Below are 69,747 nucleotides of genomic sequence, written 5' to 3'. Positions count from 1 at the left end.
AATCACAGAAAAAGAGAGCTGCTCGGGTCGAGCAGGCTGCTTCATGCGCGTTCACGCTCAGGCATAGCCCTCCGAACCGCTCTTTGAATGTTGTTTCAGCTGTCATCAAGGATATAAATGCTACAGATACAGAAGATGCCACTGGCGCTATAGCTTGCCTAGTATGCGCAGAAGACCCGGATTTGATCCTGGATGTGGACATAGTTGTTTTAGAGTTTCTTTTTTACATTAATGATATATTTTTTGACAGTAAGATGCCCAAAGTTTTATTTGAGACTCGCCGAACGGCATTCAGTTCACAGATAAAAAGACGTGGGTTCAACTTTCATTTTGGAACAATTTTTCAAGCAAGGGAAGGGAATAATCTAAGCATGCAGGGAGACTGACCCATGATAAACCTTTGTCGGCTGTGCTGAAGAGAAAGGTACAGAACCAAATTATTTAATTAATTAGGTGCATGTTCTCCTGTCCTCTGTCCCCCCCCCCCCCCCCCCACACACACACACACACACACACAAGGGACTGTCTCAGCTGTTATTTTCGTTAAGGAGTGTGCACGTACAGCTTGCGCGCCTCGTGCACGAGCCTCCTATTGAAGCTGCCGTTACTCTTTTGGCTTGAGGGGGCAATCGCGAGCATAAAAATTCAAAACTCCGTAAAGTCCCTTTAAACAGCAGTCTCACTATTAATCCTGTGCACACGAGCTTCTGTGTAACAAATAATCATGTGACAAAAGTCCCTGTAAACCGGTTACCTCGGTTTTATATGTAATCGTTGCACACGAACCAGTTTCTAAGTTAAGTTACATTTAGGTGCAATGGGTGTTTAAATATGACGGGATAAAACGGTTTCATTATCTTTAAAGAGAAGGTTTATTTAGAAACCATTTTTTACTTAATATTTGTGAAAATGATTGGTCACTCTGAGTTTTACATACAGGCTGAATGTGAAAATAGTCTTCCTCCTCTATCTTCTTCATTAGCTTTGGATAGAAAATGGACAGAAAAAGGCTCTGTTAAGAAAAGCCTGACAGATCTATGTCACACTGTCACTTGACGCTCATGGACTCCCCCATCTTGACTGGTGACGAGGACGGCTGTTTGATTTATCGTCCAGGAAACAGCAGAGAACGTCGAGACTAGTTGAAGCTAAATGTTAGCATTAGCAACTCCACCACACATCAGAACTCTTCCTTGATTGCATTATTTGTGGAGATAAAACATCAACATTGCAAAGCAAATTGAGCCAGTGGTAGAGTCACATTGCTGTTAGACAATCAGAGGAGACATGTCCAAATATCAGGAAATAGGACTCCAAATCTTGCTGTCTTCTGCCCCTTTCTCCACTGCCCTATTTCTATGTCCTCAAACAGGTGCAGCAGAGCTTTTTTTCCTCAGCCCGTGTTACAAGGCATTCATTCCTCTTGGACCACTACAAATGTATTAGAAATATGAGTAATGCTGACCTTTTACCCTGGACTTTCTCATATTGTGCTGTTTTAAGATGGTGCTGTTGTTTCTGATGCTGATTTTCCTAAAGGTGTTCTGAGTTTGTTGCCAACTTGGCGACTTTGACGCTATTTCTAGCAGCTTTTCAGACCCCCTTCTTGACTTTTTAAATCTTAAAAGTACCTAGTGAACACCTCAGAAACACCTCTGGTAACCCTTAGCTACTTTCTCGATAACTGTCGTTGACATTTCCTGCAGGTTAGCTAAACACTCCGCCTGCGCTCCGGACCGTTCTTCAGGACATTAGGAAAGGGAATGATGTAGTGATGTGTCAGTCGCTAAAGAAACAGCTCTCAGAGCCGGCTCCTTGTTGGATTAAGCAGAGTGAGTGACACATACACCGCACCTGCGGACTCCTGAGCCACTAAAAACGGCTAAATGTGCGCGTGCGGCGTGCTAAACACACGTGCAGCTTGCCCCGATTGCTGTGAGACTGGGTTGGGGGTGGGGGGGTGGAGCTGTGGTTGGGACAATTATTACATTAACTGATGGACCTGTAAATAAATAGTTAATAAATAAGGTAGAAATAAGTTCCTCACGCTGATAAATAATAACTAATCTCTCTGAGGACACGGTGTTGGTGCACGCTCCTACAGCACCTTGACACGACTCAATAAATGTTATGCAACATTTTGTGAACATCAATTTATTAGCATTTATTTGTTATAAATGTCACTGTATAATTCTTGCTGTCAGTATTTGCAAGATATTGGTATTTGGGTCTGTACTGGTTAGACTTAAATGAGTTAAACCAAGGTCTATAGGCCTTGGGTCATAAACTATGAGCTATAAGTATATTGGTCTTTTTATACTGGGAATCAGGAGTTATTTTAGTGATCATCTTGTTTCTTATTTATTTTTGTCCTGATTGTGCCCTGAGCAATTTTATGACTGAATAAAAACAAATAAAATCAACATAAATTGAAAAATTGTCCTAAATAATCGTGATCTCAATTTCAGTCACCATAATCGTGATTATTATTTTTGCCATAATCAAGCAGCCCTATCTTGGTGGCCTGCCTTTTTTCAGGATGCAACAAGACTGTTTTTCAGCCCTCTTTCTGAGGTGGTCTGCTTCAGGCTGACCAGGGCCAACACACCCACTGCTATAAGCCGGCTTATCAATCAGCAAATTCATACCTTCCATTGGAGCAAGCCTCTGATTGGTGGGTAGAATCAGCCCATATGGGCTTAAGGCATGCTCAATTCATCGTCATTCATTATCATGCTGATTACCTAGAAGCTGAAAATGTCTCTGACTGCATTCCTTGCGTACCTAAGCAAGGATGTGTGGAATCAACCGGGCCAGGCTGGGGCCGACTGGAGCTATCCGGGCAGGGCCGGGTAGCCCCAGTCGGCCCCAGTCAGCCCCAGCCTGGCCTGGTTGATTCCACACATCCTTGCCTTAAGCCCATGTGGGCTGATTCTACCCACCAATCAGAGGCTTGCTCTAATGGAAGGTGTGAATCTGCTGTCAGCAGTGGGTGTATTGGCCCTGGTCGGCCTGAAGCAGACCCCCTCGAAAAGAGGGCTGAGAATGAGCCTTGGTTGGCCCGGAAAAATACCAGGCCACCCAGATATGTAAACAACCTACACTACCCGGCCCGGGCCGACCCGGTACAGTTGGGAATGGCCCATTTAGAGTCCCTGTGATGGACTGGAGACCATAAGACCATAAGAGACAAACTACATGGCACACACCCACTCACACAGAGGGACACTTTAGAGTCCCCAATTTACCTAACATGCATGTTTTTGGTCTGTGGGAGGGAAACTGAGTTCTTGGAGGAAGCTCACGTATGCATGGGGAGAACATGCTAATTCCATGTAGAAAGGCTGCACCTGCAGGAGACTTTATTGCAAGGCAACCAACTGCATAATTTAAAATCAAATTTTTACAAAATATAACCAATTTCAATTCGTTCTTTGTGCATTTTAAAGCCATAAAACATTTTCTGTTAAAGGTTGTCACGCGTTTGTCGCACATTCACTCACTCATTTACTGTTTTAACAGGTCATTTGATAAGAAATTGTCTTTCCTGAGTGACTCCTTTGACGACACTTCTGAAGAGGAAGAGGACAGCAGTTCCCTGTCAAGTAAAGGTGACCCAGAAGAGCTCGGAGAGCAAACGGTGAGGAACAGAATCTAGTTACATTACTGAAATATTTACTTTGATCATTTGCTTAGTCCTCTAAATCCAAGTCAAGTAGGAGAGTTGAAGTATCTCGAGGTCTTGTTCACAAGTGGGGAAAGATGGTTTGAGAGATTAACTCATTAACTGCCATAGACGACAAGTCGTCATTTTAAATCCAACCTTTCACTACCATTGACGTCTAAAGTCGTCAATTGCATTTTTTTACTGTGTAGGCGTCATAACGAGGCCCCGCACTGCTAGAACAAACATCCCAGCTCTAAAGCGGATCTTCATCTGTGTGTGTCACACGTCACATGACCAGGAAGAAGAAAATCCACGTGTTAGATCGATTTGGGCCGCAGCTGTATAAAAATAAAAAAGTGAGGCGCGAACCTGAAAAGCTTCTGCCGATCACAATTCGACAACGAATTATAAAAGAACGGACAACGCTCGAAACGCAGATTATTCCTGATTTAAGAGGCGAGTCTCCTCTTTGTTTTGGTAGTTTTGGTGTTGACATCATCACAGAGCGCAACATTCTGTGACTCTTAAAAAAAAATCTGTCAATGCTGAAAAACGCTAGCGTCGAAGGGCTTTTCTGATCAGGAAACGGCTGGCAGTTAATGAGTTAATAGATGAAGCTCGGTCATCTGGGAGAGGCTCGGAGTAGATCTGTTGCTCCTCCACATCAAGAGGAGCCAGTTGAGGTGGCTCAGGCATTTAGTTAGGATGCCTCTCTGGTGAGGTTTTCCGAGCACGTCAAACTGGGAGACCAAAGGGAACACCCAGGACACGCCGGAGGAACTGTTCTATTTAACTGTTCGTGTCGGCTCCATGCTGTCAGTAATACATGTTGTGTGTGAATGTTTGCTGCTGTTCTGTTATCAAAGTCTGTTTTTGCATCTAATTTTAGTTGCAAAGAGAAAAGAAGAAAAGTAAAATCCAATACATCGCCACAGAAATTATGAGCTCCGAGAGTGTGTAAGAAAAACCTTTTTTTTTTTTTGTCCTCAAAGCAAATGTTTACCAAGATTTGGAATCATTCTGTCCCAAGTTGGCCTTCAGCGCTAGCTGAACATGAGCATGAGAACTGCCATAACTCAGTGTGAGGGTTCTTTAAAACCCGCAATCAGAGGTTGTGATATTGTACATTATTTTCGAGATTTGACAGAAATTGACAGATTTCCACTTTCCTCAAAATAAGACTGTTTTAAATCTGTAGGGTAAAATTCTGTTTTAAATGTAGGATAGATGTTCCAGCAAAAAATGAAAAAATAAGCCCCAACCCCTCTAGAGTCATAGAATCTGAGGGTCACAGAAAATGGTGTAACACCGGATGCAACGGATACCATCAAACAATTGTAAAATCAACAGTATCTTATCATTTTGACCCTTTGTTGGCGTCTTTTCTACATGATTTCCTAAAGTAAAACACACTTACGTAACCATATAGCAATTTTGTGTTGTCAGTTAGTTTTAGTATTTTTTTCTCTCGTTGTTTATTCTTAATTTTAAAAAAAAATTATCACAGTAACTGGTGCCACCAACAATCTGGCCAATCTTCCAGGACCCACCCTGAACATTCCCAGACTCGCTCTCCCATCTCGGGCATTGCTCTGCCAGCCGACAGGAGATAGGCTGCGTTGGTAGACAACAGTCCCATCACCTAAATGTTTCCCCAACAAAAACAGATCCAGACTCTAAAGGAAGAACATGTGTGTTACGTCCCCGACAGGAGATGTTAAAATGCGAAGAAGGGGGTAACATAAGAAATACGACAGTGGAGTTAAAATGGTTTTAATTGAGATAAAAGGTTCTAAAAACAAGTGCAAACAGATGGCGAGCATTATTAAAATAATGCAAAACGAAAATGTCACTATAAGGTTAACAGTTAAAAGACAAATTAACTATATAAAACACCTGGTTAAAACTTTCTTAAAAGTTTAACCAAAACTGAAGGTGTTTAAAACCACAACGAAGTTGATAAAAGTCTAAAAACTAAAGCAGAGTTGACCTTAAAACAGTGTCAACTAAGTTGACATCAACCAAAGATCCCTATGGATCACTGAGAGTTTATTCCTTTAAACTCTTCAACTCAGAGTTAAAACTTTTAGAGTTAAACTCATCACAAACGAAGGGGTTGAAAACAAAATGAGGCCTGGAGGACAGCAGAACCCCTGCACTGCTGCCTCCCAGACTGCTTAAGGCACAGCCTTTTTATCCCAGGTGTTGGTCATCAGCAGGATTCAGCTCAGCTGTGCTCCTCAGCAGCCTGGAAGAGAGGAGGAGGGGCGGTGTCAGGCTCGATCACCAGGGCTGGGTGATCTTGGCTCATGCATCCCACTGGCCAGGCTGGCAGCCGTAACAATGTGAAACAACTCCTTAATAAAATTTTCAAAAGACAAACATAACAGAACATTCTGTCTATTACACTAGGTAGCCTGGCTTTGCTTTTTCAGCTGCTCTGAGGGGAGAATGTGCGATCCATGCTCCTAAAGGGACAGGGGCGGACTGGAGAATCCCAGAATAGCTGCCACCCCCACCCCCTGCTCGTAGATTTCTACATCCGACTGGATTCCAGTGTGGAATTTTTGTCCCCGTCCATCCCTGTATGCTCAGGAGGAGAGATGGTCATAGGGCAGTTTAATTGATTTGATTGATTGTGATCCAATAATTAAAGGGACACTAGGCCGTTTTGACTTGCTTTTAGCAGCCCTTAGTGTCCGTTAGTAAAACCAAAAGGGAAACTTTTCTCCTTGTTGTGCATTTGTCTTTTTGACACCTTAATCTAACTGTTGAAATATCTCCTCGGCCTTCATCAGTTTCTACAGGAGCGGTTCATCACTATATCAAACAAATAAGCCTCGTTAATGACCTAAAACATGAAGGAAACATGCTAGAAGCAGACTGCAGGGCTAGCATGTCCGCTCCACTTTACTAAGTCCAACAAGGACTGGATCTGCAACTCTGAAGTTGCAAGTGCGATATTTTGGCCACATAGGGCGGTCTGAGTGATATTTCATTAACCCTGTAAAGGATCATTTTAGCTCATGCTGGCTTAAGACAATGATTTAAAAACGTGAAAAGTTGCAAAGTATGGAATGTTCACAATGATGGAGGGTTTTTCAGGATTCTACGTTATAGAGGCAATAGCAATTATTAATGTTTTGACCAAACGTCTAATTTGGTTGCCATTAGTATGTGAAGATTGTTTCAAGCAATATGCCAAAACATGTTTCAGAAAGATTCTCCGTTTTTAAATCTATTTTAGCAAACTTCTCAAAGCTTAAAGAAAAGTTTGTTTACAATATTTTATGGATTTTTGTTCCATAATTAGGATAAGACATCTTGACTTGCTCATCAATAACTTCATTCTCTTCTTCTCCCTGTAGGTTTGTTGACATCCTGAAGCTGCTTCATGTTGTGAGTACTGGTTGCTTCATAAATAAAACAACCTTGCTGTGATAATAGCAAAGCTGGGTGATAATCCATTTATGTATCATCAGACCCTGAGCTCATGTTCTCCAAATGTGTTTGATTATGCTGGAGATCGGGACACACCCAGGACTGGATCAGTCCCCTCGGATCACATTCCTCATGGTTTTCCCCAAACCCTCCAGAAAAACAACACCTTACTTTAGTTACAATAACTTTGTCTTCTATCCCTTTTGGAGGAATTTTATCTTTAAGACACCAAAGTTCCTTTGCAACATTTCCCAAAAGTGATCATGTGACATAGATCTTTGAATTGATCATAGATGTCTGCATGTAGACAGACCAGTAAGCCAAGTTTTAGGGGTTTTGTTTGTTGTTTTTATCTGTGCACGCTCTGTTAAACTCATCTGGGGTACCCCAAGCACAAACACTTTGTGGTGCCAGTAATGCAGATGTGTTTCTAAGATATGATCATATGGGATTGTTTTGTTGCGCAGGAACAGCCACCCCTGCAGCAGCTCACTGTTTTTAAACAAAAGGAATGCTTTAAGATGAGCAGATGCTTGGAGAGAAAAGGGTTAGATTATTGTGGAACTGAGTCATGTGGAGTGATTCCCCCTCTATGGAAAACCAGCAGGAAGTTGGTCTCTGTGGGCTGCGTAGGAAGGGATTGTACCAGATTCATGCAAATAAATACAATACTTCTATGTATTTTTATAAGGATAGTCATCCATTTCAGATTATTTTGTGTAATTTTGGCATCACTTTTCCAAATGTCAATTTAACTAACTGCTTTAATTTTGATGGAAAAATGGTAAAAAAAAAATTATTTTTTAAATCCTCCAAAATGACCTCTGTAATCTTTAGTCAGCCTTGTTAGAAACACATTTGTTTTATCTAGATGTTTTGACACTCATGTCTAATTTTCCTGCCACCGCCTTACTCAGTGTCAGCTGCTGAAACAGGAAATGTTCACACATAATAACCACAGGAGGCTGTCTTTTCATCTGTTTTCTGGGAATCCAGTCTGCAAGCTGGTTTATTTGCCATGTGTCCCTGTAAACCAGTGAAAGACTCCACATCATCAGAAATAACACACATAGGGGCCCTTAGGCCTTACATCTTTCCTGTTCAAGTACTGGTTCACAATGTTTGGGAAGTTTAAGGTTATTTAATGTTAGTCAGATGTGTGTAAGTCATAGGACAGAAGAGTTCCTCTTTCATCTTATATAGTTTGTCTGAATAGGAGTCTTAGTCCACATTGCATAATTTGCAGAGAAACCGTGTCATAAAGATGTGGTTCACTGAAAATAATTCAGGCTGAACATGAAAATAATCTCCTACACCTATCTCTTGTATTAGCTTCTGATGGAAAAAAGACATTGAAACTCTAGGATGTGAAAATCCTCACAGATCTACGTCAAGCGTCAAGGCATGTTATTTGTGGAGATAAAACATCCATGTTGCAGAGCAAACTAAGTTCGCAGTAGAGTCACGTTGCTGTTATCCAATCAGAGGCGAGATGTCCAAATATCAGGAACTAAAACTTCCAATCTCACCTTAAGTTGTCCTCTGATGTTGCAGACTTGTCCATGCTGATGTAGGCGTTTCGGGGCTTTTCTGGCCCCGAGTACGGCTTGCAAGGCATTCATTCCTACCAGAGACCACTGCAAATGTTGTGATTAAACAAGTTTCCCACACCTTTAAACATGAAGGAAACCAGATCAGTAATGGCCTTTCTGATTTACAGGACTTCAGAAATTCGGTGGATGTAGCGTCTCAGCAGCATGGAAAGCCTGTGATTGAGGAACGTCTTCTCAACCAGATCCTGTACTACCTGCCACAGCTTCATGAACTCAATGAAGACCTGCTGAGAGAGCTGACTCAGAGAGTGGATCATTGGTACAACGTCATTATCAAATATCTTACGTGTGTTTATTTTAGGATGTAGGACATGAAATCAGCTTTTGTGTCTACTTTTGAGTTTTGATTGTAATCTAAATGGCACAGCCAACCTTTACAATAATCTCTTGCTTTTTTTTCTTAAATTAAATAAATTCCACACATATTTCCAAAAGCATCACTTCTGTGCATCATGGATCTGACTGTATGTATCTCAACATGTTCTTATTTCACTGAATAGGGATGAGAATTCCCAAATAGCAGACATTTTCTTGAAGAAAGGGCCCTTTTTGAAGATGTACTCTACCTACATCCGCGAGTTCGACAAGAATGTGGCTCTACTAGAGGAGCAAACTAAGAAGAACCCAGCATTTGGAGCAGTCGTCAAGGAATTTCAGGTAACGCTGCTGGTAAAACCCGTTTCCTTGGTCTGCAGAGGCGTGGTTCTGATGTTGATGTGTCATCAGTAATGTATGATTACAGAGATGAATGTTTGTTCAGTTAAACTCTGCATTTACTGAAAATGTAATATCATTTGCAGGCGAGCCCACGCTGTGCCAACTTGGCTCTGAAGCATTACCTGCTGAAGCCGGTTCAGAGAATTCCTCAGTATCAACTGCTGCTCACTGGTACATCTAAAAACATATCCCTTTAGCAACAATTTCTGAATAAATCAAGCTTTACCCAACCTCGGTCTATTTTATTTGCAAGTCATTATGGGCTGCTATACCACACTTCTGTGAGAATTTAAGCTCCGTGCTGCCATCTGGTGTCCAAAAAACATCTTCACCTCCTCAGTTTTTACATGAGATTTTAAATCGGATTTAGTGGCAACAGAAGCTTTGGCGTGATTGCATTTAATGTTTTTTTGCGTCAGGAAGATCAGGACTTGGACCACAGTGGCACCAAAATGTGAAGAATGTTCCTTCATATAAATACTGTGTAATCACATTATGTAAGGACCTGCAGACCTTTCTTATCTTGGGTTTTATGACTAAATCATTCCAGGAATTTACTACGCACAAAGTGGAGTCAAAGCCAAGGAGCAATGTCCAGTTCCCGTCATTCGACACTGGTGTTTCCAAACTGTAAATGTTTGTTCTTTTGTTTACAGATTACCTTAAAAATCTATCTGAAGACTCTAAGGACTACGTAGACACACAAGGTAAAATTGTATTGTTTTTAATCTGTGCTTGAGCATAAACACGATGACCTTAACACATTTTTATCCCATCAGCTGCTCTTGCTTTAGTGAAGGAGGTGGCCAGTCATGCCAATGACACCATAAAACATGGGGTGAGAGAAAAAGTCAACTCTAAAGACAATATTTTTTTAATGTATTGATACAGCGTTTGTCAGTGTTGCTAATTTCTGCTTTTTCTTCTCAGGATAACTTTGAGAAGCTGATGCAGGTGCAGAGCTGTCTGAGTGGCAACCACCATGAGATCATCCAGCCCGGACGGGTAATTCATCTCTGATTCAGCCCTCGTGTGTGTGTGTGTGTGTGTGTGTGTGTGTGTGTGTGTGTGTGTGTGTGTGTGTGTGTGTGTGTGTGTGTGTGTGTGTGTGTGTGTGTGTGTGTGTGTGTGTGTGTGTGTGTGTGTGTGTGTGTGTGTGTGTGTGTGTGTGTGTGTGTGTGTGTGTGTGTGTGTGTGTGTGTGTGTGTGAAATCTGTTACTCTCTTAAATAACAGCAACAATAAAAATGGCATCCAAAGGAATGATCATTGATTCAGTTTTGGGTTTTTGTGATGCAGGTTTTCCTTAAAGAGGGTGTCCTGATGAAACTCTCCAGGAAGGTCATGCAGCCCAGTATGTTTTTCCTGGTATGGTGCACAACCAGCTCTTTATTTATTGGCGACTGTTTTGTACAGATTTAAATGTTTTCTACACCAGAGCCTGAACTATTATGAGAACAGAGGTTAAGGTTGAAACAGTTCATAGCTTTTAGCCTTGAAATGAATCTTCTCATCCAACATTTAGACAAAATTCTGTTTGTTCTGCTGATGTTTTGACTGTTTTTCCATTCTTGCTCATCCTTTGTTAATCTTAGTTCAACGATGCCTTGCTGTACACCGTTCCTATTCAGTCAGCCCAGTATAAGCTGAAAAATATGATGTCGCTAGCAGGGATAAAGGTGAGAACCTCCTTGATCTTTTTCTCCATCATCACATAAAAAGAACATCTTCCAGTAAGCTGTCTGAGTTAATGATGAATTTAATTACAGGTTAGTAAACCGAGTCAGGAGGCCTACCAGAATGAGCTGAACATAGAGAGCGTGGAGCGCTCTTTCACACTCTCTGCCAGGTAATTTTACAAAGAGTCTTGTTTTTGGAACAGAAAATTGCTCCTAAAGGTGCATTATGTAGAAATGAAGTAAAATGACATCCTGTGGTAAAATGTGGTTACTGCAACTACTTTAAACTACTCTGGAGCTTTTTGCTGGCTGTCATCATATTACATCTGTTGACGCTGCAGTATTGGCTCGCAGGAGACCTTTCACAGTTGAATTGATTCGGTACCATTTCTCGGTACCTATGAATCGATTCCGGTACTTAACGGTACAGATTTTCCAAACTTTTGAGTGTTTAATAGTTAATTCTCTTTTGTGATTAAATATATTTTCTCTTTATACTTTATATATATATAAACTGACAAAGTGGCAGCTATAAGCAAACAGTTTACTCAACTGGCCACTCCTGAACATTCGCTACCACAAACTCCTTCTAGCCCAACCATCTCAAGCCCCACTGCTTCTGTTTCCTATTTTTCCCCTCTCACTGAGAACTGTGTGTCCAAGCTTCTCACGTGCAGCCGCCCTACTACATGCCCACTCGACTCCATTCCGACTAAGCTGCTCCAAGCTATTGCTCCTACAGTAGCCGCAGCAGTCACACATGTGATCAACGCTTCACTGACATCCGGTATATTTCCCACCTCTCTCAAGCATGCTCAGGTTAAACCGCTGCTAAAAAAAACATCTCTTCCTCCAAATCAGAACTACTGACCTATCTCTCTCCTCCCTTTTCTGTCCAAAATCATTGAAAGGGTGGCTTTCAAGCAGATCACAGAATACCTCTCACAAAACTGTCTGCTTGACCCTTACCAATCTGGGTTCAAAAAGGGCCACTCCACTGAAACTGCTCTGTTAGCAGTGACGGAATTCTTAAAAGAAGCTAGTGCAACACCACCTCACTGGGTGAGATCATTCGATCACATGGCTTCTCCCACCACTGCTATGCAGATGACACCCAGCTCTATCTGTCATTTCCACCGGACGACCACACTGTCTCTGCACGATTATCAAACTGTCTCTCTGACATATCAAAATGGATGAAATCCCACCATCTCCAACTCAACCTCTCTAAAACTGATCTACTTGTCATCCCAGCAAAACCATCCATACAGCACAATATCTCAATCCAAACTGACTTCCTATCTCTAGCTCCTTCAAAGGCAGTTCGAAATCTGGGTGTTGTGATTGATGAACACCTGACCTTTAAAGATCATGTTTCCTCTGTTACTTGTTCCTGCCGCTTTGCGCTGTATAACATACGAAAGATCAGACCATACCTAACACAACATGCCACCCAGCTCCTGTTGCAATCTACTGTTATCTCCCGCCTCGATTACTGCAATGCCCTTCTAACTGGTCTTCCAGGCTGTACTGTGAGACCTCTTCAAATGGTCCAGAACGCAGCGGCGCATCTGGTCTTTAATCAGCCAAAAAGAGCACGTCACCCCTCTGTTCATTGAGTTCCACTGGCTACCGCTAGCAGCACACAGTGCCTACACCGCACTCAGGACAATCCAGACACTTCTCATGCATCGTTCCACAAATGTGGAATGACCTACCAAGCACTACCAGAACAGGGGCTTCCTTTTCAATTTTCAAGAAACTCCTGAAGACCCTGCTCTTCAGAGAGCATCTTCTTAACTAGCACCCTCCCTGCACCCCCCCCCCCCCCCCACTGTCCACTCCTTGTTCCCTACTCTCTGTGATTGATGTCAAGTTGTTGTTGTTATTGTTGTTGTTCGCCTCAAGGGAAACATGCAGATTATCACTTGTAAGTCACTTTGGGCTAAAGTGTCTGCAAAATACATAAACAGAAACCATGTTTGATAAATAACATGCAAACTGTTTGTATTTTATCATCGTAGTGTGTCATTGTGTGAACCTTTAACCAAAACTGTTTCTAAATTATGCAAAAACTTACAACTCAGCTCCACGTACTCCTATACCTCTTCTATGCTCTCTGGAATAAGTATGATGAGGAGACCATGGATTATAAACCACAAATGAAACTAAAACTAACTTTGACACCATATAACTGTATTTTAATAATGTGGTGTTACATAAACTAAAACCCAGCTCCACCTACTCCTATTCCTCTCGTTTCACCTCTGGACAAATTATGTGATGGGTGTATTGTATAATTAAAATCTGAAAATTAAACTCAAGCAAAAATCTTTGCAGTGAACTAAATTCACTGTGCATCTTCATTCCTTTTGCCATTCATTTTCAAACAGTTGATTTTTCCTACTCGGAAGTCGTAATTTTCGAGTTCTGAGGAAGAAGCAAACACACCATTAGCTGATAGCAACGGAAGCTAAAGTATCACTCTAACATTATCTTAAACAGTTTATTTACCTACTAGAGCAGATTAAAATAATAATGCCTCATTTTGATCGTTGTCGATGTTGTCATCATTACCCAGTCACCATTCAGTGAAGTGGACCCATTTACAGCGTGTTCTTTCTACCATGCTGCTTGCTTTGTTTACAGCTGGCCGGCAGCGACTGACTACATAACGCTCTTGCATGCACTGCTGCCTGTCTTAGGAAATCATCTACTAAACTCTAAAGGCCCTTTCCGACTGTAAGAACCTTTTGTAGTTCCTAGAACCTTTTCAGGAACCAACCCCCTTTTGCGTGCGTTCGGAAAGATAGGAACTGGTACACAAAGCACTGTTTCGTATAATGTGAATTGGTCCTTGGTCAGTGCTACGGAATTTGGTCAGTGCCTCAAAAAGTACCAAATACGGCACCCATCCCTCCTGAGTAAACAGTTGTTACGTCCCTCCTTAATTTGTTTTGAAAGGAGAAAAACTGATAATTCCCACAGCCAGCTAGAAATGACATATGTTTCAGTATGACCTTCTTTCCAAAATGACTGAATCATTACTCTTTTGGGATTTTCTCACTTTAAAATGCTCACTACAATCTTGCATACTGCACCTTTAAGTGTGTGTCACTTCATTTGTTGCCTGTTTTTGTAGTTCAGCTTCAGAGCGAGATGAATGGCTTGAGTCAATTTCCATGGCGATTGATGAATACACTAAGAAGAAAATTAGTTTTATATCCGGCAAACCTCCAGATGAGGTAGAATCACTTCAGAGACACTTTATTTACATTATTCTTGTGATACAAACGTATACAAGAGTGGGTGCATGAGCAGTATTTTGTTGTTAAATCCAGGAACAAGTGAGGAATGTTGATGATGATGATGGTGCTAATTTAGGATCCAAAGCCCCCATATGGATCCCCGACCTGCGGACCACCATGTGTATGATCTGCACCTGTGAGTTCACCCTGACGTGGAGGAGGCATCATTGCCGCGCATGTGGAAAGGTACGCCAACAAAAAGCATGCTCGGGTTTGGAAATAATCCCATCTTTCAGCTCTAAGGGATTCTGAGGGGAAAATTAGATTCCTGTTACATTTTGTTTGAAACATGGGACTTTCCAGTTGTTTGGTCTTATAGAGTTTAGACATTTGATCAAAGATAAAAATGCATATGCAATCCTGCCTCCTTAGGTTGTGTGCCAAGCTTGTTCCTTCAACAAACACTGTCTTGCATACAAGAAGAACCAGCCAGCTCGAGTGTGTGACCAGTGTTTTGCCGTTCTTCAGCAGAGAAGTATGTCTGACCTTGTTTGCAATCAGACTGTTTGACAGAATGGTGCCTTACTTGCATTTTGTCTGGCTGACACATCCATGCTAGTTAGACACAGGCTTCTTTTTTTTCATCAGGTGAAATGACCTCATCAGCACCTCCAGCCACTGGAAGCAAAACTGCCTTTGTCTTCATCAGGAAGCAGAAGAAGATACCTGCGACCCTTACAGAGGTACATTTGTTTTCTTATTTCCTTGGGGAAGTGTCAAGGTTAGGTTAATTAACATTAGTTGCACCTTGAGTCCAATATTTACTTATCAAAACCAATCTTTTTACAGATAAACTCATACATCATGATCAATTTGACTGTTCTGTTTTATTAAATGCCCACAAAATTCCTCAGATGGCTTTCATTAATTTCAGGTAACGGCAAACACCGACAATTCCTCCATGAGTGGATATCTGATGAGGTCCAAGCAAGCTAAGAAGCAGGGGAAGAGGCTGTGGTTCGTCATCAAAGACAAAGTCCTGTACACATACGCTGCCAGTGAGGTACCTGCTTGACGAGGAGAGATTTAACCACTTTTTTTTTTTTTTTTTTTTTTTTTTTTTTTTTTTTTTTTTAGAAATTTCTAATCTTTTGTTTTTCTTTCTCATGCAGGATGTTGCAGCTCTAGAGAGTCAGCCCCTGTTGGGCTTCATGTTAAAAGTCGATCCATTGCAGAAGCTGCAGTTTAAGCTCTACCACAAAAACACTCTCTGCTACATTTACAAAGCAGACGACATCCAAACAGCCCAAAGGTACTGTAGAAACACGGGTGGCTGGTACTGTTTTCAAATGAAGATGGTAATAACACCAACATAAATATGTGTCTTTAAACAGATGGATCAGCTCGTTCAAAGAGGCCACTGTGTTGTAACCAGCTGACAACACTAAACCGAAGAGCCTGGAAGTGTTCTACCTCAGAGACACCATGGCCAAATGAAACTGGAAGGAATTTATATATATATATATCAGACCATAAACACATTTATGGGGTTTTAGCTTGTAAAATTACTAACCGTTGTAAATATTTTATCCGAGTACACCTTTGATTTTATTCATAATTCAATTCCACAAAGACCAGTGTTTAGCCATCTGTAAGAAGGACCAGTACTTTAAACAAAACACTTCGGAGGTAGAAGCGAAGTAACATTTTTTATTTTATTTATTTATTTTTTCCTTTTCTCACGCTGAGGGGTTTAGACACTACACAGTTGTATTATTGGGTTTCTAGCATTGGTGGTGTATTGGGAGTTTAAAATTGAATTACATTCATATCATGTTTTTGCACTTAAATCTAAACACACACACACACACACCTTTACTGGCATTCTGTACAGAAATTACTGTTATGCACAATTTCCACACCCTTACACAAATGTTGTATACTTTGTCTTTTCAAATTCTGCTGCTTATTAAAATGTACCGTAAACACATTTTGGTGTGTGATTTGCTGCAACAGTAGTGTGTTGGCAGTAACTGTTGTGAAATGGTGCTTAAATAGTAGGAAATGATTCCTTCCTGGTTCAATGGTATTGGATAAACACAGATGAAACTCAAAAAATTAGATTGTGGTGCAAAAGTTCATTTATTTCAGTAATTCAACTTAAAAGGTGAAACTAGACATGGACAAAATTGTTGGTACCCTTTGGTCAATGAAAGAAAATAACTCGAGTCTGACAAAAGTAATAATTATATGAAATTTAACCAATGAAAGTCATACATTTCTTCACCGCTCTCCTTATTCTGCTTTCCCTACCTACTTCACCTTCCTCAGGATCCACTGATTTCCCTCTTTCCTATGAACTCTCTCTTTCTTTACATTTTTAATCACAATTGTCTATTTTTACTTTTTTTAAACATATTTTTAACCATTTTCTAAATTCTTTTTTATATTTTAATTTTTTTGTTTTTGTGAAGCGCCTCGTGATTTTGATCTTGAAAGGCGCTATAGAAAAGATTGTTTCTTCTTCTGTTACAATATTGTAATCTGTCAATGGGCCTATATATAGGGCTCCAGGTAGTCACTGTTGTTTGGTGACATGGTGTTTACCACACTCAACATGGACCAGAGGAAGCAAAAGAAAGAGTTGTCTCAGGAGATTGGAAAGAAAATTATAGACAGGTCTGTTGAAGGTAAAGGCTTTAAGACCATCTCCAAGCAGAAGATATTCCTGTGACTATAGTTACACATATTATTCAAAAATTGAAGCCAACCTCCCTGGACATGTTCACAGGAGTAAAATTGATGACATTGTAGCATTAAGAATTGGCTACATATGCGTTAAATGATCAATAAGATGTGATATATAAATATGAAAGGTCAATCAGATTGATCTTTGAATGTTATCAGAAGATTTTAGCTTTTTAATTATGGGAACATGCACACTTCATATTAGTCAAGTATATAGTTTATTAAAATGAATTAATTTCTATTTCCCTAAACTAATGATTATACCTGACAAGCTATGAATGAAATGATGGAATGTAATGGATGAAGTGATGGAATGAAAGCTAGATATTTTGGCAAAACCTTTCTTAAGTATCTGAGAGAGTTTGTGGTGTCTGGGTTGTAAAATTAACTTGAATGTATGGTTTGATCAACTAAACTTTATTTATATAACCATCCGACGCAAGTTGTGCCGGTCTATGCACCCTTGTGTGGAGATCCCCGTGCAATCCAGAGGGTCATAAGATCCAGCTGGACACTGCCAATGGCGTGGACCTCTGGTAACGAAGCCCGTAGATTAGCTCCGATACGACCTGCCCAGTCTGCGATGGTCTCATTAATCAAACATTGCGTAGAATCCTTACTAAAACCGTACTTAAGCTCAGCTAAAAAAATTTACTCACGCCAAGCAGGTTTGTGATCTATCAAACATGGAGTACGCGCAGCTGCACGCAATCTCCACTTCATAAATCGGAGACTAACGAGAATGTTCTATTTCGTCTAGTCTTAGCCCTTAAGCTAGCTGCTATTGGAAGGATGATCTCCGCATCAGCCAATCATGAAGAGCTAAAATGTACGCCCACCAATAGTGGGCCCCCTCGTGGTATATAACCGCAGTGACCCCACTGCTCACCTCCTTTTTCTCTTCATGCCAAGCTTGAGAGCTTTATTAAAGAGCAAATATTATCCTAAAGAGCAAAATTATCCGAAGACGACTTACCAGCCATGTCCAGCGACGCCAGACCCTGCCCGACCTACCAGACGGGCTCCATTTCCAGCGGCGACCTGCACGCTAAGTGTGAGGTCTGTCTCGGGGCTCACCACGCTGGCCTGGCCTTGACCCCGCAGGCCTCGTGCCCGTTCTGTGCCGCTCTGCCCGTGGCAGAGAAGATTCGCCGGGTCGAGTACTTCACTCCCGCCACCGACGAAGAATTTCCGGTGGCTGACTCTTACCCGCTGGACAAGGCTTTGGATTTCTTCGACGCCGGTCAGGAGCCGGCTGGCTTCAACCGGCTGGATGACGTCACCGACAGCGAGAACTACGATGAGGCGGAATCCCTCCTAGACATAACGGAGGTCGACGAGCTTCGCTCAGCGGGTCCTTCTGCCCCAGTGGCTTCTCGCTCCTCCCTGCCAGCAGTAAGAGCACTGCTCCAGGAGCTGCCCGCCATCATTTCTGCGGCAGCAGCCCGCAAGGGGCTAGCTGTGCCAGAACCGGCCCCACCTGAAGCGGATGATTTGGCGGGAATTTTCTTGGCGACTCAGACACGCTGTCCAGACCCTATCTGGCCGCGCTTCCCTGCTGCTATGAGCTGCTGGTCTGCCGCCTTCTCCGAGCCTGCCAAGCTCAAGGCGCCAGTCTCCACGTATGCGCCCATCACCAAGGTCGAGGGGTTTTCCGACCAAGGCTGGCCGTCCGTTCCTCCGCTAGAGCCGGACTTGGCCTCGCTGTTCGGCGCCAAGAACCACCTCGCTGGCCCGCGAGCTGTTCCCACTTCAAAACATGACCAGCTGCTGACGCGGCTCACCGACCGCGCACATCAGTGTGCCTTTCAGACCGGCGCTGCAGGGAATAACATCGCCCTTCTTGCCTTCGGCGTCTCAAAGATGATGGAGGAGCTGGAAGCTCCCGAGGAGTCGAAAGCCGTCATTACTAAGACTGCTGATGCTATCCTCAATCTGTGTGCTGCTGTGCTCACCGGTTCTGCTCGCATCGCTGCCTGGCAGACCCTCATCCAGCGAGCGATCTGGCTGAAGGCTCTGCCCTCCATTCCGGAACATCTGCAAAGGGAGATGCTAGACGGCCCCATCACCACCGATGTTCTGTTTGGTCCCCATCTTAGGGGCGTCATTGAGCGGGATCAGAAGACGGCCGAACTATCGGCTACAGTGCGAGACCTGGTCCACCCTCGGTCAGCCTCGCACTCCGGCCGTTCCGCCAGAGGATGGGACGAACGGCGCGGAAGCTTCAGACGTCCAGCTGCACCGCCCGCTCCACGGAGCCGGCCTCCCGCTTCGGCTCCACATCAGCGGGACCAGCGAGATGGCGGACAACGGTTCCGGTGGGGCCAGCAGACGCAGTCTTGGCAGTCCCAAGTGCAGGAGCCTCGCCGAAAGCAGCCACGGAAGTGACTCTTTGGGGGGAATGTGTGTGTTACTGATAGTTCTGATGTTGTTGTTGGTTTTGAAATAAAACCCAAAAAACGTCACTCAAAGAGCACAATCCTACAGTCCTCCGCAGAATCCTCTGCCGAGTTCTCACACATGTTCCCCACACCAAGCACTGCTGCACGCACACATGTTCCTGCAGGTACAGGTAGTCATAATACACGGCCAGCCGTAAGGGTGCGCTCATTTGCGCTCCAGCCCCAGCATCCGGCCAGGCCCAACTCTTCCCGCTCTCCCCACACCGTTGGGTGGGGCGGGATGTCAGGTCGCTGTCTCGACCACGCGCGGGGGCACAGTGCGCGGCTCCATCCGCTGGCACTCTGTCGCCCCCGTGCACGGGTCCGGCTCCCACTCGTCCTTCACTCTCGGAATCCACGCTCTGCGGTGTGGACCAGCCTGTTCCAGCTGTTTCGCACTCGCCCTTTCGAGCGCAGCCCTCCATGGGTCGCCCCCAGTTCATACGGGCGACGGCGGTAAGGGCGCATGCACAGCCCTCGGACGTTGTTCACGTGACCGCGCACACGCGTCCACTGTCGGAACGTGCGCACGAATGGCGCAGCCTTTGTATCATGAGCAAATGGATTTCGGACACCATTCATTGCGGTCACACACTTCATTTTCAGGCCACTCCACCTCCCTTCAACGGGATCGTGGAGACGACGTTCACATCGCAAGTACAGTCTCAGGCCCTAGAGCTGGAGCTGCGGGAACTTCTGTCCAAGGACGCTATTTCCCGAGTCCCTCGCGGACAAGAACTCTGGGGCTTCTACTCCCGCTACTTCGTAGTACCGAAGAAGTCGGGAGGAATGAGGCCGATTCTCGACCTGTCCCTGTTCAACTGCTCCATAGCAGTAAGGCATTTCCGCATGTTAACGATGAGACAAGTCCTGGAATACGTGCGCCCCGGGGATTGGTTCACTTCAGTCGACCTGAAAGACGCATACTTCCACATACCAGTAGTTCCAAACCACAGGAAGTTTCTGCGTTTTTCGTTCAAGGGAGTTCAATATCAGTTCAATCGCCTCCCTTTCGGCTACTCGCTAGCCCCGCGCACCTTCTCCAAATGCCTGGAGACCGCGCTGCAGCCACTGCGCACGGAGGGAATGAGGGTCTTATTTTACCTGGACGATCTTCTCCTGTGCGCTCGGTCCAAGGACGAGGCGTCACAGCAAACCAGGAGGTTGACAGAGCATCTGTCAACCCTAGGGTTTTCTATAAACTGGGAGAAGAGCTCCATCCTTCCGTCCCAGTCGATTGTGTATCTCGGGGTGGAGCTGAACGCCTCCCTAATGAGAGCATGTTTGTCGCCTGCAAGAGCGGCAGATCTCTCCACGGTGATCTCCCGTGTACAACCCCGCAAGATCGTGAGAGCCCTGTTAGTCATGAAACTCCTGGGCATGATGTCCGCAGCCCATTCGGTGGTACCGCTAGGTTTGCTGCGCACGAGGCGCTTGCAACGCTGGTTCATCCGCCTCCGGGTACACCCGATACGTCAGAAGAGACGTATGTTGAGGATTCCCCCTTCAGTGGGCGGGGACCTCGCTCACTGGGGGAACCCCTGCATCCTCTCACGCGGGGTTCCCATCGGACGTCCTGCCTCACACATATCTGTGTTTACGGTTGCTTCACTGTCGGGGTGGGGGGGCACGTGCTTGTCCCATACTGTGGCAGATCGCTGGCCCTCCCACACGCATGAGCACATAAATGTGTTGGAGCTTATGACAGTGAGGAATGTGATCAGACACTTCGCCGCCCTTCTCGAGGGCCGTCATGTCGAAGTTCACACAGACAACCAGGTGGCGGCAGCCTACATAAATCGCCGAGGGGGAGTTCGATCCCTCCCACTGTTGCGTGTCGCCACAGATTTACTGTGTTGGACACATGTCCACCTGCTGTCCATCAGAGCCATCTACATTCCGGGGGTACTGAATGTAGCGGCAGACATCCTGTCGAGAGGGGGACCCCGCGACTCCAACTGGCGTCTGCATCCTGCACTGATATCACAGATCTGGATCAGGTTTGGGGAACAGTCTGTGGATCTGTTCGCGGCTCGTGAAAACGCTCAGTGTCGCCTGTGGTTTTCCCTGAGTCCCCGGGACGGACCCCCGCTCGGGGCGGACGCCTTCTCACACCAGCCCTGGCCTCGAACGCTCCTTTATGCGTTTCCACCAGTCCCTCTGATTCCCCGTCTCCTGGACCGACTGCGGTCGGAACAGCTCTCGGTGATTCTGATGGCTCCCAGACGCTTGTCCGCGTCATGGTTTCCGGACCTGCAAGCGCTAGTGTCCGGCTCCCCGTGGAGGCTCCCGTGGAGGGCGGACGCCCTTCTCCAGGCGGATGGGATAATCAAACATCCTCCAGAAATAGGCCAGCGGCTGTGGGTTTGGCCGCTGAGCAGTCACGCTTAGAGGCTTCTGGGCTGCCGCATGATGTGGTCGCCACGATTCAGAGTGTGCGGGCGCCCTCTACCATTGCGTCTTACGCTGCTAAATGGGCAGCTTTCCAGAAATGGTGCACAGAGCGAAATGTTAAAGCGCTCTCCTGCCAGCTGGCGGATGTCCTGTCGTTTCTGCAGATACTGATGGACAGGGGCCTCGCATTCAGCACTGTTAAGACATATGCTGCAGCTATCTCATCCTGTCATCAGGGTTTTGGAGATAGATCTGTTTTCAATCATCCCCTCACAAAACGTTTTCTAAAAGGTGTCAGGAGGAACAGACCTGTGTCCCGCCCGCTTTTTCCCCAATGGGATCTAACGGTGGTTCTGCGCGGCTTATCTGGAGCTCCATTTGAACCCTTGGACCAGGTCTCACTCATGTCACTTACAACTGCCTTGCTGCTGGCGCTGGCATCAGTTAAGAGAGTGAGTGACCTGACCGCCCTCTCAGTGGCTCCCGCATGCCTCAGGATCCGGGAAGATGGCAGGTCTGCTGTTTTATGCCCCAACCCAGCCTTTGTGCCCAAAAGCATTAATGCTTCCTTCAAATCCAGGTCAATTTCATTGGCTGGACTTTTTCCTCCTCCCCATAATTCTGAGGAGGAGGCGGCTTCGCACCTTCTCTGCCCGGTGCGCGCGCTTGCACGATATGTGTCACGCACTTCAGGGATTTGTCGCTCACAAAACCTGTGTGTGCACTACAGGGAGTCTTCCCTTGGTCAGGCGCTGTCGGCCCAGCGTCTTTCACACTGGCTGTGTGACGCCATTTCCCTCGCTTACACATCATCAGGGCAGGATCCCCCTGAGGCACTCAGGGCTCACTCAGCCAGAGGGATTTCCTCTTCTATGGCGCTCCTCAGTGGTGTGTCAATGGAAGACATTTGTCAGGCTGCTTCATGGGCTTCACCCTGTTCCTTTACTCGTTATTATTTACGAGATGTGTCTTCAGGTTCCATCACTCGTTCAGTGCTTGGACCCCAGCAGGCTAAATGAATGCTTATGGCACCTCATTGGCCTTGCTGAGATGGATTTCATCCTCTTGTGGATTATGTTTTTTAGTGGGGGCCCCTCTTTTATTGTGGCTGCCTCAGTCTTTAAGCCTGGTCTGAGGCTGAACGTCCCCCACTAGAGGAGATTTGATTGGGTGTGTCCATTGGTTGTGTTAACCAGTGGGGCGTAAACCCATCCAGCTGCGCTTTATTCCAATAGCAGCTAGCTTAAGGGCTAAGACTAGACGAAATAGAACGTTGGTTACATATTGTAACCCCATATTCTATGAGTCTAGTCGCAGCCCTTAAGCCACTGGCCCCACTGGTTATGATGGGAATAAGAGCCATTGGAGGTGAGCAGTGGGGTCACTGCGGTTATATACCACGAGGGGGCCCACTATTGGTGGGCGTACATTTTAGCTCTTCATGATTGGCTAATGCGGAGATCATCCTTCCAATAGCTGCTAGCTTAAGGGCTGCGACTAGACTCATAGAATCTGGGGTTACAATACATAACCAACGTTTCTCAGCTGCATTTTAGTCACATGCCGCCCTCACCACGCCCACTTACTGCCATAAATAGTTAATGCAAAGTGCCTTGTGGATCTCATGCATATACATAAGCCGGCTGTTGCAGCGCTCCGCCAATGACATGGCGACCATAGATCAAGGCAGATCAAGGAATTGCAATTTCACAGAAGCAGAAATTGAGGTACTTGTGGGTGAGGTGGAGAAATGAAAGGAAGTACTTTTGCAAAACAAATAAGAGAAAATCCACGGAGTGGCACAGTGTTGCTGAAGCCGTCAACGTTGTGAATTCTTCAGAGAGATATGTGGCGTATATAAAAAAAATGGTCCAGCCGGGATTCAATCCCCAGACTCCCGGGTGAAAGTCACACGCGTTAACCAGTCAGCCAAACAAAGATCTCCCCGTACAAGTAGCCAGGGCGCATGATCAATCGGGTCACAGTGACAGCACGACATTCTGTCTCAATCTGTCCCCCTGCTGATATTCTGCATTCCATATTCTGCTCTTCAGGCTGTGTGTGCGTGCATGTGTGTGTACGCGTGCGTGCGTGTGGGGGGGTCTTGTTCTGTGTGAAAACGAAGCAGTACAAGTGATAATGCAGCAGGATTTCGTAATTTTATCCTCAGCAGCAGCACTGCAGGTGCTTTCCATGTCCAAAATGTGCGTAAGCCAGGTCCTTAGTCTACTTAAAGTTGAGCACATTTTTCCACTAAGTTTTCTTTCATAAATCCCAAAGTTTGCGTGGAAAGTTGTTTACGCAGTTTTGTGTGTAAGCAATCTTGATAAATGAGACCCCAGGTGACTGCAGGAAGCTGGAATGCTTGTTTTGCATCTAAGACTGTTCGGTGGTTCTTAAAAGAGCCACTGTATCTGATATCACTCGCAAGCGTTGCAGAGAGGCTTTGACCATGAGGTCAGAAGATGGGATGGTCTCAAAATGCTTGCTCACCCGGTAGGCCTGGTCGGGAGGCAGCTGAAGACTCCTGTATATATCAACTTTGTTTATAAATTTGGCAAATCAGGATTTGACACGTTTGAAGGCATTACCAAAATACCTCAGAAGTCACTCCTTCTCGCAGATACGTACAAAGAGGGATTAACCCTTCGTGTGAAGTGAAAATGTTTTTAAACATTTATGTGAAGTGAATGTTATGTTAAAACCTTAATTTTAATCTTATGATGATACTGATAGATTAACTTATTAAATCAACAAATGCTGATCTGGTGTAGTTTAAGATCTGAAATGAATCATTGCAGGAAATATCCTTGATTAAATGCACAGATTACTCAAACGTTTTAGGATTTAAACATCTTGACCATTCAACACATTTGATTGTTTCAACCTATAGCTTAAAGTCATATATGATTCAAGGAAGATGAACTTTATTCAGAGTGCAAGTGCAGGAGTCTCTGCTTGAGCCCTTGAGCAAAGGTATTATGGCGTCCTTGGTCAGTTGCACATTGCATATGCCTGTTTCTTTCTTGGAGGCCAGACAGATGTAATGCGTCCCTGGATGTGTGACACAGTTTGTGGCTGCAAATTAAAAGTTAATTTCTGTTCATTTTAATGAAAAACTTGACTATTGGTACACTACAACATCAAAGAGACGGATAAATCAAATTATAACTAAGGAGCCAAACTTCTAAAGAGATCCAAGGTGACCTTCAATCTCAAGGAACATCAGTGTTGGATCGCAGCACCCGTCACTGTTTGACCCAAAGTTGACTATGGGAGATGACCAAGGAGGACATCATTGTTGAAAACTAATCATAAAAAAGTCAGACTGGAATATGCTGAACTACATGTTGACAAGCCACAAAGCTTCTGGGAGAATTTAGACAGATGAGACAACAATAGAACTTTTTACCAAGGCACATCGGCTTTATGTTTACAGACAGAGAAATTAAGCATATCAAGAAATTGCCTCTATTGTGAAACATGGTGGAGGCTATTATGTTCTGGGGCTGCTTTGCTGCATCTGGCACAGTATGTCTTAAATCTGGGCAGGGTACAATGAAATATCAAGACTATCGAGGGTTTCTAGAGAGAAATCTGCTGGCCAGTGTCAGAAAGCTTGGTCTCAGTCGCAGGTCATGGGTCTTGCAACAGGACAATGATCCGAAACACACAGCTGAACACACCCAAGAGTGGGTAGAAGACATTGGACTATTCTAAGGTGACTTTCTATGAGCCCTGACCTCAATCCTATTGGGCATCTTTGGAAGGAGCTGAAACATGTTGTCTGGAAAAGGCGTCCTTCAAACCTGAGACAACTGGAGCAGTTTGCTCATGAGAAATGGAACAAAATGCCTGCTGAGAGGTGCATAAGTATCATTGACAGCAACAGGAATCATTTGACTGCCTTAAAAGTTTGTGAAACACAATATTAACTTAGGAGTACCCTCATTTTTGTCCAGATCTGTTCTATTAGTTGATTTTTTTTAAATAATTCAGTTGAAGCATGGTTGAAAAGCAATGTCTGACTTTCATTGGTTAAATTTCATAGAAATTTTTTCATCTATTTTTGTAAGTTTCAAGTTATTTTTGTGACCATTGTGGGTATTTCTATAATTGACCGAAGGGTTCCAAGAACTTTTTTTCCATGTCTGTATATTAGACAGACTAATTACTTGCAAAGCCAGATATTTAAAGCCTTTCATTGTTAAAATTGTGATGACTACGGCTTACAGTTTATGAAATCCCAAGTAAATTCAAAACCTCAAACTAGGGCTGGACAATAAATAAAAAATGTATCGTTATCAAAATTGCTGACTCTTTATCAAGAATTTTTCACATTTCAATAAATTTGATAGTAAAAAATGAAAAGATGTGTTCAGATTGGCAACATTCATGTCCCTTTAAGAAGCGGTACCACAATGAGTCACGTAAAAATGTGACTCAAGGTGGACAGCTCTACCTAGTGGACAACTTGATTCTGGCATATCTGTAGTTATCATCCATTTTAGGGGCTGCATGACTTAATTTTTTTTTAAGTCGACCATCAAGTAATGAAAATCGAGTTGACTTCGACTAGTTGTTGATGACGTCATACACCTGAAGCGGCTAACACTGATGATGGGTGACCAAGCGTCTGGAGCGCATCAACGATCAGAGCTTTGCATGCGCAAGCTGGTTATGGTTAGGATGGGGGCAAGGGGAAGGTTAAATTGCAAGAGGGGAAAGGTCACAATTCGGTCAAATGTCCGTTTTACGGTGGGCGTCAGATACCGATACTGCATCTTGTCGGTCATTATCAAGTGACAGCGACTAGTCGTTAAAAGGTATAAAAAGTCACTACAGAGCAGTGAAGTCGAATAGTTGATACAACCCCTAGTCCATTTATCATTATGGAGGCGAAATCCTCTATATATCGTGATATTTATTTTAAGCCACATTGCCCAGCTCTACTCAAGCTATTAGATTATTGTAAAAATGTTCAATATTCTAGTCTCACTCTAATCAGCTAATGAATCTTGTCATGGAAAAAATTATGATTATTAATTCTTGATCATGGACTAAATCAACTGAAAGTAAATGTATTGTTCTATGCTTCCCTGCATGCTCACTTACTCAGACACACACACATTCTGGTCTTACTCATTCACACACCGACTCTCTCACACGTTGACCTCACTCCCATTCTTATCTTACTGTTTAAATAAAGTCTGTGAACAGATGTTCGGGGCATTTGCCTCAGGCATCTTGCCAGAGTTATAACTGACGTGTTGTTCATTGTCTCCTCTCTTCACTACAGGAAATGGGTTATTGATAAACATATTGATAAAATCCATGACAAATCTAAACACCTCCAAAGCGTTCATTAGCCTTTAGATGGTTTCTCAGTCTAAACTTTATTTCTGACAAAAATTGAAATTGGCACCATAGTCTTTTTTTTCTCCCCCAAGTTTCATTTGTTGATCAACACAAGCATGTGTACAGTGGCACAAGGCCAGAATATTTTTTAGAAAAAGCTACACTGGATGTGTAAAATGAGTGAAAACAGACTGGAAAACAAATATAAAGTTCTCGATTAGTTTAAAATATATTCTTCTTAGACCGGAGACTTTTGGCGGTTGTTTTTGTTATAATCATCCTGTTTTACTATTTGTTCTCCACTTGATGGCGCAGGAGAGCAAACAATCAAAGCTTCATGAAGCTTTGGCTTGTGTGGAATCTCAGCAGCACTTCTACATTTATGTATTTCACAAAACCCATACATTGTAATACACATTAAATATTAAAATGTTCAGCACAGAAGCAACAGAGGCCAGTGTTATAAAATAAACAGAAGGCACTGACAATTAGCTACTCAAGTGCGCATGTGCAAAACCCGTTTATTGATAAAATGAGGTCACGAACTCTGACCCTCCCTCAAACCGTAGCAAATACCTAAAATATTAATTTATTAAACTAAAGCAACACGCTTATGGCATTCCAGATTTCTAAAAATATTAGAAATTTTATCTGCCATGTGCAAATGAAAGGTTGTTGAAAGAGAAACGAATTAGCAGTAAAACAGGAAGGAAGACAGTGGGTCTGCGGATAGGAGCTGCTACCGAGTAGCAAACACAGCTAACTTAGCACCGTAGCAGTACGGTCTTGGATCTTTGTATTATTGCGCATGGTAAGTACACATTTTAAAACGTGCATGCATTGACATGATTTTCTTTCTTACCATATTCACTCTTTGGTTTGTGTACGGTTGTTCAGAAAACATTAGGATAATAATATTGTTAGCAGAAAGGCTAGTTAGCCAAACATAGTAGCCGCTTATGTGGCTGCTGTGCTAGCGTTGCTAATTCGATTTTTTTAAATAAATCACTACGTTTTTAATGAATGTGATAACAGCGAGATGTATTGTTAAATCTTTATTGGCACTGGTGATATGCCAGTCGCAGTGACGAGTCCAGTTAAAGATATAAAACGTTTTCGGGTAATTCCCATAAACGACGTCTCTCCGTTGATTCTTCGGTATTACGGGCCTTCAACCTTAACGTGCTTTAACCCTTCAATGTTGACCTTTCACCGACAGGAAAAGAAATATCTTTATCTTCCGTATAGATTTTAACCAGCCGGCTGTTAGCATCGTGTTTATGTTAATTTTGTGTTTTTGTTGCTTATTATTTGTTGTCACCGTACAGCACAATTAAGCTGCATTTTGTTACCAGCTAACGTTCGCTTGATCGCTTTTAGGCCACAAACATTTATTTGACACAGCGGTAATAAACTTGCTTGACAGCTGATTAATGCGACCAGGTCGTTTCATGAATTATGAATCAGATTGCCTTTTTAAATGGAGTACGCAAGAACTGTTCAGTAAAAGACAAACACTAGTACATAAACAAAAAACAAACTAATATCCTCACAAAATGTTAGATCCACTTATTTGTAAAGTGGTCAATTAAAAAGGATGTTTTGAGTGAGTTGGCTCTAAAATAAAAGTATTTACTTTGAAAGTAATCCTTTTAAACGTACCCATGCTAATGTGAATTTGCTGACACCTGCAGTTACAAAAAGCTGTTAAAACTAATCGGATTTAGTTGGGGTGATATAAACATAATGAGACTAGAGTACTCTATATGCCTTAATTTGATTATTGCTTACTGAGTGTCAACTTGTTCAGGTCAAAGTAATCAGAAAAGGCCTTTCAGTTTTGAAAAGCTTAACCAGATTACGGTCAAGCAATTAAAAACACAACTTTGTGAAAAGTTTTAATTTTAGTCATTTTAAAGCACATTGCTCATTAGAGGTGCTGAAAAAAATCGATTCAAGTCTGAATCTGGATTCTAATTTATAAAGATTCAGAATCGATTCCAGGAACTCAAATGTTTGTCATGTTACAGGTTTGAGATGCACTTTTGTATGTTTTTTTTTTTTTTTTTTTTTTGGTCTTTGTTAGGAGAGTTAGTACTCCGTTTACTTTTGTGGTCCCATAAATTGGGATGATTTATTTTTTAATCTGCTGATAAGTGGGGAATAAACAGGTTTAGGACTCAAATGTTAAACTTGTTTCCACAGACACTTAAAAATTATTTGACTGTATTACTTTCAAAGCTACTGTTAGGTAACTAAAGGTTTGTTATATTTTACAAGGTAAGCAAAAATAAATGTTGCCTTTTGGTCAAAAGATTGTTTCTGTTTACAGTTTTAGAATCACTTTAGTTTACCTTGTAAATTAGCTTTTTTTAGCATGACCAGTTTAAAGTAAAATAAATAATTTCCCATAGCTTTAACTAACTTGCACGACAAAGTAGTTAATCCTGGAACTGACACTCTTTGTTAATATTGATTGTGAATCGATTTAAATCGAGAATCGATTCTGAATCTAATCGGCACCCCGAGAATCGGAATCGAATCAAATCGTGAGTTGCTCTGAGATCACATCCCTGTTGCTCATGTTTTCTTTATTGTATGAGTAGCTGCATTAAAATAATCCCCAGATTGTAAAATAATGAGTATCTGGTCTCAAGCGTAACCAAAAACGTTTGAATCTTGTGCAAAAGTTCATTTATTTCAGTAATTCTACTTAAAAGGTGAAACTAATACATGAGAGAGACTCATTCAATGTAAAGCCAGATATTTCAAACCTTTATTTGTTATAGTTGTAATGATTATGACTTAAAATTTATGAAAGCCCCACATTCAAAATCTCAGACAATTAGAATATTGTGAAAAGGTTCAATATTCTAGACTCAATGTGTCACACTAATCAGCTAATGAATCCAGAACCTGCAAAGGTTTCCTGAGCCTTTAGATGGTCTCTTGGTCTAAGTTCAATTACTGACATAAATGGATTTTAGCACCATATTCTAATTTTTGAAGTTTTCCCAGCATACACCTGTTCTGCTCCACTGGTGTGGACACCTCATGGGACACTGATGTGAAGGCGTGTGCAGTATTAGAATGGATGGACAGTCTCAAAGGATTCAGCTCATTTCTACAGACAACAGCATGGCTTTAGGACATCGAATCCAGGTAAGGATTTCATTGTAGGAACCTCACATTTATTAACCCCTACCCCAGAGTTTGCATAAAACTAAACTATTGTAACGTCTGCTTTAAACGTTTTACGTAACAGATTGTAACAGATCAGCAAAGTGGACAGAAGATCCAGATCGTCACTGCACTCGAGCCGTCCTCTCCTGGAAAGCAGCAGTTTATTTTAGCAAATGCCGACTATTCGCCAGGTGGAAAGGTGATTCTGGCCAAGCAGGAAGGCTCGCCAAACAAAGTGATCCTTACTGCTTCAGACGGGTCTGGGGTCAACCAGCTGCTGTTCACCACTCCTGAACTGGCTGGACAACAGATTCAGGTCTGCCTGAAGATGTTGGTGACCTTCGTCTGTGTTTGGATTAAAAACGAGAGAGGGGGGGGGATTTTTTAAAGCTCCTGAGAGATTTTACGTAAACATTTTTACTGATTAAATAATATTCTAATTTTCTATTTTGTGTTACTTTTCAGTTTGTGACTGAAGGCTCAGATCAGTCTATTGTCAAGCCCATTGTGGAGTATTGTGTTGTCTGTGGGGATAAAGCCTCAGGTGGGAATTACACTTAAAAATGAAGTCTTTCTTTTTGTAAATAAAACACTAAACACAATTCTCTTCTCTTTTTTTTCCTCCTAGGGCGTCATTATGGAGCCGTCAGCTGTGAGGGATGTAAGGGCTTTTTCAAACGCAGCATAAGGAAGAACCTAGTGTACACGTGCCGAGGCTCAGGGGACTGCGCCATTAACAAGCTACACCGAAACCGCTGCCAGTACTGTCGGCTGCAGCGCTGCATCGCCCTGGGCATGAAACAGGACTGTAAGGGACTATAAAGCTGGGTCTATACTTCTGTTAGCACAAAGGTTAACATGAATAAAGTCAGTTGTTTATTTTTTTTGTGTTCCAGCGGTGCAGTGTGAACGAAAGCCTGTTGAAGTTTCCACTAGAGAAAGGTCAGCGAATTGCGCCGCCTCCACAGAAAAAATCTACATCCGCAAGAACCTCTGTAGCCCCCTGGCTGCTATGCCAACTTTTGTATCCGAAAAGGAAACTGCCCGGTAGATAAAACTCAACAAAACACAACAGCTCACTTTTATAACAGTCTGAACAAATCTTTACATTTTTTATATTTAATGATAAATAAAGTTCCACAGACAAAGAAATCATAACATTTGTTGTAATTGTATTTAAACCTAAAAGCCACCCCATTCAGTCAGCGGTGATTCTTCTGTGAGGTTAAATAAAATCACGCCTATGTCTTTAGGTCTACGAGTTTGCTGGAGTCGAGCATGCTGCTCAACATTCAGCAGCCCTTCTCCAAGCTGGAAAACACCATCCTGATTCCTGCCTCCCCTGAAAAAGTAACACAACTACGGAGTTATATTTCGGTCATGTAGAGTGCTGAGTCGTGTTTGGACCAGTTTGGTAGTAACTGTCCCCTCTTCTGCAGGATGACCCGTCTCAAGGGGACCTTGGTACTTTGGCAAATGTAGTTTCGTCCCTCGCCCACCTGAACAAAACCAGGGAGCCGAGTGACAGCGAGAATGACCTGATGGGAGTTGAAACGCTTAGCAACGGGGACAGCTCCATGACAGACATCCAAGCCGATGAGCAAACCGCGAGTGAAATCACCAGGTTAGAGTTGATTTAAGGAATCGGGGATTAGATCTCAACCATTTTTTTCTTCCATAACTAGGTACATGCGCTTGATGTTTCCAGAATACCCAGGGCTGTTTTTTCATTTTTGTCATGAAGCTTTAATAGAATTACTTCCATGGCCATGTGGTTTCTGACTCCAGCCTGGTGGACATAATTGGATTCATACATGTTCAATAAAAACACACAGTTGTCCATGTCAGGGTTGTATTGTAGTGCTTCGACTTCAATCTGTTTGATTCCTTATCTTGAGCATTGTCGTTTGTTCAGAGCTTTTGACACGCTCGCCAAAGTCTTACACAACAACGACGGCTCAGAGGGAGAGTGCCTGGAGACGACCATGCAGCTGATGTCGGGGGAGCAGTCGGGTCCCGTGGTAGAGCTGGAGGGGCCTTTGCTCTCTGACATCCATATCCCTTTTAAGGTCAAATCAGAACCACTGATCCGTATTGCTCCCTCTAAACCCAAACATCTTATGTTTTTCTGTATTTATGATTATTAAATTAATTTCTCCACAGCTTATGATGCCTTTGCCTGTGCCAGAGTACCTCAATGTCAACTACATCTGTGAGTCAGCGTCCCGGCTACTTTTCCTCTCGATGCACTGGGCGCGCTCCATACCTGCCTTTCAAACCCTAAGGTGACGCTTCTCTTCTTTGTTTTGTTTACCTTGTAACCGATTGCTATTCAATTAGAGTCGTTTTTGTCAAATGTATCCATGTTCATGACTTTATTTTTTTTTCCTTTTCAGTGGTCAGGACAATGACATTAACTTGATGAAAGCCTGTTGGAATGAACTTTTCGCTCTGGGTCTGGCACAGTGTTCCAGTGTTATGAATGTTAATACCATCCTAAGTGCTATTATCAACCATCTGCAGACCAGCTTACAGGAAGGTATGAGGGCTCTGCCTGTTTCTTGTCAAAGCTGCTCTCGTCTGTCCTCAAAACTTGTCCTTTTTTGTTTTTGTAGAAAAATTGTCCCCAGACAGAGGGAAACTAGTGATGGAGCACATCTGGAGGATGCAGGAGTTCTGTAACAGCATGTCCAAGCTATCTCCAGACCCTTATGAATACGCCTACCTCAAAGCCATCGTACTCTTTACTCCTGGTATGTGGTGTTTATTTTATTGTGTTGATTGTGTGTACACGTTTCTTACCTTGCATTATTTTGTGCTAGATCACCCAGGCATAGAAAGCATACCGCAGATAGAAAGGTTTCAGGAAAAAGCCTACATGGAGCTGCAGGACTACGTTACAAGGACGTACCCAGAAGACTCTTATCGGTTTGTAGGCTTTTACCTTTTACACTTTTCCGTAGAGCCGGGGGAGCAGTGGTACATCAGCAGATGTACTTTACAGAGTCGGCCAGATTGGTGATGGTATCACAGATGTTCTTGCTACATGTTTGAATCCCGTATCTCCTTTTTGCCTCATTACTTCCAGGTTATCCAAGCTGTTGCTGCGTCTTCCGGCCCTCAGGCTAATAAACGCAGCTGTCACAGAGGAGCTGTTCTTTGCTGGGCTCATTGGCAACGTGCAGATTGACAGCATCATCCCTTACATCCTCAAAATGGAATCCACCGACTACAACAGCCAAGCCGTGTCTGGCGTCTGACGAAGTGTGCCATTTGTCATAGCGATATTGGATTGGGAAAACTTGGCAAATAACAATTCCGAGAAGTCATCAGACCAGTTACTGAGTGGTTATAGCATAGTATTCTTATGACTTGGCACTTCTGAAAATCATTCTAAACTTCTAACTTCTCAGTAACCATTAAGAGGAGCTCAGCTCACACGAAGGACAGATAAGAAATGCTCTTGAGGAAGTGAGCCTTCCAACCTTTGTTCAATCAGGAATCAACCCTTAAATCCAAAGCAGATTTAGCTTCTTATTGAATTGTATTTTACGCTGCATAGCCTACTTTTTTCTGACGATCTCATTTGTACTTTGAATGAAACAGCATGACTTTTTTTACAGCTTCTCCCACGTAGCCTGGCTTTTAGTTTGAGTATCATAAGGCATGAAAAAATTGTAAATTCATATGTGAGATATTATCATTTAAAGGTCATCACCTTTTATACTAATTTGTCAAACGGATTGGCTACATTACTCGTTAACTATTGGGCTTCATGTCAATCTGATTTAATTGTATATACATTTGTATATAGAAAGCAATGAGAAAACTAACGGGCAACATTTTGTCATTTGTGTATTGTATCATCCTTTTGGACACTTATCTGTATAAGAAATATGTTCATGCCATTGGAAAATAAAAACATCTTTTCATAGTTCTTCTAGTAATTTGACTGTATTAACCCTCTTGATGCATGAATTATGAAATTTTAGACCGTGATTTTTTAAACAATTTTTTTCATTCATCTTTAGGTGTGAATGAAACAAATTTCAACAAATATTTTTTGTACCATTTTGTTAATTTACAAATACTTTATAACATGTCCATCTCAGTGGACAGCGTGCATTCTGAACATGAAATATGGTGGCTTGACTTACTGAAGTCCAAATGGAGGGGCTCACATGCAATAAAGTCTTTAACAGCTGTGCTTAATAGCAAAAATAAAGAAATAACAATTTTGAGTACCTGTCCACTGTAGTGACCATTATGCATCAAAGGGTTAAAATGTTGGATCATGGCTTTCCCCACAAACCTTTCACTGTTTGTGTGTTGCTGCTGGTGGAAGTCTGTTGTATGTCTGTTTTTAAGTGGTGAGAAGCAATCTTTCCCACCTCCTCCCTCACAACTCGTCTTTCTAAGAACCAATTACCTGACTTATAAGGACCGTTCCATAGAAAACAGGCTGAAGCTTTTTTGTGTGTGCTTGTAGCAATATACTTTACACAGTTTGAGGCTCATAACACACTTCTCAGAATCTGACCTGACAGCAGATTGTTTACATGCTCTGCCAGTATTAATAATTCAAAATCTGTATTACCCCAGAGAGTTATTGTTGGGGTGTCGTGTCAAGTGACATGAAGGTGGAAGTTGTTCCCGGGTGCTGTACACCAGACTAAACCTGTTATTAGCTAGTGAATTTTTAATTGGGGCTCAGAATGGGACGGCGTGTCTTAAGTTTCTGTTGCTTTAGTTTCCCAGTAAACTTCCAACTAATTAAAGACTGATAGTGTTAAAATGAGATGAAGGGATGAATGATGTAGCCTGCTGCTGTTTTTAAGTCTTTTGTGAAGCGTTTCCTATCGCTAACACTTTATTGACGTTTGAACAGAAATATGTCCACACTGGCTGAGAAGAGTATACATTTAGATAGAAATTCGTGTGGGAAAATGAAAACTGCTGGGTATATGTACATATTTATGCACATTAGCAGTAGCATAGCTTTTAGCTGCCAATGTAAGCTGATTTTATGATTCTGAATTCTATTCAAGCAATTTGTAAGGGGTATTCACTGTAAAGGTCAGTTTAGTTACCTGAAGATGCTCCGTAAACATGTGAGGAACGATGGTGCAGCTGTCTCGCACAGATACGCATGCGCATTGACAGCCTCTCCTTTTTCAGCTGAGAAAAGTGGGCGGAGTTTGCTCTCACACTCGGTTGTTTTGCGCGTGAAGAAGAGCCAGCGTGAGTGAGGGAGAGAGGTGGACAGACGAATCCGGGCTGACTGGGAAGAGGTTCTGACACCGTAGTGGGGTTCCGGTAGCCTCCTACAGGCTCCAGATGGGAGGTTATTATGCCCGGCATAAGCGTGTCCCTGCGAACTTTGTCTGAAGCGGAGAAGCATCTCAGCAGGCCGGATGGTGAGTGGAGCTTTTAGAGTACATTCTATTGTTAAGCTGTCCAAAACTCAAGACTGGATCAGGGGGTCTCAGTGGGCACTGTACCGTTGTCCTAAGAGTTTCACGAACGCTTCGTGGCGTTAAACATCTAAATTTCTTCCAACAAACATCGCAAGTGTCCGGGTATAACTTCATTTGGACGCATATAACATCTCCTGTAATAAGGTGTAATAAATAAGTTTAAACTACATTAGACGATGTGCTGAAGACGCAGCCATCGTAATAAGTGTTCATACACGATTAATTAAGCTATTATGGATTAATACTTAGCATGTTTATATTTTTATTATAGCGTTAGACACAGCTAGCCATGCAGTTAGCTTAAAGTTGTTAAGCAAACATAATCTCAAAACACGTGCTACATAGTAACGATGTCATTTAGTTTGTGTTTAGGTTTTGGTGTGAAAGGTTTAGGAATCACTTCAGATTAAGACTTCTTAGCCATCAATAATCTGATCAAATCCATTTTAACAAATAACCCTAACCCATGTAAACAATCTCCACCATAATGTAAAGAAAAACATCTGAGTAACATTTCATAAAGGTGTTTGATTGTTCAGTGGCTGGCCCAGTTAAGGGGTAGGAGGGAAAACAGTAATAATGTGCTTTTGTGCAGTCATTACTCTCCAGACTGTGTCTAATTCACTGAAACGAGGAAGATGAATGTAAAATATCCCATTTCTAAAGTTTGTTATCTTATTAGAGTGTGTTTTGGTCACATGTAATAAATCTTATACATTTTTTAAACTATTGCAGCCTAAGGGTTACGAAACATCAACTGATAAATTTATCATGAGTAAAATGTGCCTATAACGCAGGTTGGTTTTCAGCAGCAGTGACACCATGGGGTAAGAATGCTTGATGGTTGAGCAACCAGAAAGTCTTCTAACTAAACCTCCAACATGAGCTCAGTCACCTTTTGTCCCTACAAGTGATGCCTGACCAGATGTTAGATCACATCAGCATTAATTCATACAAGCTGGTAAAGCTGAGATAGAGCCTCAGACATTCAGACCAGCCTGCAGTGTTAAATAACCCCTAAATCTTTTTACCCGTGGCTGTGTAGTTTTGTGCTTTTCCTCATTCTGTTGGCCGAGAATGACATTCCAGATTTGTTCCTCAACGGGCCTTTGTGCGGCAGATATAGTAGGCTAGAGGTCAGAGCTGATGTAACATTTGTGTTTTCATGACTTGGTTCCTGAAATTCTTGTTAACTCTTACCATCTGCGGACATAAAACCTGTTTTACCACAATGAACTTTTTTTTAAAGCAGGGGCTTTGTAACGTTGATAAAATCAAACAAAAGGACAGACATCACGCATCACTCCAGCACTCTCTAATGATGCTGAGCTGTTTAATGGATGCTTTTTTTCGCTGTTAGTCCTTTACCTTTCATGTCTAATGAGCTGCTTTATCTCTCACCAGCTCGGACGCATAATTGATTCTATTATTCTTCTCATTTTGAATCATTACATTGACTACACCTGCATATTTACCGTAATTGAATCCCACTCAATTCTCTGAGCACTGGTAGTTTTAATGGGTTATTGATTTAGTTCTGGGCCAGTTTGTGCATGAGGTAACCGTGAATAAGCCTTCAGCCATTCACTCCCCTGATCTCATAGGGATTATTCATTCAGGAAACTGAAGACCTCAAACCCTCCTTCTGCTCTTTTTCCTGCTTTTATTCGAGTGAGGCGGATTGTTTGGCCTCCAAGGGAAGAAAGAATTCAGTTTGACTACATGAGCAGCTGGAATGTAGAGTGGAGGAAGAAGAGGTGGTGTTGGGTCAGCTCTGAAAATGAAAGATGTGCTCCTTGTTTTTCCCCCTCATCTCCCCATGTGAGCCCTGACTGGGAGAGGATCCATGAGGATCAGTTTGGGAATACCAATCAGCTCTGCAGGCTTCTCCCCCCTCTGTGGCTCTGCTCTCTGCTGAAGGGAGTTTTGTCCCATCTCTTTGAGCAATGCCAGTTCTGTTGAGGATCTGTGTTCATGTGCAGCACACCAAGGCCTCGTTGTCTGTGTCAGTTTTCTTTAGACCACTGCAAACACCTGTGCTTGTATTTGCATGTCTGCAACCCCCCCCCCCCCACACACACACACACACACACACACCTCGTGGTGTCAACAGCCTACATCAGCAATGGAGACTGCCTAGAAGCACAACTTCCTCATTGTGCTTTGACAGCATGATTCCAATTGCTTTCTCCCCAACAAAAACCGAAAACAGTCTTAGTAAGAAAAAGGTTATTTTAATACGGCTCGGTTTTTAATCATTCGTGAGCTGTTTGTGTTCACTTTAGCATAAAAATCAAATAACCAACTACGTCATTGATCCAAGAGAAAGAGCACACTGCAGTGAGAGATAAGCACCATCTGCAGGTTTTATCCACTCCTGTGATTTCAGCCCCAAACTGCTGCTTGGATTTAGGTTGATGGTTTCAAAAGCAACAATGCAAAGCTCTGCCTTGTTGGGGGTCCAGATTGGGGCTAATTCAAATGGATCTTTATGTTCTGCTGTGGAGAGAGCGATCACATTAAATGGGTCATGGCATTAGACAGACGCTGTGTGGTGTGTGTATGTAGGGCAGCAGGAGGTGAAAGGGGGTTCATACAGGACCGAGGCATCGGAGGCACCCCAGAGGATGGGGTTTGTACAGATGATGCAGATGCAGCCGAGTTTGATTTCACAAACTCAGTCTCTTTCTCTTTTCCTACTGTCTGATTCCCAGTGAGCCTAACTCTCGTGTAAAAGTGAATCAGACTGCACATAAGGGGTTTAAATGTCAGAAAAACAGCAACAATTCCTGTAGTTACATAAGATCTAAGTGTTGCTGTGTGATGGCTATAATTACTGCCTCTGTTTGAAGAAATAGAATAAAGTTTCATTGAGCTAATGGCTAATTTCTGCCGACTTAAGACAGCTCATGGATTTCAAGGCTTTTAAACAAGCTTTGTGTGTGTGTGTGTGTGTGTGTGTGTGTGTGTGTGTGTGTGTGTGTGTGTGTGATTTAAATCAGTGGGTTATTAAAAGGTTTCTGCAGAACTCGATGAACAGGTGTGTTACCTATCGAATCAGGTGTGTTGGAGCAGGAAACAGCTGATGAGTGCTAAAGTTTACAAAGTGAATATTAGACATGGGAGTTTGTTTTGTTCCTGATTTTACTCGATGCTGTCTTTTTGTGTATTTTGCTTATTTGAAAACCGGAAATATCTTTGTGAGCAACACACACCAGTCTGACTTTAACTTCCTCCTGAAGGAGGATATTAAGCTTCTCTTGCATTTGTACAGAAAACAGGTTTGACCAAAGGGCCGTGACGGAGTGGTTTAGATCAGGCTCGATCTCTGGGTGGAGCTGAGATACTGTTCAGAATATACGTCAGCTCAGTGAATTCATGCACTGCAGCCCGGTCCTGGACCGAGACGAGGTGGGACACAACAAAACGGGCTTTTCTCTCGGCTAAGAAAGAGTTCTGTGTTCAAGGAGGACAGATGCCAGAGAGCGTGGGGCCGAGGCGGAGGCTGAAACACCCCTGGCACGCTTGAAACAGTCAGCGCCACATTCTCTGTTTTACCAATATACATATTATCAGCTGTTTATAAAGTACAACCGTAGAAACTTAGAAATGACACGCAAAATCTCACGCAGCATTGCCAGATCTCAACTGAAGTGTTTTAGCTCCGAGTTAAAACCAAGTTTAGCTCAACATCTCTAATATTTACTAAGTTAAAGCCAAGCTTTAACTGTAGTTGGCTGTGGTGACCAATTGAGTTGGTGTCAAATTCAAAAGTTAACCACTTGTAGATGTACGTCCATTAGTTCCTGTCTGAGGGTTCAATTACACCCTGTCCTGGAGAATTGAACAAACACACACACACACACACACACACACACACACACACACACACACACACACACACACACACACACACACACACACACACACACACACACACACACACACACACACACACACACACACACACACACACAATCATTAAACTACTCTATATTCCTAAATATGCCAAAATCTGAGCTTCACCAAAATTGAAATAACTACCATCCTCTAGAGAAAAGAAGTCTTTCTCACTTTAAAAAAATAAATGGTTTTGATATGGCACATTCTGAAGGACAATCATAATGTTTCATACTGTAAAAGGAACAAACACTTAGAAGTGGTCATCCTCACACACACACAAGCCTAGAACAGACATTTATCGGACAAATTGACCGTGACTGCATCAGCCCATCAACACGTTCATGCAATCTGTATCAATGTTTGATTAACCGTCTCAGGCTCAAAATAAGTGTCGATAAAAGGACGAACAACTAAGTCCTTCAGGGGTACTTCTGAGTTCAAAAATGCTCATGAAATACGTATGTGGAGTAACCAGGTAGGTAGGTTTTAACGTTGCAAATCTGCAACGCCTGCCTCCAGAGGGTTAAAGCTGTGATAAGATAGGATCTTCTCTGCTGAACGTGTCCATTTTAATCTTATTTTATGAATTAACTGTGTACCAGTGAAAATCACCCAGCCTGTGGTCGACTCAGCCTCATCTTCTCATGATTGTCATGTGTTAGATAGCGTCCGTTTGTGGTTAACCTCAGCTGTATTACTCAGACGTGAATGTACTTAGCTTGCAAAACATCTTTTTCGCAGTGATGGTGAAATACTGCCAGAGGATTACATCCTAAGTCTGCTGTGAGCTGTTTATTTGCTTGAATAGACGTGTTTTATTTGTTAAGGATTAGCACAGCTTTGTACCACCCTCAGCGCTTGTTCTTTTTGCTGAAGGTTTTATCAGCTTACTTCCTGTCAGAGCTCTGCTGTTGCAGCAGTGACTCGGTTGGGAACTTAGTGCAGTTTCATGGAACACCCCGTTTTAAAAACCAAATTCTCTTTGTCTTTTTAGTTTTCTGGTAATCGAGCGTTTTCTCGCCTCCCATCAGAAGTAATCGTGCTCACTTGACTCTTGTCTGCAGTCTGCTGCAGAGGAATCCTATTTAATTACTGCATCTTTAGTCTTGTGCACAACTTACAATGGAATCAAACATGCATGTATTCTATTAATTTAGGGTTTTATGTCTAAATTTGTCACTACTTCACTGCCAGGCTGATCCATGAAAAATTTTTAGTGAGTTTCAGATTAATTTACCATCTTTGGAACGTGTTTTCACTAATAAAGAAACACAAAAATAGAGTTTTTATAGAAATCTCCATGGGAGGTTAACAAAAACCTACACGTTTACCATTTCCATTTACTTTGTCGCAGGACCGGAGCACAGAGAGCGGGTTTTTCAGCCTGCCTCTCTCAATACGTCGGGGTTCCTCAGTGAACAATCTGGATGTGGACCTCCCTGATGGAAGTTCCCGCTCTGGGCTCGGCCTGGAGGTTCAGCGCAGTCATTCCTGTTTGGACAACCTCCAGCAGAAGATCCTGAAGGTGACGGAGCAGCTGAAGATTGAGCAAACGGCCCGAGATGAGAACGTGGCAGAGTATCTGAAGCTTATGAACAGTGCGGACAAGCAGCAGGTGGGACGCATCAAGCAGGTGTTTGAGAAGAAGAACCATAAGTCGGCTCAGAACATTGCACAAATGCAGAAGAAACTGGAGCAGTACCATCGAAAGCTGAAAGACAGCGAAGCCCATCTCAGCCATCCCCCTCGCTCCTCCTCAGTCAAACGCAGCACCATACCCAGGGAGTCCCCCAGAGAGCTGCTGAGGGACATGACCGGCAGCGGCCGACACCCCACCATGGACAAGATTAAAACCATTGGACCAGGAGTATCCCTCTCGCCTCCTTTCTTCTTTAACAAACCCAGAGAGTTTGCCAACCTGATTAGGAATAGGTTTGGCAGTGCTGATAACATAGCCCACCTAAAAACCAACCTAGACAACTCCTGCCCCTCGCTGCCTCCAGAGAATGTGGGTAAAGGCCTGAGTAGCAGCACATCTTTGGTGGGAAAGCCCAAATATCCCAGTGATGATGAGTGCTCCTCAGGCAGCACCTCCTTTTCAGCAGACAGCAATGGGAACCAAGCTGTAGGAGGAGCAAGTGGAGGACAGGGACAGCAGGCCGAGGGAGACGTCCACGGCAAACTGGACCTGTACTATGATGATGTGAGGGAGATTAAAGACACCCAGAGCCAGATGGAGGAAGACATTGAGGAAATTAGGACACAGTTCAAGAAACATTATGATCTGATGAGTCAAACACTACAGGAGGAGAAATACAGGTGTGTGTCTTACCGTTCTTTCCTTGTTTTCAGGATACAAATTTAAAAGTAGTTGTAGTGTTTTCTAAATGGTGCATTTAATCCCACCAACACCTTGTATCTTGACTGAAAGGTACGGGCGTTTGGAGGACCAGCTGAACGACCTTTCAGAACTTCACCAACATGAAATGACCAATCTGAAGCAGGAGCTGGCCAGCATTGAGGAGCGGGTGGCCTACCAAGCTCAGGAGAGGGCCAGAGACATACAGGTAAGTCATTATGAACCAGTATGTTTATGAGAATAAGTCCATCTGTTCGTTTTTGGGCACTTATCAGGGTTTGGGTTGCGGGGGCAGCGACTCCAGCGTCTTCCCAGCAACCTCCACCAGCTCCACTGGTGGGATCCCAAAGCGTTCTCTGTCCAGCATGGAGACATAACGTGTTCTCAAATATTCCCCAAAGCAATATAGAACAATAAAGTTAGGCCATTTAAAAACGTGGCCAAGTCTTTGTAAAACTGATTATCCTCTCCTGTCCATTTAGGAAGTAAACCCTGGGTCCATACCACCTCGTTTTCAGCAAGAAAATCCAGTGCTTTGTGAAGCATATTCAGAGGCATGCCAGGCCTGCTGGCGGAAGTAGTTCCTCATATCTTCGGTGTCTTAACCATGAAACATTCCTTGGGTATGGAGGTGGTGGTCGTGTGATGTCATTTTTGTTGCAGTGATGTTGTGCAACCTAAAACCCTGGTTATTTACATCCACAAATGGTAAATGACCTGTAATTGTATAGCGCCTTCTTAGGGTTCCCTCCAAGGCGCCTCACACACAATCACCCATTCACACGCTGGTGATGATGAGCTACATTGTAGCCACAGCCGCCCTGGGTCACACTGAAAGGGGCGAGACTGCCAAACACAGGCGCCACTGGTCCCTCCGACTACCACCAGCAGGCAAGGTGGGTTAAGTGTCTTGCCCAAGGACACAACAGCAGCATTCTCTGCAGGGAGCTGGGATTGAACCTACAACCTTAACATTACTGGACAACCCGCTCTACCTCCTGCGCCACTGCTGCCCCAAGCAAAGGCAGCATTCACAAATCTTCACCTTGGTCTACATTTTTGAAAAAAATCCCTTTTTTGTGTTGCTTATCTTCACTTTCATGTGAGTGACAGGCCGAACGGTAGGAGACCTAGCTACGTGTGTACAGGGTCTTAAACTCCTCCACTTGATGTAGGACCACTCCCCTGACCTGGAGTCAGCAATCCACCATTCTCCAGTTGAGAACTATGGCCTCAGATTAGAACCCCGCGACATATCTGCAGCAACACTGATATCGGCCGATGTTGAACGTATCGTATTGGCTGGATAAATGAATCTGGGCTGATATTTATAACAGATTTATTTCCAACTCGTTGCTTACATCTTTGTTTCAGGAGGGGGAGGAGGATGTTCATGTGGTATTTGTGTGATGCAGGGAGGGTATTTGCAGCAGACACACAATGTGGTTGGTTTGGTCACTTTTTAAAGCCTACTAAATATCGGTTATCGGCCATGACAGCAAGGTGGACCAGATCAACTCTCTCTCTGTTTGGAATCAGTTCAATAAAGAAACACCGACCTAATCTGTTGTGTTCCAGGAAGCCCTAGAGTTGTGTCAGACCCGCGTGTCGAAGCTGGAGCTCCACCAGCAGCACCAGCAGCAGACGGTCCAGCTGGAGAGTCCCAACGCGCGTGTCCTCCTGGGAAAAAGCATCAACATCATGCTGGCCGTCATCACCGTCATCCTGGTGTGCATCTCCACCGCGGCCAAGTTTGTCGCCCCGCTGATGAGGAGCCGGTACCATGTGGTGGCGACTCTCATGGGGGTGTGCTTCCTGACTGTCTTCTGGAAGAACTGGGACCGTTTACAGTTCGCCATCGACCAGATGTTGGTACCTGCCTAGAAGAGAAAAGATCACTCTTAGTTATTAATGATGTAGCTGTTATAATGTGGGGATTGGTTTTACAATCCCCAGAAAATATGATTTATTTTTAAGAGGTTCGTGTTTTTTAAAGACAGCGTGGGTTTTTTATTTCCTTACATACATTACATTCTCTAACCTGAATGTTTTACTAACAACCAACCAACTATATTTATCTAACAGAACATGCTTGTTATTATGAAATCAGTCATAAGAAAGGTAGATGAGTGTGTTTTTACAGCAGATGGATACAGTTGTCTGATTTTATTCCAGCTGATCATGTGGCTCCCGTCAGCCTTGACCAAAATAGATAATTGGTTATTAATTACATTTTTATGTTTTTTTTTTATTATTTCCTCCAGTGAGGACAGAACACATGACTTTTCTAGACATAATCATTTGTAAAAAATAAAATGTAAAAAATTAGTTTTACTCAGGTTGTTTTGTCTGATGCTGACATTTTTTTTAAGTTTGTTGAAATTTACAAAAGAGCAGAAAGAAGAAATCACCTCATCTTCAACTCTGAAGAAATTTTCTGTTTAATTGTGGTTAAGTTGTTGTTTTAGACTCAGGTTCCGAGTTTATAAACCAATGCTCTCCATCCCTTGTCCTCAGGGGTATGTTTAGGTGTTTCCCTGCTCTAAAACGCATGATTCAGTAGTTGGTTTACCTGTTTAGCAGGTCTTCAAGATCTGCAGACAGGTAGAAACTGATAAGACAGCAAAACTGATTAAATCAGGTTTGACGCAGTAGAGAAACCATTTAGAATATGCAGGATGGTGGCCCTCAAGGACCAGAATTAGACACCCTTGTATTCTAACCGACCCACTGCTGTTGAAAACCACATTTCTGGATGGCTGCTGAATCTGGGATCTTTTTCATCCATACTCCAAAGGTGAGAGCTGAACTGCTTCTTCACTTCTGAAGCAACACATTTAAAAAAACAATCTTGGGGCTTTTAAGGTCTTTAGGGCATCAAGCTAGTTTTTTGGGTTTGAACAATGGTGTCTTATCACCTGTAAATTCAGAACTGTAGTTGGTCAAATGCTGGGCTATGCTAAGGAGAGTTTATTACTAAAATCCAATTAAGATGGTGAATAAATGCTGTAAAAAATGTGACAAGCATTTGACTCAAACGGGAACCAGAATAAGAGACATCCTTAAATCTGACAACAAAGACAAAAAAACGTCCATATTAAAAACACAGCAGATGGATAGTTTTCTGATAAAAAAAATATATATATATATATATATGCACAGTGGGTATTCAGCCCCCCATACATTTTTCACTCTTTGTTATATTGCAGCAGCCATTTGCTAAAATCAGTTACATTTATTTTTTCCTAATGTACACACAGCACCCCATATTGGCATAAAATCACAGATTTATTAAAAAGACAAATTGAAATATCACATGGTCCTAAGTAGTCAGACCTTTTGCTCAGTAGCAGAAGCACCCTGTTGAGCTAATACAGCCATGAGCCTTCTCGGTTAAGATGCATTACGTTTCTTACACATGGATTTGATGGATTTGGGGAAAAATTGACAGGGATCTGAGTGTGTACCCACCACACATACATATACACACATATATACACATATATATATATGTGTGTGTGTGTGTGTGTGTACATGTGTATAAAACAGATTGAGAAAGTGGCCATTGGTTTTCATAGCTGTCCTGTTTTCTAACCATTTCCAGTCTGTGCAGCAAACTGGTGTCTTTTAAGGAAGTAAAACATGTGGAAACAGCTGTGTCAGCGGCTTTCTTTTGCCTAATAAAGTAAAACTAAAACAAGTAACTTCACATAAATATTAGAACAAGACACATACACACACATGTACACACAGACCACAGAACAATAAGTGGCTCGCACAAGGAGGACCTCTAATTGTTTGATTCCTTCAGAGATGGAGAAGAAAGGGGATGTACAAGTAGGCCACGATTATTTCACTTGGCTGCAAAGCTATAAGACACCTGGGATTAAAATTCTACAAAACTGTTTTGTAAAATCTGGTCATATCTGAAAGGACATTTTTTATAAAAAACAAATACTTTATAGCATCTTTAACAACCCTATTAACGCATGGATTATTCATTAGTTACATCTTAAGTAATGACCCATAAAATGTTAGATTCCATAGAAAATATGAAATCAATTTGATGTATCTTTGAATATTACTTTACACAGAAGATCGGGACTTTTTATTGCAGGGATTAGGTAACACTTCGTATTAACCCAGAATCGAGAGAGAGAGAGAGAGAGAGACAAGTTTTAAAGTTTAAGAAGATTTATTTCTAAACAATTTAAAACAAGGTTAACTAACTCTAAACACTCTGTGTGATGAGGTGTGAATGAGGCAAGATGGATGGTGTAATGTGAATGTTATTATCAGAACTCTCATTTCCAGAGAAGCATTAGTTCTGTGTGGGAGCAAATGTTTTGCTCTAAACTACAGTCGGAGTTTCAAAACCACATTCAGATGCCATATTGCCGCTCTACATACCCTTTGCGGAGACCTCCATGTTAGATCCAGAATGCCAGGTCCTCGGACCCCCCTTTGGTACCGGAGCCGATGAAACAGCGTACGGTACGACTAACTAGTCTTGGTATTGCCTCCAGGTAAGCGACAGTTGGTTGACAGTGTCAGCGGGACCCTGACGCATCAGTGAGTTCAGCTTTACTCTGCAGGAGTGTTGCATTCAGGTGTAGCTTGCAACAGGTTTTATTATCCAGCTTGTCAAGGTTCTTTGTGGTTAAAAAGTTACGAGTGGCCGGCTCGAAACTCTAGAACTTTTAAACACAGTTAAGGGTGACGTGGGAATTAGTTTTATAATTCAGATGTTTTGATTTATGGTTGAATCAGAATTTGACAACAAAATAAACACCGCACAGACCAGCATCTTGATGTGGCACACCTGTGAGGTGGGATGGATTATCTCAGCAAAGCATAAGTGCTCACTATCACACATTTAGACTGATTTGCGAACAATGTTAGAGAGAAATGGTAATATTGTGTATCTGGAATGAATTTTAGATCTTTAAGTCCATCTCATGAAAAATTGGAGCAGAAACAAAGGTGTTGCGATTATATTTTTGTTGAGTGTACATGTACCTTTGTTATTGTTTTTCTTTTTCAAATTATTTTCTTAAGTGTTTGTGCTGCTGTAATAAGTGAATTTCTCCACTGTGGGATCAATAAAGCCTATTCTATTCTATTCTATTCGATTTGATTCAATTCCAAAGGTGCAATGAAGTAAGACTGACATCGCGTGGTCAAACTTGGTTACTGCAGGAAATGTTTTTTTTTTTTTTGCCTTATATCTCAGTGCCATTCCATGTGTTCATGGCTGTTGAAAGTTCAATTTTCAAAAGTTTAAGGTTCTCAATACTCAAGTATCTTCATGTGTATTTGTCAAGTATGTTCTTGTCAAGTACAGCAGAAAGTCTATTTTACCGAGTACAGGAGGATGAAGACGGCATTTCTAAGAGAACCAAACTCCATTAAGTCATGGCAACAAGCGCTGCTTTAATTCTATAAGTAAAAACAACTTGAAATAAAGATAAAACTCTAATTTGCCCCCTGAAATACAAAACAACAGTTAATATGTTACATTTGTATAGCATTTGATCTTTTTTTTCTAAATTAATAAAATACCAGCATTTCCCACAGTTAAATGAAGACAAAACAGAGCTATTTGAGGCAACGCTGCTTTTATCTTGATTTAGTTAGCCAGGTAGCTTTCTGAGGGATCTTGAAGAGTCAGAAAAGAACACAGCAATATTTGCAGGTAACACACAATATAATACAATAACAGACAACTTTATACTTATTTAGACTTAATTATTTGTACTTTTGATATGAAAACACCACAGTTAGCTTTTGTCACAGTCCTTCGTGAGTGGCTGACAACAAGTCCAGTGTCTCTCTGCCGAAGAGAGTTTCCTTTGAGTAGTGGGCACACCTGTGGCTGATCTGTTCAAGAGAAGCAGGACCCCATCACTCCACTGGATAGTTACTCACGTTGGGAACCTTCTAGCCAAGTCCTCTTGTGCTTAAAGTACTCTTGTGGCTTTGCCCGTAGAAACCAAGATTGGCAACTTCTCCACTGTGTCTCCCTCAGGTACTCTCATTCCTCATCATCAACATAATGGGAACTCAGACTTCTAAGTCCTGCTCCTCACTCTGGCTGCCCGCTTTCAGTCGCCTACCTGTCCACCTGCAGCTCCACTCTGGACTCCCTCCTCTTGTGCCTCTCACCCTCATCAGACCTCTTATCCCCCATGTATCAACCCAGGCTCTTGAACTCATAAGATTCTCCACCCCTCTCAACTCATTCTCCGTTAAATCCCCCACTAACTCATGCTTTTCAGACTCTCCTCCTCTGGATCAGGAACTGTTCTATCAGCAACGCTGATTAATTCTTTGTTAAAAAAAACTTTATCTTATCTCTTTTGGTTTTGTGACTGATTTTGCATGTGGGTCAGGAAAAACCTCCCATTGTAACAGCTTTCTCCACTGCAATTTTCCATTTGGGATATAATGGTTTGCAACACAGTGCATTGATCATCAAAGCAAGAACACATTTGGGAAGTTTGTGAGTACTTGCCATGATGCAGGATTGGAAGTACTCGGGCCAATGCTGATGACGCAAATTCAGACGAGTACACATTGATAAACGGCCCTGGATCAGCACCAGTAGATTCTAGATAACAAGCAAAGATGAGTTGTACACAGTAAGTTGATGAGGAGATAAATATATCGTCATATTTAGTGATAGCACTCTTGGGTGTTTTACAGCAGGGAGCACTTAATACACTTAATACGGTAATATTTCTCTGGCATTGGAGGAAGTGCGGTTTTTTGCTGTTAGCTTGCTGTTATAGTTCTGAACTACTCGTTAAAGGAAGTAAAATGCCACTACTGACTTATTTATTCACTTCCCACACACATTTCACTGTGATGTTGGAAATCAAAAAAGTAGCTTGAGATATTTTAGAGCAGATGATTTGCTTCCCCATTAGCATTGATAGCTCAATGTCAGCCTCTATCCTGCTCTACCCAATTTTAGAGTAAAAAAAATGCCAATGCTTCTTAGAGGTAAAAGAAACAACTTCATGGTTACTCCTGTTTACTGGCTTTGGTTCTTTGTTCTGTTCTGGTCCTGCTGGACCTGACTGCAGCCTCTGACACTGTTGACCATTACCTGCTACTGGAGAGGCTGAGAGACTGGGTAGGCCTATCAGGAACTGCTCTGGAGTGGTTCTCCTCTTATTTTTCTGAGTGCCCCTCTGTGACCATCTCCAAGTTTAGGTCCTCCACCACCTCTCTTACCCATGGTGTCCCACAAGCTTCTGTGCTGGGGCCTCTGCTCTTCCTCCACTATCTGCTCCCTCTTCAGCACATCCTGAGCTCCTTCAAAGGAATCTCCTACCATCTTTACGCAGATGACATCCAACTGTACATCTCCTTTAAGCCCCATGAGATGTCTAAGCTGCAGCTATTACACACCTGCTTAGACTCCATCAAAGCCTGGATGGCTGGGAACTTTCTACAGCTGAATGAAGATAAGACTGAGATCCTCATTTGTGCCCCAGACAAGCTGGTTCCCAAAGTCAGAGACTCTCTTGGTCAGCTTGCTTCTCACACCAAACCTTCTGTCAGGAATCTTGGCATGACCTTTGACCCAGCTCTCACCCTGGATTCTCATGTCAGTTCTCTTGTTCGCTCTTCCTTCTTCCGTCTCAGGAACATTGCAAAGCTGAGTCCCATTCTGTCCTGCTCTGAACTTGAGACAGTTATCCACACCTTCATCTCCTCACGCTTAGACTACTGTAACTCTCTTTTCACGTGTCTGAGCAGAACCTCCCTGAACCGTGTACAGGGGGTTCAGAATGCCTGTGCTCGGCTTCTGACCAAGTCCTCCAAATACACCCACATCACCCCGCTTCTCCTCCAGCTTCACTTGCTGCCAGTCAACTTCAGGGTTCATTTCAAGATCCTGGTTCTTGTCTAAGGGGCCTTACATGGACAAGCACCATCTTACATTGGTGATCTTCTTAGTCCCTACACCCCCAGCAGGTCCCTGAGGTCCAGTGATCAAAGCCTACTGGTTGTGCAGCACACCAGGCTAAAGACCAAAGGTGAAAGATCATTTGCTGCTGTGGCCCCTAGACTCTGGAACTGTCTCCCCGTGAGCCTGAGATCAGTGGACTCAGTGGCCTCCTTCAAAAAGCAGCTGAAAACTCACCTGTTCAAGCTTTGGTGTGACCTTCATCACCCTCTTCTTGTTCTGCTCTCCCAACCGATTCCACCTTCCTCAGGATCCACTGATTTCCCTCTTCCTATTCACTCTCTCTCTCTCTTTCTTTACATTTTTTAATCACAATTTTCTATTTTTGCTCATTTTAAATGTATTTTTAATCATTTTCTAAATTATTTTTTATACTTTACATCTTCTTCTTCTTCTTCTTCTTCTTCTTCTTCTTCTTCTTCTTCTTCAAGCAACTCAAGCTTTTTGCCTGCCAGTGTTTAATTACAAATGCAAATGAACAGCGAACAGTGACAATGTCCCCTTTTTTGTTTGTCTTTTAAAGTAGAAAAACTGACATGCCACCAGGTGGCAGATGTAGAAATATGTTTTAGTACAACCTTCCTTCCAACATGTCTGCAACATTACCAGGGATGGGCAATCCTGAAGATTGTTTTCATGCTTTAACACACCTGATTTCAATCAGCAGGTGATTGAAAGGCTTTTACATAGATGACCTGTTGAATTGGTGATTCAACCATGGAATTAGTTGTTGAAACAGAGAAACAACTAAAACATGCTGAATAGCGGCCCTCAACAATCAGAGTTACCCACCTCTGCACTAGACTGTTTTGTGATTATTTCACATTAGAATTTCTGCATATTGCTTCTTTAATGTACCTTCACTTTCCTTGAAGTGTGCAAACCTGATGCTGCTTTTTGTTGTCATAATTTTGAGAAACTTTTGAGTTTTTGGTCAAAAAGTGTTGGTCTGTGCCACATGTTGTTGCTTTTAGGCTCATCAAGCTGGGTGTGGATCATGGAGGCTTCTTGCTGCTCTCTAAACCTTCAGCAGATAAAGGTGGTGTGTCCTGGCTGAGACACAAGTACACATCACATACTATTAGAGTGAGTGTACATCCTTACTTTGGTTTCAACAAAAGGTACGTAGAATCTCTGTCAACCCTTTAAAATTTGTTTTTTTTTTCACTGATAATAATTTATAATTTTATGATTTGTCAGCAAACGCCACAACATGAATGATCAGATTTGTACAGTTTTATTTCAAGTAAGAAATATTAAGTCAGCAGTTGATTAAAACTGAAATTCACTTAATCTAAAAACAAGAATAAACATCCTGCACACTGTTTGGACAAGTAAAAACTCTTGGGGAGTAATTATTCCAGGAAAATACTTCATCCTGTTTCATCATAATTAAAAAAAAATACTGAGGTAGATGCAAGGCAGTAAGGGTTAATTAATACCATTTCAATGAGACAACGATCTAGACAAATATAACTACTCCACAGAGAAGCTGGACGACATAAACATGTTTAACAGGAATATGGCTAAAGTTACCCAGAATTTACTGTCATGAATCAACACAGGAAACACAGAAAGCATCCACATCAATCTTATATCACCAAAGACCTTTGTTTCTTTTTAGTCAATAGAGCTTGTTGTTGTTCTTGCAATAACAAAAAGACATTTCACTCATGACGAACTCGTTTCCTTGGTGATGCTGGAGGATCCAGAGAGAAGGCAGTGGGAGAATTGGGACGAGACTCTGGGATGTATTCAGTCTGATACTTGTCTATGTACGGTTTGGCCACATCCCACACCTGTATAAAATATATGTGTAGGAAATTTAGACACAATCCCTTTAATTACCAGTTACATTAATCCTTTAAATGTAGAACTTGCCTTCTGGTCTATAATGAGACGATGAACAGCTTCAATGTCTGGAGACATGAATCTGTCTTTGATCCACGGCCTGTTAACAGCGGTAGAAAAGAGTGGAAATCAGATCAATATTAACCATCCTGTGCATAATTCAGAGCTTTGTACCTTGCCCTCCTCTGTTTGACTTACTTGACCACACTGCGCACAAGTTCATAGACCTTCTCCAGAGGGGTGGTGGTACGAAGTGGGCGGAGGAACTCAATGCCCTGACAGGCCACCAGCAGTTCAATAGCCAGAACTGATCACAGAGATCATCCATTCAGTTTGGTAACAGTTAGTAAAACAGTGAATAATAACATCTTTATTAGGAATCTCTTTTTTTTTTTTTTTTTTTACTTTGGAACATGGTTGTCACAAAACCACAAATGGGAAAGAAATGTAGCTGCATCAGTAAGGCATTAAATGACTTTAAAATTTACAGCTGTGCTCCTGAGACTTGAAGAACTGCTGCTTTTGCATATCCTAGGAATCGGGACAAACCATTATCAAAAGGTTTTGCTCTGCAGGTTGGTCTAGCCAAACTCCATTGTACCCATAAGGAGCGCTGCATCGCTTCGTTGTCCCTGTTTACTTTGCTTTTCAATATATTTGCCTGCACCGGAGCTCGGCAGTAACCCCATTTGATCAAGACACCTCCCTTTGTAGCACCAAGGCGTAATCACCATTTATAAGATGGATAATTACCGCAATATTACTGCCAAGTGAGGCGGAATGAATGCTGCAAAATGTGTCCATCGCCATGTCGGCATGGCGCGTTTATAAGACACACCATTGCAGTAATATTACGCTGATATGCCGGCATGGTGTTGTAAAAAGGGCTATAGGGTCACAATACCATACCATAAACTCCACTTCCCAGCATTCCCCGCACCAGTACCCACCTTCCCACATCATCAGGCTCAATCTATATCAGGAAGTTCCCCACAACACTCGGGGCTCAGTTACAACTCTCTGTCCATGGCTTTAGCACTCCCTTAGCATTTGGGTCAGTTAACAGCAACTAACACGGTAGTGTGTTTTATTTTAGTTCAGCCATTGCTTTTGCAGCACGTTGGCTCACTCTGTCACATCGCGCACCTAGAGCTCCCACGCTCACCTCGCTCAGTCGCTTCCTGAATGCTGCAGTTCATAATCCACTTCTGGTGGTCACAGCCCACTCGGTTCCTGTCCGTCTCTTAGTTCCACGCTGGAGCGACCGGAGCTTCTGTGCTCACCTTATCCTTTAGCTTCCTAGCAGCTCCACCTCCTTCAGTCATGCCAGATGGTTAAAGCTTTCAACCGGACATGTCGTTGCGGCTTTCAGATTCACCCCGGATGACCCAAAGCTTCCACGCTCACCTTACCCAGCTGTATCTGAACAGTAAGCCCATTCTTTTTACTTCCTGGAACCTCTCCACATTCTCGTTTCCCTTTGAGGCTCATGCCGTCATTCTTAGAATAACGGCATGTCAGATGTCTCCCATCGCTAGCACTTCCGCGTTTGGGTCTTGTAACACTCTACAGACCTCCTCACTGTTAACTACGAAGGGGAGGAGCCTGACACATAGCACACTATGTTTGCAGAGAGACGCTGGGCGGGCTTAACGCCAGAGCTGCAATGGAGAAAAACTACAATGATGGCATTGGCTCAGGGACAGCACCCATTTGAAATGTCTTTGGCATCAATTTTGGACGATTTAAAGTTAAGCTTTTCTGTCAGATATGAGTAGATAAAAGTTCTTAAGTCCTAGTTTCCATAGCAACTACTTTGTCACATTGTTTTTTGCTCTGACTGGTCCAATTGTGTGCAGAGACTGTTCGAAAGACAACCATTGATTCTGCCCCACGACTGAGCTCTGTCTATGGGTCGTGGCCAGACTATATAATTTTATATATATAGTTAAAAGCTGAATATAAATCTGATAGTTTTAATGCTAATGTGCAACAATGGAAATAGCCAAGCAAAATAAAAGCAGAGTCAGACTGTGTGATAGATCATATATCTATGTTCCTACACATTTAAATGGTTACAAAGAAATTGTGTAAAGGGTCATCTGAGCACATGATCATCTGTTATTCTTTTCACATTATTTTTTTAATGAATTTTAAAAGTATTAACTGTTTTTTAGGAACTCTTGAAATTTTCAAGATTGTTTTCAAGTTGAAAAACAATGTGGTTGTGCCATTTACTGAAGGAAAATGTTCACCTTGCTCCACATGCTCTACAACCCTCAGGGATTTGCGAGCGGCCCAGCCTCCCATGGATACGTGGTCCTCTGTGGCAGCACTGGTGGACAAGGAGTCCACAGAGGACGGGTGGCACAAAACCTTATTTTCTGAAACTTAACAAAGAGCATGATTACAGATTAAACACCTTTCCTTCACACATCTTGAATTGTAATTTGTCTTGGATAAAAGCCTCTTAAAACTGAATGATCATAAACATCTTCCTGTCTAATCCTCAAACACTAACCTAAAGCAGCAGCAGTGCAGTGGGCGATCATGAAGCCTGAGTTGAGGCCACCCTCGTTGACGAGGAAGGCCGGCAGCTCGCTCAGGGAGGGGTTACACAACCTCTCAATCCTCCTTTCACTGATGGAGGCCAGCTCATGGACGGCGATGGCTAAAAAGTCCAGAGCCTAGAAGAAACAAATTATCATTAACAAGTGACAAAAATAAAATCTGCAGAAGATCAATAAACAAATACATTACAAACCTTTGCTGGGTATTCACCGTGGAAATTCCCACCTGATATGGTCTCGCCTCGCTCTGCAAATACCATCTTTGACCAAGTTAAAGCAAAGTAAGTGCTATGGGTTTCAGCTGTGACCTGGTGTAAAAACGTCATCTAAATAAAATGTTGAATGCAGATTCGTGCCACAGATGTAATACTTTAGTGAAGGATACAGGATTATCAGTAGCACTGTTAATTTCTACGTTGATGATGTCCTGCACAAATTTGATGGTGTCATTTGCAATCCCATGAACCTGTGAACACAGAAAACATGATACAAAGGAAGTCTCTTATAACATCCCACCTCATCACTGGTGCTGTTTTATCAAGGTCACACAATCAATGATGTCAAGTAAAAAAAAACACAATATGTTGTTTTCCAGAATAAAGGTTACCTGAGGGCAGCATCGCATCGTGTAGGCATCCTGGACTCTGTCACAGAACCTGTGGCTCTCTAGAAAAATACACCAAACACAAGCTGCATTTCAGTGCTGCAGGGATGAGAGTGCAACCTAACTAATGGTACAATAGGTTTTGATTTGGGGGAATTTTTTTTTAAATGAGATCAATTCAAACCCATACATAAGTATATCTGGCTTATATGATTTATATCCTTTTATTTGTCTACTTTATCTGAGTCTGTCCACTGACCTGCAATCTCGGATAGGTGGTGATCAGAGTCCAGCAGCGAGCGGAAGCGTTGAGCAACCTCTATCTGTCCAGGATGAGGCCGCAAAGCATGGATGTCTATGAGAGGAGACCAGAACGTGAGCAGGCATGAAGGGTGGAAAACTGTTAGTTTAGTTCATGCGTGCTCCTGCTCACCGCTGTCAAAAGCCTTAGTGGTTCCCTTCAACACCTCCAGGGTGAGAGCAGCAATAATATCTGCCTGGCGAGCAATCGCCTGGGCTCTCTCCACTGCCTCCGCCCCTAAAGAGGTGATCATCTGAGTCCCATTAATCAGAGCAAGACCCTGAGGGAGAAAAGAAAGATGGGTGTGTTTTTGTGTTTTTAAAGGTCATCTTTAGAGAACTGGTGCAGTTTTGAAAGATAGACCGTACTTGAAGGAATCCGGAGGTTTACTTTCATTTAAAATCTAAACGAAAGGCTGTTACATGAAGAAGTTTTCATAAATGTAGTTTTTTTTCATCAGAATTTTTACGGACGAAAGCAAAAATGCAAAGCAAAAATTACTTGGATAAAGACTGAAACAATGACTACAATTGATTGAAATTTTTGTCAACAACAAAAAAAGAATCAAAAATTGTCAATAAAGAAAATCCAATCAGAAGATGTGAGGAACAGACAACCAATCAGCTAAGGGAACAGGCGGGACTCTATGAGAAAAGAACCGGTCAGAGTCCAGAACTAGCCTTCATTGAGCAAGCTGCGGGAAAACAACAGTAGAAGAATTTATGTCAACAAGGAGAAAATGTCCACAACAGAGAAAAAGAATCAAATCTGAAAAGTGTTTGCTGAGTTAATTAGACATATCACCTTCTACAAGGTAGAAATGGGCAACTTCTGAGTGTGTAAACTCATGCTGCATGTGAACAATACTAATTTATAGCATATGCATTTTATGGTTTATTTATTAAAAAGATGTCATTGTGATGCACTATATTCTATGTTTTAATGCGTAGATAATGAATGTTTAATAATTACATTTAATTAATAATAATTTAATAATACAGATTATTTTATTCACATTGAGAGACTCAGTCTCAAATGTATGTTTTGAAATTTTCCAGTAAGGATTTAAAATAAAACAATTATAAATGAATAAAGACTTTTAACGAACTAAAGTGTGAAATGTGATTTTTTTTCTTATTGCAGCACAGTTTCCTTTATAGATGTTTTCATTTGCTCGACTAAAATAAGACAAACTAAAAACAAATATGACAACTAAATCCTGACTGAAACTAAACTGAATTATGTTGTCAAAATACTAAAACTCAATTTAAATTTCTTGTCAAAATGATGCAATCCAGCGCTGCAGGGTGCAGAAGTAGCCATAGCTAACTGGTTCTACTATTTACTGCCCAAATAATCCTAGAATCCTATTAAAAAAAAGCCAACATCAGTGTTTAAAAAATAAAGTTCGCCAAAACAACTCAAGTTGTTTAGCATGACAGCACTTCACTTTAATCAGTTGTTAGCTTCAATCCAGTCAGAATAAATCTGTTTCTCCAAACTGAGCTAGTTGAAATATTCTACAATAAGGAATTATTTTTTCATATTTGATATTTCCACAGAAACCATGTTTAAAGATCTGATTTATTACATTTTCCTGTATTACAGACAGAGCAGCACATGCATGGATTTAGACGTTACCTCTTTAGGCTTTAATGATACTGGCTTTAGCCCATGAGCCTCCAGGACCTGGTCAGTAAAGACAAGTAAAAAAAAACACATGTACAAGGTCAAAGGTCATCAAAAAGCAAACATGTTCTCCTGATGGACCCTACAGCTTTGTACTATTGCAAATACAAAATGTGCTTACTGGATTAAAACTGCTGTTTATGACCACAGAGAAAAGACTCTCATCTTACATATTTGGCGTCTGCCCATCCGCTCTTTGGGGACCACATTTTACCCTCTCCCATCAGCCCCAGGGCCAGGTGTGAGAGGGGTGCCAGGTCTCCGCTGGCACCCACTGTTCCCTTCTCTGGAACAAAGGAGAGGCAGGAAGCTGCAGGAGTAGAGACCAGGATTAACCATGTGACTGTCGGCTTCCTGACTCTGAATTCCTAAGGATGCTATCAATGATTGATTGAAATCATTATCCCACTTCTTGATGGGATAACAGAAGCTGGGTGAAGCTGGTTCACCATTGAATGCTTGGATCATTGCAAGAAGAGTTTCCAGAGAAATGCCACTGTGTCCCTTGGCCAAAACATTGATCCTTAGAGCGAGTAGCATGCGTGTCCTCTCAGGGCTCAGTGGGTTCCCCAAACCTAAGTATCAGACAACTCTGAAGCATCTTCAATTACAACAGCTCTGAAATCTTACTCTTGATGAGAGTTTATAAATATTTGTATTACCTGCTGAGTGTGAACGCACTAAGTTTTCCTGCAGCTCCCTGTGGAACAAAAACATTTGACCATCAACATGTTCTCTAGCAGAGGACAAAGTCAATTAACAGAGCATAAATGTGCTTTTACTTGAGCTTGCTGACAGGAATGACAGTTCGGGCAAATTTCCCAAAACCCGTGGTGATTCCGTAGACAACTACAGAAAGAAGAGAGACTATGTAAATGTGTGTTTGTAATAATGTAAACCAGTTAGTGCTGAAACTGGATTACATGATTTATTTAGATTTTTCATCTTGGATTGACCTTTGTTTTCTTTGACAATGGTGTCCAAAAGTTCTCGTGCTTGCACAACTTTTCTCTCTGCCTCCGAGGTCAGCTGAAAGAATGCCAGCAAATGGTTACTTTCAGTTAAATAATACCACAAACTGTGCCAAAGACAGCGTATATCATTACCTTTATCTTGTAGAGTCCTCTTCCTAAGTTAACTAGATCTGTGGATGTCAGACTGTTGCCATCTAAGTAAATGTACTGCACAGGGAATCACGTGTAAAAAAAATTATAGTACTCAACAAAATGTTCAAAAGACAATGAGAAAAAGGAAGTTACTTCTCCTGGTTCTTTGTATGCAGCTGTTCTGATGTTGGTAGTGTAGTTAAGGATGGATTTCAATTAAAACTATTATTCTCTCTCTCTCTCTCTCTCTCTCTCTCTCTCTCTCTCTCTCTCTCTCTCTCTCTCTCTCTCTCTCACTCACACACACACACACACACACACACACACACACACACACACACACACACACACACACACACTTAGGGATACATGTTAGAAACTCCAGGCTCACATGGGATGAAGTCAGGAGACATGGTGTCTCCTTCAATTGCTGAAAGCAAACCAAAATTATTGTTAGCTTTAATTGCACTTTTTCACGAAAGTTGTGCGTAATTACGCACGAGTACGCACGCTAAATATTAAAGCATCGTTTCCCCTGTTTGCCCTCCATTCATGTATTCAGTTATTACCAAGCTCGACGAAGTCATTATCCTCCAGCACATCATCGATGGTGTCATCTGCGTCCAACAAGCCCGAACCCTGGCACCTGCGCACAATGAACCGCGTCTCCCTCACTGACGCGATGCCGCCGTTGTCCGGTTTGTTCTTAATATACCGTTTCAGCGCCTCCAGTCCGAGCCAGTGGATCGTGTTGGACGTGTCCCGGCAGGGCACCGCCAGCCACTCATCACGGATGTGGACGGTGAAGCGAGGCATGGCGCGTTAGCATTGAACGCTGCACCCCGAGATCCAAGGATCCAGGTTCAACCGCGCTCCGTCCGGTGACCAATCAGATGAAGCCGAGGGAGGACCACGCCCGGCCACTGTCACACCTCTGGAGAGCAGTGACCTCCGCACAGGTCATTCACACAGATGTTTGGACCCATCGACCCGCGTGTGTGCACGTGATTCAGGAACAAAAAGGCCCCCAACAAGTTTGTTTTGTATTCTGGCGGCAGTAAAGGTGACTTAAGATCGTACAAGTTGGATTTGACTTCATCATCGCAGCTGCTGTTGTGATGAGAGGACTTTTATTGTCGTTTGCTGTCATCAGAGATGCTATGACATCCATCCATCCCCCCATTGTCTGAACCCGCTTTGTCCACGTGTGTGTGTGTGTGTGGGGGGGGGGGGGGTAGAGCCAGTCCATAGCAGGCCAGGGCAACACAGAGACACGCAGGACAAACAATCATGCACACACACACACACACACACACACACTCACACCTAAGGACAATTTAGACAGACCAATTAACCTAACAGTCATGTTTTTGGACTGTGGGAGGAAGCCGGATGCTACTGACATCATTTTATTTCTTTTCAGTTGTTTTTTTTTTTGGTTCAAAATAAAATCAAATAAATTGATTAAGTACAAAAACTAAAAGGTAAAAGATAAAAAATTCTCTTAAAAAATTCTGCACTGGGTTTAGTTGTTCCTTTGAGCGTCAGAAGAATAATTTATTCACATTTGCAAAGAAATTTTCACATAATTAAATTCGCAAGAAGTCAGCTGAAGCAAGTATGGTTATGTGCATCTACAAAGATCCTCATAAAAACACCATTTGTGCAACTGCCCTATTCTGTGTGTGGAGAAATATGGTGAAGCCAAAACTGTTGGCAGGTAAGCAGATTTTCTCTTACATCCCGTGCCAAGAAACTACTATTCTGATTTATCTGAATTAATTTCATTTCCATGTGGTGATGATAATATTATTAAGCTTCACATCTTATTTATACAGGATTTACACCCTTCTCTATAACTGAAAACACATTTTGAAAACTAAAAATCACGGTTACTTCAAATATAATTGTTCTTTTCTTTTGTGAGAAATTAACCCATCATTTCATATATATATATATATATATATATATATATATATATATATATATATATATATATATGTGTGTGTAGTATATGACCTTTTATTTAGTCTCATCAGAAGTTGGTTCTAAAATTTCTTAGAATCAACCATCGGAATCAACACGTGCCCTTTTGGGTCTAAAAATGAGTCCTGCAGCTCGAAAAGTATCTCGTAGGCAGAGGTCACAAACGGCATAAAGCTGGGAAAGGTTTCAGGACATGCATGGAGTCAAATGGGCGGGTAGGACTCCACCTGCTTGGAGGTTTCAGCTGAACATGGTTGAGGTACAAAAGAAGTCCTCTTCTCCTGAAGAAAAAAATGTGTCACCTCAGGTCGCTCCTTCAGATGAGTTTTGATGAAACCAAGCCCTGTGGAAGACTAAATTTAAAGATTTTAGAATAGAACATGCTAGAAAATCCCTTTATTGTGGGAAAATGTTGGCGTCATCGCAGCAGTTACATTTGTTACAGGAGCAAAAATAGAGTAAAAATACAGGGAATTATAACAAAGAAATGCTTAAAAGATTTAAAACGCTCAACGGTCCAAAAATCTAAATATTTCATTAATACACATTTTAAAGAATGAAAAATAAAATAGTTTGTGGAAAAAGATGGCAGATTGTTTACAGGGAAAGGGAACAGAAACTGAACTAATGCATGGGTGTGTGAAAACCACAAAAGCAGCAGGAATGAAGAAATGCAAAAGTGATTATTTACTGGTTTTGTTGGGAGCAGTGATGGTTTTTAATCCTATCAGCTGCTGGGAGGAAGAACCTTAACAATCCTTCATACACCCAGGATACAGCAAACTGCCACTGAAGGAGCTCTCCTGCTCCAGGATTACGATTTCCCAACAAATGCATCAAATAACTTAACTAACTTGTTGCATTCTAGTCGATGTATAAAGAAACTCATTTGCATTCATAATTTCATAATCAAAGTGTGAACTATTCACATAGGGTCACAGTGATCTGATCATTAATTTACTTTAGTTGTCATTTGTCCTATAACACATGCCTCACGCATCAGTTTTGCATTTGTGTAAAACAAATACGAGTTAATTTTATTTGGGAAAACAGTTACACCGCTTCTGGATTATTCAGATTAAAAAAAAGAAACATTTTTAAAATTTAACCAAGATTCATGATCACTCTTCCAACAGGTCCTGAACTTTGGGACAAGAAGAGCAGCAGAAATCAGCTCTGGGTCACAACGGGCCTTACTTCAGCAATGGTTAATTTTTCTAACTTACCTTTCTGGAAAATGCTTTAGAAATCTAACAAACTGCACGGCATAGGACCTAAAATCTAAAAGGAAAAATAATTCAAGCTTGAAAATGCACTCACCAGGGGAGCACAGCTCAATTTACCCTCGATAGTCATTTATAATCTGATTAATTTAATCCGACATTTAGTCTTGCTCATCTTAAAAGTCATAAGATTATTATATTGCTCCAGTTACCCCATCAAATGTATCAGTAAAAACAAAGATGGGACATTTCCTTTGGACTGAATTGTGATCTTGCTATTATTCTAAAACACTACCCATGGTGTCATTTTGTTGTTTGATTGTCTGCATAGTTTTGGGATAGTTCTGATAATGATGATTTGTACTGATTCTCTGCATCTTTGATAATTTCCTTCATCTTCACCTGTGACATCGCTACAACTTGTGAGTTGTTTTTGCTTTTTGTCAGAATTAAAATCAATTAAACAGGAAATTTCAATATAAAAACAGCCACAAATATATTTTTTCTAAATTGTCTTTTATTAAACATATTGATCAGCAGATATCCCAAAGGATAGAGCTATGAAAGTTACAAAAGTCTCAGTGGAAAGCGGACATCAGGATTCTCGGTATTGCATTTGTCCCCTCCACCACCAGAGGGCGCCACAGTTCTACCTGGTAACAAAACTTTGTCAGCGTTTAAAGCATAGACTGTACATTTAAAGATAACACTGGATTACGTTAAAATAAGCTCTAGTAATGTCATTTGTGAACAATCATTCAGTGCAGCAAAACTTTAATGATATGTCCACCTGAAAAATAATTAAGAATTGTGCATAATCAGTGGATCAGTAGTCCAGAGTTGACCGGAGCTTTTCCTATGGACACAGTTTGTTTTTAAAATGCAAAATCTAAAGAAATGTTTTCTTAGTGGGAACTGCAGATCAATGTGGAGGTTTGCAGCAGAAGAAACAAAGAGCTCGTTTGTTTATTGGCAAAGTTCATAAACTGCAGTCTAAAACAAATGACTACAGAAGCATGTTTGAACAGTTCTATGTTCAGTTTGTTCTTGCTGTTAGGAGTAAAGATTTGGAAGAAAACCTTTGTGTCTTCACCGATCTGCAGCATACAGGTAATGATAAAATCTGGCTTCTTTCCAGTTCCACTTTCACATTAAGCCTCTGTGGGCCTCTAGCCGCTCGTCAGTGGTCCGTTCCTCTCAAAGCCACCTCTAACCCATGCTGCTGTTGTTCAGCTTGGTCCACTCAAAGATGTCCTGCTCGCACACGATGTCCGAGTTGAGGAGGAGGTAGCGATCGCCCACACAGAAGTGCTTCTGGCAAGCAGCACATTTGAAGCACTCCAGGTGGTACACCTTGTCCCGCACACGCATCGTCATCTCAAAGGCCCGGATCCTCTTCTCACAGGAAGCACAGAGACCGTCCTGGCCAAAGAGCCTGGGTGCATCAGACAGAACCAGAACGTTAGAGGAACAAAACCACCTTTACCGTTTAAGTTCCCTCCATACAGGATGAAACATTAAAATCCTGACGTTACATCAGACCAACCTGAGATAATCCCGTCGACACAGCTTTCTACCCAGTTTGTAGTAGAGCCGACGGCCCACCTCACCCAGCCGGCAGCCACACAGATCACAGCTCAGGCAGTCCTCATGCCAGTACTGCTCGATTGCCTTTAGGAAGAATCTGTCACCAATGCTCTGCTGACACCCACCACAGGTCAGCAGGGCTGGTGGCATCTGGAGGACCTCGTCAACAGGCTCCCTGTACAACAAAAACACAACCCAAACATTTAATATCTGCCTGCGACAGCAGCAACTGTCCTGAGTAGAGGCGCTGCTTGTCGACAGGAAGGGCAGGCAATTGCTTGGAGCCCCCAGGCCACAAGGGGGCCCAAGAGGGCTGAAAAACACTGAAGTCTGAACTACAACAGCAATAGAGCTCCGGACCCCACGTGACTCTCAGTTAGTGGACGCCATTTTGGCATGCAAAAAAGGTAAACAAACACGGATGTAACCATGAACATGAACGGGATCCGCTTGGATTTTACTTCGTCTGAGTTTACGTCACACTTAAAAACAGAAGAAATCGTTTTATATAGTCAGAAATTAAATAGACTAAACATCTCCGACCCTTACCGTGCCCCTGGGATACTTTTTAAAAATGCCAGAAGCTGTCGGAGCGGACTTCTTATCGGCACAACACCGGACCTGACCAGGGAACCCCTTGGGATTTACCCGGCCGGAGGAGCTGGGGAGAGGTCTGGGACTCTCAACTCTACTGCCCGCTCCGACGCCAGAAGCTGTCGGAGCAGGCTTGTTACCGGCACAACACCAGACCTGACCGGGGAACCCCTTGGGATTTACCCGGAGGAGCTGGCTCCGGCAGCTGGGGAGAGGGAAGTCACGCTACTGCCCCCGCAACCCGACTCCGGATACGCGGATGAAAATGGATGGATGGACGGACAAATAACAGATTCACACGCAAGTAGTCTCGGTGAGACAGATAATAGCAATCCAAAGTGCTTTTTATGTGTGATCTGACAATTGATCAACCACTGCTTAAAAATTAAATACAGCTTAGCCGGTTAACTGCTGTGATCATAAAACACGTAAACGGCAGCACGCAGAACTCACGAGGCAACGTTTTACGTGATGTTCACTTGTTGCTATGAGTAATAAGACAGAAAAAGCCACGCCAAAATAAGTTTAGGAAGCCCACTAAGAATCGTAATAAAAGCATTTAAAATAAATACCATACACAGTTGAGGACACGTTGTTTAAGTACCTGATATGAAGCGGTCGCTGCATAAGCGAAAACCTTTACTCTCGGGATCCCACAGCTTCATTTTATCCCGGTCACTAACGTGTTTTATTACAATGATCCAACGTTTGCGGCGCTCCGGAACTTGGGGAATCCTGTAGATGACTCATTCCTTATGTCGTCCGCGTCTGTTCTGCATCCTGGGGCACAACAGGAATCTACCATATTTCCCGTTTGATTGAATTTTCTGACAATAACAAATAGTCCAGCTGCCGGCTTCTGCATGCCAATATGGCGCCGTTTCGATTTGAACTGTTGCATGCCGGGAGATGTGACGTCAACTCCCGGAGCTCTATGGGACTGTGAAAAGCTGTAATTTGACATAACTTGGGCTGTCTCACACTACCCAACAGGGCACTCCTCCTCCCCCTCACTGCTCTGCCACACATTTCTGTCTGTGCACCCCCCACTCCCACGCTCAAATAAACTGCAGCACACTTTCCAGTCTGCAGTGTTTGCTTGGAACCCCATGACAATCTTGCAGCACCACTGGTCCTGAGTTAGTAAAGGATGTAAGATATGACTCATACACACCTATCAGGAATATTGTTTAGGAATTTTCTTTAAAAAAATGAAAAATAATATGTTGCTACTACTAAAAATGTGAAAAGGATTCTTGAAACACTTGATCGGATCAAACAACGAAGATGTTTTTCCAGAACTTTTGAAACATTTATTTTAAAATATGCAAGTAATATTTAATATTTCTTTTCTATCTTTTAACAGTTGATCTTCAGCCGGAAAAAGGTAAATGCCTTCTCCAGGTCAGGGACAAGGTCCTGCTTAAAGTGGAGGAGTTTACATGTCTCAGGGTCTTGTTCATGAGTGAGGGAAAGATGGAGGACAAGATCAATAGGTGGACTGGTGCTGCGTCTGCTGTGACGTGGGCGTTGTACTGGTCTGTTGTGGTGAAGAGAGAGCTGAGCCGGAAGCTGAGCGTCTCAATTTACCGGTCAATCTATGTTCCAACCCTCACCTATGGTCACTAGCTCTGGGTATGAGATTGTGAATACATGCAGCCGAATTTAGTTTTCTCTGCAGGGTGTCTTTAGAGATGGGGTGAGCAGCTCGGTCATCCAGGAGGGGCTTGGAGTAGATCCGCTGCTTCTCTACATCAAGAGGATCCAGTTGATGTGGCTCAGGCATCTAGTTAGGATGCCTCCTGGACACCTCCCTGGTGAGGCTTTCTGGGTAAATCCAACTACAAGACAGGAAGACCCAAGACACGCTGGAGGGACTATGTTTCTCGTCTGGCCAGGAAACACCTTGGGCTTCCTCATGAAGAGCTGGCCCAAATGGCAGGAGAAAGGGAAGTCTGGGACTTTCTAGTTGGGCTGCTACCCCCCATGACCTGACCCAAGATAAGCAGACAAAAATGAATGGATTTTTGATCTTGGCTTATTGTAGAAAAGCCCTCAAAGTCTTGCATTTTGGGAAAACATTCCCTTTGTTACGCTTATTTTGTAGTTGGCCGGAAGTCTGCTCCAGAAGTCCAGCTAGAGATAGAGATAAAATGGCTTTAGGTTCATATCTCTCGAGGTTTACGTAGCTCTAGTTTGTGTCCCGGGTTCCTCTCTGCGATATGTTGCTGCCTGGGGGATAGCACCGGGACATGGTCGAGTGTGTGCGTGGATGAACAGTAAGTGCAATGTTGGACTGATTATGGCTATCGAGTTAATTATTATGCATTTCCTGTCCCTGTGAAAACGCTGTTGATATACCTTCCCTCGGGACCGATCGGCGCTGGTCTGCTGGTGTCGTACGAGGAGGCATGAATGTGCTTTGTATGAGTATACGGGAATGTAGAGAAGTACAGCGGTGTTGTTACAGTGCGGGAATGGGAGTTGGTTCAGAGTATCTGAGCTAAGCTAACCCGCCACCGGAAGTACCCAGTCGGGAAAATAAAAGCACTCTTTTGTTTACAGACCGGAAGTTGACCGACGACGTCAAGGTTAACTTGACAAACCTTAATATAGTGGCTTTATGTGAGCAGATGATGATGATTTAGTGACCTCTGACTGTTTAGTATGGTTATTAACTGATGATGTGGTGGCGGAAGGTTAATATTCTGATGTGTGTTAATTGTTTAATAAGGTTAAGTTATACATACGTCATATTTGTCATTCTGCAGGAAAACCACACCCATGAGCTATCATGTCTATCAACTGCTATCCTGATTTACTTGTCCTAACCTATGGGCTATAATAAAGAAGCCAGGCGCACAACTACAATTATGACTCATCTTCTTTATATTCTGAGGGGCTTTAAGTAATGCTCTGGCCAGCATTCCCAGTGTAAAGCGAGTTTCAACCTTGGTCCAACGCCTTTACAGTGTGCCTTAATACACTTATGTTACAACTCCTGTTCCCATTATGGCTGCAACATCTGACTCTAAACATGTAGTTTAGTTTAGTTTTACCTTACATCCGTTTCTTTAATTTTTCCTTAAATTTTCTTTATGAATATTATAAGCAGAAACATCTGATCTCATCGTCTTGCACGTGGGATAGTTTTCTGATAGAATGTGTTTATTTTAGTTGACTTACTCGTTTGCTTCCAGTGTTTTCCTCTCTATGGTAGAAGTCATTCTCGAGCCTGATCTGGATACTGGAAGGCGCGCTGCACCTGCACCCCTGGTAAAAACCACTTTCAGATCGCTGGAAATAAAAAGCGAACTCAAGAAGCAGCTCCCTTGTTTCCAACAGATGCAGAACAAGAACAGCTCCCTCTCTAATCAGCTAGACGCCGATGGAGGAGGACGCTGTCATCATTTCCTGAGGCAGCAACACTTCCATGCCTTGCAGGTCCCACAGCGACTAGAAGAACCGCGCCAGTGCGGTTCGATAAGGAGGGTTCTGCGGGGAGGAAGTAGTGCGTGTCCGAGTGGCCAGCAGCTGCAGCAGCAGCGCGTTTAAATACATTGGGGCCCTTCGGGCTTTGCTTTCGCTTCTCTCTTCCTGTTTCAGCGCTTCACAATGAGGGGAAACGGGTCTTAAAGCGACAGCAGAGCTGCTGGTCTGTGAGTCGTGCAGAGGGTCGTGATGGTCGTGACTGACTAATGAGTCCATCTGCTGCAGGAGCTGAGCTGATAAAAACACCTGCTGGTAGTTTTATCTGCCCATCATGTCTTCCTTTGCTTTGTCTGTAATTAATGCAAGTAAAACATCTAAACTGTTCATGTCAAAGGCAAATAAAAATATATTCTTATGTTTTGTTCTAGAATATGTGGCCTGCTGTTTTGCAAATAAATGAATAAAGAAAATTTAGAATCATCTCAAATTGAGCTTGTGCTGCATTTTTGTGCCACATTCCTCAACATTAAACAGATGTGCTGAATTTCTGCTTTAAATAAGGAAATGTAATGTTCAAATTTAAATAATGTGCACACCTCGTACATTTACGCAGACGCTGTGAAGAGGAACATTACCCTTCAAAGATAATGTGTGAAATTTAAAGTTCTGATTTTTACATTTTTCTCTTCAGAAATTTGCCAGCAAAGCTTAACGAGTCTAGAATGACTATAGAACGTTCTAGAATGAAAAATATGATTTATTAAAAAAATATATATACTAATCTTTTACCCCTATAATAAAATGTATTTCTTGTCGTTTTTGGCACACTTTCCTTTTCAAACCAAAGCGCCAGTGGACATGTCTTATCTAGTGCCAGAGCTGCAGGGTAAAAGAGGGAGGGACACACACATCAGTTGGACTGTGAGGACAGATAAAGCGCTTTAGTTCCAGCAGTCAGAAACAGTGCATGAAGATCAGAAGCAAACTGTACACTGTAATAAATTGTAGGACAGAATAACTTAAAAACGAAAGTTCAACAGCTGCCTTAAAAACTTGAGTCATGTCAACTTAAATGAAAACTTTCAACTCTATATGTCAAGTTTTACAAATATCATAAATAATAACTTTGTTTGAATATTATATTATGAGTCGAAACAACAAATCTTATTAGATTACAAAGTGGAAAAATCATTTTGTCTTGTTAAACATACACACAATTCTACATTATGTTAACTTATAAACTTGAGTTAGACATGTATGGTTGTCCATTTAAATTAAAAGTTTTTATTAACTGAACAAATGGATTAATTGTTTGAACTTGTGTTATCAAAACGGCAGCTGTCATGCCAATACAGGCAATCGGTGAAGCAGTAGTTATGTGACGTTCACAAACTAATTGAATGTTTTGAACGGGTTTTCAAAGTGAACGATGAGAGCCAAGTCCCTGTAGAGAACCGTTCGTCTTGCCTTCTGGTAACAAACCTCCCCGGAAGTCGGTAAAGCGCACCCGTTCAAACCCCACCCACCGCAGTGACGGACGTAGGAGGGACCCTAACCAACCCCGTGCGCCCTCACGGACACCACAGGAACACGTTGCTCTTTTTAAATCTCTAAATTGCAGTTTTAAGTTGACTGAACGCATGAGAATGAGGAAAATATAAGCATTTGTTGAACAACAAGCAATTTTAAGTTTTCAATATTAAAACACACAAAATTGAGTTTAACAATTAAAACTTAACAGGGAGACTTAGGTGAAATAGGAAAAAGTAATTGAAATAACTTTTTGAGGCTGTCTTTTTTTACAGTGTAGATGTAGGTTAAATGCTTCCCTGAGCTGTTGGACTCACTGGACACACACCGAGCTGAAAAGGCCCAGGAGCAAGGTGAGGAGGCTGGCTCTGCAGCGTGCCAGCTATACACAGAAACCAGAACAGCTTTGCAGGGATAAAACTCAAACTGCAAATCCCTTAGAGGAAAAAACAATACAGTTTTATCTGCTGTCTTTGCAAAGCAGAGCCCTAAAACAGAAAACTGTCACATCTTAACCCATATGCTGCAGGGAATAACTAAAATAAGCTGACAGCAGAAAGGAGGAAGAAGAGACAGTTAACATGACACAAGTGATCAGCTTCCTGTGGAGATGACTTCTAAAAGCTGAGAGGATGTGCAGCTGACATGCAGAAATTATGTTTTTATTATTTTAAGGGGTGTAGGGTTGCACACTTCCTAACCCCATCATGCATGATGGTACATCACAGATAGACGGGCTGAGTCCAGATGCTGCTGTGAGATAGGCACGACATCGCTCATATAGCATGAGTGCAAAACTTCAGCTTGATGTATTTTATTGATGAGATTCTGTTCTGTGTGTAAAAGCTTAAACACCACCAGAAAGGATGTGAACCTTACAATATGTTAACTTTTACACCTTGATGAAAGGCTTTTCACACTCCATGAATAAGGGCTTGAGTTCTGGTGGGAAAGCAAATAGTTAAAAATGTGACCAGCTCTATAGGAAAAAGTGCCACTCTTGTCTAGCTTCCTGTTTTGTTTCGTACTGACAGCATTACGGGGTCAAGAGCAATGTGAAATCTGAGGG

General features: G+C 42.4%; 5 protein-coding genes across 9 annotated transcripts in view; 3 read left to right on the top strand and 2 right to left on the bottom strand.

Moving 5' to 3' along the window:
• Nucleotides 1-16,354, top strand: part of LOC107388588 (FYVE, RhoGEF and PH domain-containing protein 6) — a 19,866-nt gene extending 3,512 nt beyond the window's left edge. Inside the window, exons 3-21 of the mRNA XM_015964147.3 lie at nt 3,523-3,640; nt 4,557-4,624; nt 7,036-7,066; nt 8,829-8,980; nt 9,222-9,378; nt 9,522-9,609; nt 10,095-10,145; nt 10,218-10,276; nt 10,369-10,443; nt 10,737-10,805; nt 11,033-11,116; nt 11,207-11,286; nt 14,259-14,361; nt 14,458-14,610; nt 14,797-14,899; nt 15,013-15,107; nt 15,299-15,427; nt 15,537-15,676; nt 15,759-16,354. Coding sequence (XP_015819633.1) covers nt 3,523-3,640; nt 4,557-4,624; nt 7,036-7,066; nt 8,829-8,980; nt 9,222-9,378; nt 9,522-9,609; nt 10,095-10,145; nt 10,218-10,276; nt 10,369-10,443; nt 10,737-10,805; nt 11,033-11,116; nt 11,207-11,286; nt 14,259-14,361; nt 14,458-14,610; nt 14,797-14,899; nt 15,013-15,107; nt 15,299-15,427; nt 15,537-15,676; nt 15,759-15,795 — 1,792 coding nt within the window. The 3' untranslated portion in view covers nt 15,796-16,354. The remainder of the gene's footprint in view (nt 1-3,522; nt 3,641-4,556; nt 4,625-7,035; nt 7,067-8,828; nt 8,981-9,221; nt 9,379-9,521; nt 9,610-10,094; nt 10,146-10,217; nt 10,277-10,368; nt 10,444-10,736; nt 10,806-11,032; nt 11,117-11,206; nt 11,287-14,258; nt 14,362-14,457; nt 14,611-14,796; nt 14,900-15,012; nt 15,108-15,298; nt 15,428-15,536; nt 15,677-15,758) is intronic.
• Nucleotides 16,355-27,911: 11,557 nt separating this feature from the next.
• nr2c1 (nuclear receptor subfamily 2, group C, member 1) lies at nt 27,912-34,422 on the top strand. 4 transcript variants are annotated; one of them, XM_015964146.2, is made up of 14 exons: nt 27,912-28,116; nt 30,324-30,467; nt 30,571-30,687; nt 30,954-31,032; nt 31,117-31,296; nt 31,385-31,535; nt 31,742-31,838; nt 31,928-32,112; nt 32,404-32,557; nt 32,652-32,773; nt 32,885-33,027; nt 33,104-33,241; nt 33,311-33,416; nt 33,577-34,422. In XM_015964146.2, the coding sequence occupies exons 2-14, from the start codon at nt 30,396-30,398 to the stop codon at nt 33,746-33,748; spliced, it is 1,716 nt and encodes a 571-aa protein (XP_015819632.1). In that variant the 5' UTR covers nt 27,912-28,116; nt 30,324-30,395; the 3' UTR covers nt 33,749-34,422. The 4 variants fall into 4 exon arrangements, with proteins under 4 accessions (XP_015819632.1, XP_070406769.1, XP_015819630.1 ...); XM_070550668.1 differs by having other exon boundaries at nt 30,571-30,804; nt 31,385-31,430; XM_015964144.2 differs by having other exon boundaries at nt 30,571-30,804.
• Nucleotides 34,423-35,700: 1,278 nt separating this feature from the next.
• Nucleotides 35,701-44,561, top strand: LOC107388585 (transmembrane and coiled-coil domain protein 3). Of its 2 annotated transcripts, XM_070550669.1 has the most exons (5): nt 35,701-35,897; nt 37,642-37,648; nt 41,223-42,187; nt 42,300-42,435; nt 43,806-44,555. In XM_070550669.1, the coding sequence occupies exons 1-5, from the start codon at nt 35,839-35,841 to the stop codon at nt 44,109-44,111; spliced, it is 1,473 nt and encodes a 490-aa protein (XP_070406770.1). In that variant the 5' UTR covers nt 35,701-35,838; the 3' UTR covers nt 44,112-44,555. The 2 variants fall into 2 exon arrangements, with proteins under 2 accessions (XP_070406770.1, XP_015819629.1); XM_015964143.3 differs by lacking the exon at nt 37,642-37,648 and having other exon boundaries at nt 35,736-35,905; nt 43,806-44,561.
• A 6,865-nt stretch (nt 44,562-51,426) lies between these two features.
• hal (histidine ammonia-lyase) lies at nt 51,427-59,481 on the bottom strand. Its single transcript, XM_054732893.2, has 20 exons — nt 58,896-59,481; nt 58,696-58,756; nt 58,480-58,507; nt 58,327-58,401; nt 58,177-58,249; nt 58,003-58,069; nt 57,883-57,920; nt 57,670-57,795; nt 57,391-57,530; nt 57,173-57,220; nt 55,664-55,811; nt 55,490-55,585; nt 55,234-55,292; nt 55,012-55,092; nt 54,821-54,886; nt 54,578-54,743; nt 54,312-54,446; nt 52,255-52,363; nt 52,087-52,156; nt 51,427-52,004 (listed from the first exon to the last, which is right to left on the bottom strand). The coding sequence occupies exons 1-20, from the start codon at nt 59,140-59,142 to the stop codon at nt 51,873-51,875; spliced, it is 1,965 nt and encodes a 654-aa protein (XP_054588868.1). The 5' UTR covers nt 59,143-59,481; the 3' UTR covers nt 51,427-51,872.
• Nucleotides 59,482-62,483: 3,002 nt separating this feature from the next.
• Nucleotides 62,484-67,089, bottom strand: lmo2 (LIM domain only 2 (rhombotin-like 1)). Its single transcript, XM_015964141.3, has 3 exons — nt 66,903-67,089; nt 63,082-63,297; nt 62,484-62,970 (listed from the first exon to the last, which is right to left on the bottom strand). The coding sequence occupies exons 1-3, from the start codon at nt 66,941-66,943 to the stop codon at nt 62,745-62,747; spliced, it is 483 nt and encodes a 160-aa protein (XP_015819627.1). The 5' UTR covers nt 66,944-67,089; the 3' UTR covers nt 62,484-62,744.
• Between the last annotated feature and the right edge of the window lie 2,658 nt (nt 67,090-69,747).

This window comes from Nothobranchius furzeri, chromosome 4, assembly GCF_043380555.1.
Source record: "Nothobranchius furzeri strain GRZ-AD chromosome 4, NfurGRZ-RIMD1, whole genome shotgun sequence".
Classification (NCBI taxonomy): Eukaryota; Metazoa; Chordata; class Actinopteri; order Cyprinodontiformes; family Nothobranchiidae; genus Nothobranchius; species Nothobranchius furzeri.
Note: the sequence above shows the minus strand (reverse complement) of the source record. Positions and strands in the feature narration are given on the sequence as shown.

Bases quoted from the DNA above. Each gene is read 5' to 3' on its own strand.
- hal (XM_054732893.2), bottom strand. From the start codon at position 59,142: ATGCCTCGCTTCACCGTCCACATCCGTGATGAGTGGCTGGCGGTGCCC. The intron at 58,402-58,479 runs GTAACTTCCTTT...TTCCCTGTGCAG, and splicing joins CATACAAAGAACCAGGAGAA to TACATTTACTTAGATGGCAA. The intron at 55,093-55,233 runs GTAACCTTTATT...CTGTGTTCACAG, and splicing joins CGATGCGATGCTGCCCTCAG to GTTCATGGGATTGCAAATGA.
- lmo2 (XM_015964141.3), bottom strand. From the start codon at position 66,943: ATGACTTCTACCATAGAGAGGAAAACACTGGAAGCAAACGA. The intron at 63,298-66,902 runs GTAAGTCAACTA...TTTGTTGTACAG, and splicing joins AAAACACTGGAAGCAAACGA to GGAGCCTGTTGACGAGGTCC. The intron at 62,971-63,081 runs GTTGGTCTGATG...TGATGCACCCAG, and splicing joins TGTCGACGGGATTATCTCAG to GCTCTTTGGCCAGGACGGTC.
- nr2c1 (XM_015964144.2), top strand. From the start codon at position 30,396: ATGGATGGACAGTCTCAAAGGATTCAGCTCATTTCTACAGACAACAGC. The intron at 31,033-31,116 runs GTGGGAATTACA...TTTTCCTCCTAG, and splicing joins CTGTGGGGATAAAGCCTCAG to GGCGTCATTATGGAGCCGTC. The intron at 32,774-32,884 runs GTGACGCTTCTC...TTTCCTTTTCAG, and splicing joins CCTGCCTTTCAAACCCTAAG to TGGTCAGGACAATGACATTA.
- LOC107388585 (XM_070550669.1), top strand. From the start codon at position 35,839: ATGCCCGGCATAAGCGTGTCCCTGCGAACTTTGTCTGAAGCGGAGAAG. The intron at 42,188-42,299 runs GTGTGTGTCTTA...CTTGACTGAAAG, and splicing joins CTACAGGAGGAGAAATACAG to GTACGGGCGTTTGGAGGACC. The intron at 42,436-43,805 runs GTAAGTCATTAT...GTTGTGTTCCAG, and splicing joins AGAGGGCCAGAGACATACAG to GAAGCCCTAGAGTTGTGTCA.